Here is a 72,089-nt window from a genome sequence, read left to right on the forward strand (position 1 = left end):
CGCTTGCCTGAGAAGAAAGAATAATACGTAAATAATTTTAACTGTATGAGACATTTAAGAGCAGTATCTAATTCATATGCCCCTCAGAAGTGAGTTCCAGGGACAGGCAAATGACCAATGGTATTTATCCCCATCAGTGCTCATCTGTCTCAGTGGCCTGTGCAGGAAAACATAAACATGAGCCATATGTCCATCTTCTGAGTTGGTGGAAAGCCTCTGAATACCACCTAATCCAGAAAATGACAGATTGAGAAATCTAAAGAGATCTATTGGGGAGAGTAAGGGAGAAAATGCCTCATCTGCTTCCAGTTATAGCAAAGAGCCAGAGCATCAGTTCCTTGGGACAGAAGGAGCCTCCACCCATCAACACAAGCACAACAGAAAGCACCGCCAAACAGCCTCACGCACCAGCCTTCACCCCCTCTCTCAAGGGAGTCTTCCATGTAGCAATACTGAAAGAACCTTAACTCACTGGCATGAAAACCAGAAGTGAAAATCAAAGGGAAAATTTGTTAAAGATTAAAACTAGTAGGACTGAAGTTTTGCAGCCACCAAACGGGCCAAGGAGGCTGGAGGAACATCAGTCCTGCTGAGATGGTCAAAGTAATGGCCTGCATGGCCAAGGCTGCCTTCAAGCACATGTCACTGAGGACCCAAAGCTTGGGAGAAGTGGTAGTAGGAACTAAGCACAGACAGTCTAACTCCAATAAGGGACGATACATGACCAGAATAGTCATCCAGCCAGTTTGGAGAGGTAGTAATTTTCAGGAAATAGTGTTTTTGAGAGGTTCAGTGATCTTTAAAGGACTTACAGTATTTTTGGTTGCTGCTTGGCTAAATCTATTTTATTTTCATTTTTATTTTATTCGAGACAGAGTCTCGCTCTGTCACCCCAGCTGGAGTGCAGTGGTGCCATCTTGGTTCACTGAAACCTCTGCCTCCCAGGTTCAAGTGATTCTCCCGCCTCAGCCTCCTGAGTAGCTGGGATTATAGGCACATGCCACCACGCCTGGCTAATTTTTGTATTTTTAGTACAGATGGGGTTTCACCATGTCGGCCAGGCTGATCTCAAACTCCTGACCTCACGTGATCTGCCCACCTCGGCCTCCCAAAGTGCCAGGATTACAGGCGGGAGCCACCATGCCTGGCCTAAAACTGTTTTAAAGCATTATGTTTGGAAAAAATAATTCCCAATCTGTTGTTTCAAATGTTCTAGCTTGAATAAGATTGGTGCATTATAAACTTAATCTGTAGTTAAAATCAGATAGTTACATATTTTTGAGTGAAAGGAGCAAGTTATAAAATAATCCAATATAATCCCCACTTTTGGCAAAAAAATTTACATACATGCAATGAAAATGTCCGGAAAGTCCTACACCAAGGTTTATGAACTGAGGCACTATGGCATTTTGGGCTGGATAACTCTTAGTTATGGTAGGATGTTTAGCAGTATTTATTCCTGGCCTTGCCCCACTACATGCCAGCAGCACCCTCCTCCTGAGTGGTGACGATCAAAAATTTTCTACACATTGCCACATATCCCCTGGGGGACAAAAATTCTCCCAGTTGAGAATCCTTTCTCTATTCAAATATGTTTACGGTGGTTAAATCTGGGTGACAGTATTACAGGTAATTTTTCTTTCTTCCCCTATTTATTTCTAGTTACTCTACAATGAATATGTGTACATATATCTCAATATATGTCTTCTATAATAAAAATAAAAGCTATTATTAAAATACCCATAACCATAGCACTATTTATTTTAAAAATTATAGGTACATGCTTTTGAGCAAAATCTTTGAAAAATATCTGTAGATAGGTTTATGGAAGATATAATGTGGGGAATTAAAAAGGAAAAGTTCTTCTAAGATAATTTAGCAAAAATTAATCTGCAAGGTGTGGGGGTGGTAATGTGTGGGCCAGAAATAACTTGATTAATGACCCAGGGGTACTCATCCATGACAACCAATCCTCTGTTTAATGTTCTCATTAGATTTACCAAGCTGGCGGTCTTGTGCTCTGGGCTGTACAAATAGTTTTTCTCTGCACTGATTTCCTTCCAGTTGGGCTCAGCATGGGCGGGCACCAGATCTTTCCCATGTTATGGGCTCCAGTGACAGTTCACTTCTCTCACTTCCTTCTTGAGAGGAAGACGTGGCACTACGTTTCATTCACTTTGTAGCGGTGGTATTTTCGTTCACCAGTTGTTTAGGATTTATGGGGTGTGGAAATGGAGCTGCTAATAGATGTTTTTTATTTCTATTAGATAAGGAAAACTTAACTAATGTTCAAGTGGTATATAAAATCCTGGGAATGACCGGGGATAAGATGGACAGTATAGTTGTCCCTTGGTATTCATTGGGGATTGGTTCTGGGACCCCTGAGGATACCAAAATCCATGGATGCTCAAGTCCATGGCATAAAATGGTGTAGATTTATTCTCCCGTGTACTTTCCATCATCTCTAGATTGCTTGTAATGCCCAATAGGCCTAGACATCACTTCATGTAAGTGCATTCAGTGTAGTACTCAGTGTGATGCAAATTCAAGTTTCACTTTTTGGAACTTTGTGGATTTTTAAAAAAATGAATGTTTGATTTGCTATTGGTTGAGTCCATGGATGCTGAACCCACAGATACAGAGGGCCAACTTGACTTGTCAGACTCTGAAACTTCAACTTCTCAGCTCCACTTGAACCTCAGGCATAGAGATGGAATCTGAAGTGGACCAGAGGGTGGCTTCTTGGAGATGGTGAGGCGTGGCCACAGGAGGTACAGGATGCATGACAGCTGCCTCCCACACAGATATACCACATCTAAGAAGATGTCACCACCCCCATGAGAAATAGCTACTGTATGCTCATGTTTGAATGTGTGTGTATACATATACAGATTCAATATATACATACGTTGCAAAGAACTGAAACAGCAAAATTAGAGAATGCTCAATATTTCTGACATGCTTGGAATAACAAGAGATGTAAAAGCAACTCAGAATTAGATTCCCCTTTTACGAAGCCAGATAATGTGGCTGAACCACTGAAGGATTTCAATCTGAGGGCACAAAGTAGGAAGCAAATTACTATTTACTCTCTGGTAAGAAAAACAGAGTTAGACAAGGTATGCCTTTGAATCACTATAGTTGTATGTCTAAATGGCGTTTCTTTCTGGCAGTTAGTAATGGGACCTGGCAGTTAATGATGATGATGACAAACAGGGAGCACTCACTATGTGCCCAGCACAGGTCTAAGTACCTTCTATAGTCCAACTCTTTCAATTCTCAAAACAGCCCTAAGGCAGCTCTTATTTCTATTGCACAGATGAGGACACTGAAAGACATATTAGATGCTTAGAGAATATTTTGTGAATGGAATTAATAAGCAAAACTATCATCGATCACTTTATTTTTCTTTTGCTCTTAATAACAATTCATTCTTTCTCACTCTTGAACTACTTTTACAGTTAGCATAATACATCTGTCTTCAAAACCAGCAGAATCGTTTCTATAAAGATTGAGAATAACAGAACACCCTGATTAATATAATTACTCTCTAAATTAAACCATTAGATCTGAAACTGTTTGCATTTGTGGACAATCACGAAAGGTCATGACCCCAGAATCCATCTCTCCTAGCAGGGTTGTCCGCCTGTACCAAAAATGTCAATAAGGAAATATGGGTGATATCTGTTCTCATGAAAGAGCATCAATGGATTATGAGTTCATGATTAAAACAAATATATATTAAGGCAAACCATATGAAGTTACTGCTTGTCAGATTAAAAACAGCCAAATATCAACAATTATATATGGTTCAACTTCATAGATTGTGTCCCATTTCAAAGCAGCGTGACTGAAAAATTTAATTTTCTTAGCAAGTGGTAAAGGAGATGGGAACAGTTACTGGAATTGAACTAGAAAGCTATTGTTTTATGGCATAGTTTAGTTCCTACAGTAAATTTTGTCAAATTTTAATAAACTCTCCCTTACATAGTCATTTAACTTATTTCTCTTGTATGTCCTATATTTACTTATGGGTTTTAATATTATAAGAATAGAGGATATTCATTCATAGATATTCCAAAGAGTCTTTGAACCATAGCCTATTCTAATGTTTAATATTATAATAGTAACACAGTAACCTAGTGCTTTACTGAACACTTTCTAGTTTACAGACTATGTAAATATCTTTTTGAAAACACATTTCCAGAAATAAATGTAATATTCTGTTATAAAATGTGTCATTTTCTTTTAGGTTGGTTGTGAGAGACAATAAGCCCCTACTAAATTATTGAGAGGACACTTTTCTGACTACAAAAGAATGCTAATTTATGTTTACACTCCAGAACTACTCATAAAGTATTAAAGATGGCCTCTTAAAGTAGCCAAGAGTGTGTGACATCATGAAGGTCTGTGCCTGATGTATTCACTCAAAATATGAATCATGATGATTAAATAGTTGAGGTTTTCACATGTGACCAACTTCCCACCAACCTGGTATGTGTGCATGTTTTAAGTATCTCCTCCTGCTCGCAATAAACCCAGTTCTGAAAAAGTGGTATTCATAAAATGAATGATCTTTGGGAAATATTTTTTACAGTGCTATGTGCACATGGGAAGTACCCAGAAAATAACTGTACAAGTGTGCTTGTTCGAAAATAATGAACCAAGAGGCCAGAGTACACCCACCTGAATGAATTCTGCACCCAGTCTGGCAAACATTTATTGACTGCTTTCTCTGCATAGAACAACCGGCCAGCCCCTGGACTCCAGGCGCCCACCACCGTCGTTAAGAGACCTACGTGCATGAACCAATCACACACATGCTATGAGAATAGAGAAAAGAAATAAGTAATTCTCACAGACACTGACAAACTGGAAAAAACTTCTTTCATCCCAGGTACTTTATGGCTGGGATCAAAGGGGTGACTCACTTGTTTGCACAGGAAACAAAAGGCAAAAGAAGTGTTGGCATCAGTTTTCCATTTGCACATATAACCCCCATTCCTCCATGAATTGCATGAGATAGGTTTCATTTTCTCCTGGTGGCCTGTCTGGAGCCGGCTCTTCATAGAGTCTAGATAGAAGACCCTCCTCCCCGAGCCCAACCCCCTCAGAAGGCTCGCAGTCCTCTGAGTCGTGGTTGAAGCTGGACAGTGAAGGAATACACAGCCTGCCAGTATGGGGGTCCCAGTCGACCAGGGTCGTCGATGGCTCTTCCTCTGGCCCCTCCTCCGAGTCTGTGTGCTCCCCCGCCAGGGGGTGTAAGTCTTGGAGCTGAGGGGTGTATGAGTACTGTAATGTTTGCGGGCCCAAGATTGCCAACGCTGCCTGCGACTCCAATAATGTTCCTTGCGTGGACACCTCCTCCTGCAAACTGAGCTCCGGCTCTTCAGGCCCCGCACAAATGTCAGTGGTTCTGACATCATATTCATATTCAATGACTGTTTTATCCGGGGGTATTGTTCTGCTGAGGGACTCTTGCTGGGTGAGGGAAGTACCTTCCGTGTTTTCTTCAGAGTCGCAAAAAATTTCCATCAAATGCGAAGCATACCCTAAATGTTTCACCTCCTCTTCCTCCTGAGGGGGCCTCAGGTTCCCGCTGGGCTGAGGACCATTAAGGCTGGATACATCACTGCTTTTTCCCAGTAAACTCATATCCTCATGAGAAATTTTAGAATCATCCGAGATATTGAGGGTGATAAAGTTAATCACGATTTTTTCAGCAGGCACAAAGAATCTTTTGTCAAATTCATTTCCATAAATCAAAATCTATAAAGAGAAAAGAGAATGGTTTTCACCTTTTCACTTTAGAGAGACATTAAAAACAGCTGTTAGGTAGAATATCTTGTCACCAGATAGTTTTAAAGACCTACTCTTACCAACTCATGTAAATGAAAGTTATGCTTGCAATATACAGAAAACCTCACTCACTGGGAGGCAAGAGACCCAAGACACACAAAAGATAGTTGGAAGCGAGAAGTGGTTCGCTGGGTGGGTATTTCTCCAGTCCAGGGCTGTTAGACTTGAATCTAACACTCTCGCCTGTTAGACTTGAATATTCTCTCCCCTGGACAAAGCTACAGTTTCCTAGGTGCTTTTCTTGTTTCTAGTCTTACTCCACTCCAAGTTGTCCTGGAACTAATATCTGGTTGGATCTAAACCTTGATACTGACTATGATGCTCCTAACCTGAAACCCTATGGAGATTTCTCTTTGCCAGTAGAATGAGGCCGAGCTCCTTAGAACAGCACCCCAGCTCTCCCCTTACTTGGACCCACCGCCCACTCTCCAGTCTCATCTTCTTCTCTAGCTCCTCATCTGGAGCCTCCTGGTTTAGGGATGTCATGCAGTTTCCACACATCCACCTTGCTGTTTCTTCTGTCTGCACTACGGATGCTAACTCCTACTCACCTCTCATAGCCAAGCCCTGGCATGAGAGCTGAGCCCCTGTATAGGGTTTTGGGGCCCTCCTTGTACCCCCAGAGTTCCCAGTGCCTGCTCTCATCTTAGCCTTCACGTATTATTTTGAAATTCTAGTCCCCAACTAGGCTTGAACTTCTAGAAGGGCAGGGCAGGGATCATGACTGAACTTATCTGTGGGACCTTGTATAATCTGGTCATTAAATAGAACATCTTTTCAAAGCTAAGGAAAAAGGTTCTGTTAGTGAGCTAATCCAGAAAGCATTTTTTTGTTTGTTTGTTTGTTTGTTTTTTTTGAGACAGAGTCTTACTCTGTCACCCAGGCTGGAGTGCAGTGGTGCAGTGTCGGCTTGCCGCAATCTTGGCCTCCTGGGTTCAAGTGACTCTCCTGTCTCAGCCTCCCGAGTAGCTGGGATTATAGGCGTGCATCACCATACCCAGCTAATTTTTGCATTTTTAGTAGAGATGGGGTTTCACACTGTTGGCCAGGCTGGTCTTGAACTCCTGACCTCAAGTGATCCAACTGCCTCGGCCTCCCAAAGTGCTGGGATTACAGGCGTGAGCCACCATGCCCAGCCCGGAAAGTGTTTTTTAATTCACCAGCTATTTAACTTTAAATTCACTCTGCCCTTAAAGGGAACTGAATCTGTTCTAGAACCTCCTCTTCTGTCCTCCTGGAGGTGTACTATTATAATAAAGACCCCTGCCACACCAAGTACTCACCAAATTTTCTGGGTGTTTCTCTTTGCCAACGTGGATATATCGGTAGATGGAATAGCCCATCACAGAAAAAAGAAACACGGTAACAGATATGGGCAAAACATACCAGAAGATGATTTTAGCCTTGAACTCTGATGATTGATCTGTTAAAAAAAAAAAAAAAAAAAGGTAGGAAGTCGGGGGAAGGGATTAGATAGTTGTGATTTGATGTGATGGGAAAAAAACTGGTATCGTTAAGCTGCTTCTGGGAAGATCACTTACATTTGGGAACTCAGTTTTCTCACCTCTACATTGAGAAGCTTAAGCTAAATTTTATAAGCGGTCTCAGAATTCTTACTCTCCCTGACAAGAGACGGTCTGAAGGAATCATCTGAATGTACCTCAAATGTTTACACTAAGAATACATCAGTCATCCAAGTCAGCACATTCCGCCGTCGTATGTCTGGCTATGAGATTCATGCAGGTTCCTATATTTGAAAGTAAGTGTATTTGATATTCAAGTAAGTCACAGAATTTCAAACAACAAAATCCTCCAGTGAATATCCCATTGAATTGCTCCACTTTTCCACGCCACCTGTTTGACTCAATCTTTCTGCATGTTCACTGAAGGACATGAATGCATGACGCCACTTTTATGTGAGTAGTAGAACCGTTCTTGCACTGTTTGGCTGGACTTTCTGGGTAGGGCTGGAGCCTGGGGATGTGTATAGGGAGGTGGCTGGACAGTGTACAGTGTGAATGGCAGTTAACTCCCTTCCCGGGCCCGCTGTGCTGTAGGCTCATGATGAGTAAAAGTCCGCAGAGGAATGAAAAGACCTGGGAAATCGTTTTAATAAAAGCAGCCCTGGCCCACACCATAGATCAGGCCATATAGCTGATGACTAGAGCTCATTGTGACTAGCTTATACTTGTTAAGCCACTGTGGTATACTTGGAAGTTGTGATGGTACATTTTACACGTCCAGTTGGCTAGGCCACAGTATGCAGATATTTGGCTAAACATTATTATAGAGCTTTCTGTGAAGGTTTTTTTTTGTTGTTTTGTTTTTTTTAATGGGAGTCTAACACTTCGATCAGTAGGTTTTTGAGTAAAGCAGATTACTATCTATAATGTGGGTGAGTCTCATCCAATCAATTGAAGACTTTCATAAAAAATGTCTTGATGACCCTAAGGAACAGGGAATTCTGCCAGCAGACTACCTTTGGGTGCGAACTGCAAACAATAACTCTTCCGTGGGTCTCCAGCCTGCCTATCCTACAAATTCAGACTTGCCAGCCTCTACAATCCTGTGAGCCAACGCCTTAAAATAAGTCAATATTTCTAAACAAATAAATATATTGATATGTGCATCTATATGTATTCTATTGGTCCTGTTTCTCTGGAGAATCCTGACTGATACAGCTGTAGGAAAAAGAGCAGCTTCAGCATAAATGACAAAAGTCCGAGTGTGCTCCTTACACACTAACAAAACCAGCAGGAGTGTGACCGGAGCATTCTAATCCAGAAGAATGTTGGATGCTCTTGATGCTTGGGCCCAAGAGAAAGCAGCAAAGTCACTATCTGGTTAACTATCCAGTTGAAAGCCTGGAAACAGATGTGTCATGGCTGATGAGGGTTGTCAACAAGAGCCGGTGGGAAAAGTTCCACATGCGGGCCAGTTACCCTGCACAATTCCCAAGGAGCACATTCATCACCAGGTTCCACACAGAGACGTGCCAATGCTGCAATGCGGATGCTGCGGGTGTCAGAACACCACCTGCCCTGCTTGTAGCCTATAACTCAGTCCAACCCTCTTAATACAATCCCTGGGCCCTGGATTGAGCCTGTCCTAATTGAAAAAAGTCATAACAATGACTGATAGCATTTAGTATACACTAGCCCATATTTACTACAACAAACCTAATAAACTGTAATTGTATTTTAGGGATGGGGGCCTAGAGAGCAGAAATATGTTTTAAAGAATAGTTCCAATAGAGGTAATACTGATTATTCAGAAAGCAGGTCCTCACACCAGTGTGTTGGAAAGATATCTTTGGTGATCTAACAGCTGGGATAGCAGGGGTATAGAACGAGAAATAGAGCCTTGTTATTCCGTTAATTTTTCTTTTTTTTTTTTTTTTTTTGAGACAGGGTTTCACTCTGCTGCCCAGGCTGGAGTGCAGTGGCACAGTCACGGCTCACTGTAGCCTTGACTTCCCCAGGCTCAGGTGATCCTCCCATCTCAGCTTCACAGGTAGCTTGGACTAAAGGTGTGTGCCACCATGCCTGGCTAATTTTTGTATTTTTAGTAGAGATGGGGTTTCACCATGTTGCCCGGGCTGGTCTTGAACTCCTGGGCTCAAGTGATCCTCCTGCCTCGGCCTCCCAAAGTGCTGTTATTATAGGCATGATCCACTGCACTTGGCCACTTTTTTCATATTAGTGAGAAAGTGGGCTTCATCTGCTTACTGAGAAGTTTTGAATTTAATCTGCTTTTGCTCCAATTGCGTTAATGATTTTCCACTGGAAATTCATTCCCACCAGCTGGCACTGATCAAGGTGTTAGTAAAGACAGCACTTCTCCCAAATACAAATACGATTTCTTCAATATGCTTTGTTTTGCTTGGCATTTTAGTTTCATTTGATATATGGTAGAGACTCCTTCATCATAAAAGAAAAGCTATGATAAAGACAGAGAGTCCAAAGCAAAGCCTTGCGCTTTTCATATGTACTCACAAAGTTCCCTTGACTTTGGGACCATTTCATCTTGAAAGGTGGGAGGGGTGAGGGAGGAGGAAAGCAGGGGTTATGGATTCCTATCCATGGCTGGTGATAGAGCCAAGGCATGGGGTGGAGGTCGTGGGCCTCTGTCTCTAGACCAGCTGTTTGGAAAAGAAGCGGAGGAATAATGGATGAAGAGCCCTTTGATGCAGGCAAACTTTAGGATTTATTTTTTTTCAATTTGCAAGTTTTGAGTTGAAGCTCCTCTCACTGTGAAGGCAGAAAAATTAAACAAATGCCAAGCTCACAACTCTATGTCTTCTGATAGGAATGGGTATTTCCAATCACGGTTCCTTGGCAGCCCAGTGTAGGAAATGTGAGAAGGAGATAAATAAAAGGAAACAGAGAGAACCAACTGTAAGGATAAGGAAGTGATCACTGATTTGTGGATCCCAGACCCTCATGCAGCCAATTAGTGGCACTTGAACACAACTGGAAGCACCTATAATTAGTATTCCCCAGGGAAAGTAAAAAATGAATTCTGCTTTAGAATAACGCTTTGTTTCTAGCAATAAAGTTGTCTGATGTTCTTGAAGATCACAGAATTTCTATTGATCAGAGTGGTTATGATTTTATTTTTTATTTTTTGAGACAAGGTCTCACTCTGTTGCCTAAGCTGGAGTGCAGTGGTGCACCTATGGCTCACTGCAGCCTCTCCTGGGCTCAGGTGATCCTCCCACCTCAGCCTCCCAAGTAGCTAGGACTACAGGCATGCACTACCAAGCCTGGTTGATTTTACTTTTTGTAGAGATGAGGTCTCACTATGTTGCCCAGGCTGGTCTTAAACTCCTGGGCTCAAGCCATCCTCCCTCCTTGGCCGCCCAAAGTGCTGAGATTTCAGGTGTGGGCCACCATGCCCAGCCTGATTATGATTTTAAAGAAGAAAAAATGCATGTGTAAAATTCATCATTGTTAATTCACAAGGCAGGTGGCCGAAGGACCATGGAAAGCAGCTGGTAGTGGACACGGGACCTGTATGAATTCTCCGAGGGTGTGAGAACACTTTCGAACGTCGGCCAAGCTCAATGGCAGAGTCCCGGGTTGCTCCACGCATTGCTGGTGGTAGTTGTTTCTGCCTTTGCCTCAACCTGTTTCTGTTAGACACGGATTTGTCAAAACCTTGTCTAAACCGTCATACTGACTTCTAGTTTTAGCAGATCTCCTTCCTAGACCAGCAAAGATTTTTTAAAGCTTACCTTTCAAAGTCCTGGCACACTGCTTCTCAGAAGGCTGAGCACGGCGAGGGGGCCCTGGGACGAAGGACTCCACGTGGACGCAGTAAAGAGTGTTCGGCTCTAGCCAGGTGAGCACCAGTGTGTGGTTGGTCACACACTGGGACCACTAGGATAGGGAATTGCAAACACTGGTTAGAGCCAGACATTTCTGGGACCACCCCAGACAAATAACTGTAGAAGGAAATAAAAGACCAAGGCACCATTTAATTCTTTACTATCAGTATAAGCTTTTTTTTTTTCAGCAACAGTTTCAATATACTCTTTTCCTTTAGCTTAGCAGAGCATGGTCAGGAACTGGACCAATGCTGAGAACAATTCTAAACAACACATGGATAGAGTTTTTATTCATTGTCCTGGGTCCTTGCTCACATTTTTTTTTTCTTCTCAGAGAAAGACTGTGCAAGTGAAAGCTCTCCATCAAAGTGAAGTGTACAATCTCTCTACACTCCAATAACACCATATCCTGTCAACAGAGTTTCTGTAAAGAAGATCTGAAGTTAGTTCTGTAAAATTTCTGTATATAGAATTGTATTTTGTGTGGCATATCTTTTGAATATCATGACTTCCCAGATTCATGTGCAGAGAATCAATGCATCAGGGTTGTTTGTTCCCACATTAGCTACAGAGTGGTACAGGAATGTATGCCCCATTCCATTTCAGGCTTACCGTTCTATTTGATTTAGTATTCAACACAGACACATTATACTTCAGATTGGAGTATATTTGTTGCATGGAAACAGGAAGGTCTTCTGGATTTCTCTTCCACTTCTCTGGAGCTGTCAGGACAACAGAAATGGACTTCTCATCTGTAGTCAGTGCCACCTCTGGTGGGCCAATTTGTGCTTAAACGGGGAGAAAGAGGGTATTATCATGTTCAGATGAAAAATTACCTTAGATAAAGCTACCATATAATCCTACTTGGATCAAGGCCCTAAAAGACATTCTTTTTTTTTTTTTTGAGATGGAGTCTTGCCCTGTCGCCTAGGCTGGAGTGCAATGGCGCAATCTTGGCTCACTGCAACCTCCGCCTCCTGGGTTCAAGCAATTCTCCTGCCTCAGCCTCCCAAGTAGCTGGGATTACAGGTGCCCGCCAACACACCCAGCTAATTTTTGTGTTTTTAGTAGAGGCGAGGTTTCATCTTGTTGGCCAGGCTGGTCTCAAACTCCTGATCTTGTGATCCGTCCACCTCGGCCTCCCAAAGTTTTGGGATTACAGGTGTGAGCCACTGCGCCTGGCCTTAAAAGACACCTTCTTACAGGAGATGCCTCAAAATGTACTAAGGTGGGCCTGAGTTATGCCAAATCTTGAAACCATTTCACACAGCCTGATTCAATGTTAGAACAGCAAATTCAAGTGTTCTGTTTCCTTAGTCACATGCATAAACAGTAGATGGTTAATACAATCAAAACTGTTTGTAACATTTCTGTGAATTGAAAAGTTGGTGATAAATGACAACAACATGATTTGGTAAGTGGAAAGTCAGAGATGTGATGAGAATGATCTAGAACAGAGACCAGGCGACTTTTATCCTAAAGGTCTGGACAGTAAATATTTCAGGCATCGCAGGCCATATGATCTCTGTTGCACTACTCCACTCTTGTATTGCAAAAGCAATCTAAGGTAACTATATAAACAAATGAGTGTGGCTTGTGTCCCAATAAAACTTTATTTATGAATAGACATCAATATTCCAATTTCCTTTACTTTTCTAATGCCATAAAATATTCCTTGGATTTTTAGAAACTAAAAATATAAATACATTCTTAACTCTTGGCTTGTAGAAAAACAGAAAGGGGGTTGTTGGATTTGTCCCAAGGGTAGTTTTCTGACCTCTGATCCAGAAGGGCTCTCGGACTTATGGAGCACTTGCAGAGCTCATTATGGCAGCCCTGAGTGGGTCCTTCATGACTGAGTCAGCCATAGCTCAGGGGATGGCAACATTATAAAAGTAAATACCAGGAAGAAGTTGCCTTAATTCTGAGTTACACTTGGAAATTACATCATCACACTACCAAGTTCATACAAGAAGCAGCATAGTTGGATAATCAGGACAATCTTTAATCAATCTTGTGGAGACATTAATAGTCCATAAACCCACATTAAATAAAGTCATTTTGTTCCTCAAATTACGTAGCTTCCACTAAGTAGTAAGACAAAGTCAAAATTTGATATCATTGTCATCTAGTATCAATTTTGGATCTGGGAGAGGTCTTAGAGATCACTTGGCTAAACCTTTCACACTCTAAAGATGAGACTCAGGCTGGGTGCGGTGGCTCATGCCTGTAACTCTAACACTTTGAGAAGCTGAGGTGGGAAGATAGCATGAGCCCAGGAGTTTGAGACCAGCCTGGCAACATAATGAGGCCCTGTCTCTACAGTCAATCAGTCAATCAGTCAATCAAGGTGAGACTCAGAGCCAGCAAGGTTAAGGACTTTGTCCTGCTCACTCAACCCACTGGTCCAGAATAGAGCCAAGCCTCTGGGCAAGGCCGTCTATGAGGCTGAGACTGTTAAACCTGATATTAATACATGTTTAACTGACCATTGCAATAATGGCATTACTTACTTTCTAAAAAAGGATAGAACCGTCCACTTTCAGCCCATTTGGAACACTTGGTTCCCCAAATGGCCTTAACTTTGGCATAATACTGGTGTTCGTAGTCAGAAGTTTCAGCAGAAAGATCACAGTAGGTTCTATTGATATTTCTGCATTCTGATTTATTCAGCCATTTCTTTTGCCCATATCTGCTAAGAAAGAAGTTGAATTAATAATGAGGTGCCCTCTATACTTTACAATAAAAAAACTCAGTCGTTTTATAAAATGGAATGGAACTGATGACCTTCTCTTCAGAAAAACAAAAGTGCCTGTCATTGAGATAAAAAAGAATCCACTTTTGCTGCGGGCAATTTTTTTCATTAGCTGTCAGGAACATGAGTCAGAGTTTCTGTAATCACCTTTCTTTCTGTGAATTATAATATGGATAGTATATTTTGAAAGCATATATTTGATTGTTATTCTTTGGCTACAGTGAAATTTTTACATATTGTCTGATCAATTCTTCTAGTAATTATCTATGTAGGTTTTCAGTCTATTATGTACACAAGGTCAGTTTGATGGATTGTTTGAAGAGCAGTTTGTCATTTTTTTACTTGGAAGAAAAACTACTTTGATGTTCTCATAGCATATAAAACTCTAAGCATCAATGATTCTAGGGAAAATACACGAGGCTGGAGTGCATACAGAAATCTGCATTTTTGATAATTATAGTGATCATGATAATATTGACTAGGTTGGTCATATTGATTTTCGTTTTCTGTATTAAAAACACAACTCACATAGCAAATAGGGAGGTGGCAATATTTTTAGCCCTTTTCAGGTGGGAAAGACTGAAGTGTCGAGTTCAGGTAACATGTGATAAACCAGTGAAAGGGACAGGGGAGGCAGCATGGGAAAGGTGATGAGTTACAAGCGGCAGCCTAGGGAGCAGCTGAGAGGACACTACAGTGGTCCAGGGGAAGATGTAGGTCGCTTGGACAAGGACGGGGGCAGTAGGATAAATAAGGACAGGACAAAAGCAAGAAATATTAGGAGATAGGACTTGGTGATAGAAAACATGTAACAGATTAGGGAAACGAAGGTGTTAAGGATGCTGTCTCTTTCTGTCTGGGGCAGATGGGTGGAATGGTGGTGATATTTACTACGATAAAGAGCACTGAGACAGAACAGATTTGGGAAATGGATGGGGAGGCAGGGTAGGAGGGGAAGATAAGATGTTCACTTTTGATGCCTTGAGCCTGAGTATGTGCATGGGAGGTAGAGATTTTGGAGTCAATGTCATCAAACTGCTCATTGATGGCACAAGCATGAATGAATGATCCATGGAGACAAAACAAAGTCTAGGATAAAATTTCAGGAGTGTCAAGATTTAAAGGTTGGATAGAAAGAAGATCTGGAAATAGCAACTAAAGAGGGATGAGAAAAAAATATCATAAACGTCAAGGGAAGAGTGCGTCTTGAGAAAGAGGGTATGTCCATGTATTGCCAAAGCTTAAGGATATTTTCTCTTTTCAGAATATGGCAACAGATTTCTGAAAGTAAATGTTTCCCATTTCCTAAGTACCATACCTACCAAAAGACATCTGAAATATAGTCAGGTCTTACTGATCAACTTCTCCATCCAAGTGATCACTGTTACTTAGGGGCTTTCAATTTTTTTTTGACCATGATCCACAGGGAAAAAAAAATACATTTTACATTGTGATTCAGCTCACAAAATATAAAACTATCTAACATATTAAAACAAAAATTGTACAAGAAAATATTTAAATTTACCACATGCCTTGCATTCAGTTATTTTTCATTCCACTCCATTCCACACCATTCCATTCCTTTCCATTAAAAATAATGTCTCTCAACATTCATTTCATGAGTCATCAAAGAGTCCTGAGTCGTGGCTTGAAGACTATTGCCATTGCCTATGTGACCCCTCCCTCCTCAAACTTCCTCACTCTGCCAAAGGCAAGGCAGCTTCCCATGACAGATGCTGATGCAGGAGAAAAGGCTCTTTACAAGATTTTCAACAAAATAAATGAATGATGACCAGAATCACTCAGCAAATATTCCAGTAATGATGCTCACGCATGGCAAACAGCCATATGGGGCCCTCAGTGGTCTGATTTACAAGGTTTGTCTCATCTAATTATCATAACAACCCTAGGGGGTAGGTGCTCTTATTTTCATCCCATTTTACAGATGAGACAGCTGAGGCTCAGGGAGATTAAGGGATCCACTCAAATTCACATGACTAGTAAACGGCATTCCTGGGATTTGAACCACTCTTCCCTGATGCCAAAACTTCTGTTTTTAGTGCTACATTCTATTTTTTTGCATTAATTGTTTTGGTGGATAGAATTTAAACTTTTGGTAAATTTTCATCTTGGAAACAAACTTCACTCAAAAGTATAAAAGTATAATCTGTAACCTTCCCAGCTAGGTTCATAGCCTGGCTATGAACTGGGGACTATCTGACTCCAGAGCTGAGCTTGGAGCCCTCTGGCAGTGAAATACGTTGCCCTATATTCCTGTCCCTCTTTCACATGCACAGGCATGTAAGAACCCCAACATGGCAAGCTTCTTTTTAAACACATATTTTTAAAAGTTGCACCATCTGAGTGATCTGCTCACACAGAGCAGTGATGACTCTGTCTATTTTTTTAAAATCCCTTTCTGAATCACATAAAACATAAAGGACAGAGCAAGCTCTTTGCTCCACCTAATGGATAAGGAGGCAAGGACATGCTCACGAGCCTTTTCTCTTTGCAAAGTGATTTCTTTCCTCTAACACTGGCTCCTGAGAAACTCCTTGGAAATGAGAACGAGGTTCTGGATAAATGAGGTCACTGTGAGTCACTGTTAAGTCTTTCACTGGTTTTAGTGATCTGAATTTTTTTTTCAAAGACAAAACTGACTTTATTCTTTTTTGAAAATATGGTAAATGTTTTTTAATTCAAACAAACAATTCAGAAAGTATAATCAAAAGAGAAACAAATCATCCTAAAACCCATTACCCTGGAACATTTGGTGTGTGTGATTCTGGATATCTCATTGTGCTTCTGTGTAAACAGAAGGACGATATGATAGCAAAATAGATGGACAAAAATTAGATTATACCATACATATGGTTTTAATAAAAGTAGTCAATTCAGTGTGCCTTGAACTTTGATAGAAAAAAGAAATTGAAGTGAGATTAAAGGAACTACAGAAGTGCAAATGTTTGTCATCACAAGAGATATTTGTTCCTAAAAGAGCTTTTAAATTAAGAAAATGGTTTGTGAAAAATATTGAGAGGTTAATTATTAAAATAATAAAATATTGTCATTTTAGATGACATTTAATGGCTTCTGGCTATGAAAATCAGTGCACTTATAGTTTCCCCCCCTTTTCCACCTTATATTATTGTTTAAATTCAAATTATTTCTAAGAAACTTCTATAATTACATTTCCATCACTATTTAGTCTTAGTTCTACATTTAGATGAATTCCATGCATGCTACCCGTCTTTTTGTCATCACTAAGTTCTTCTTTTGGGTTTGTCTTTATCTCTCTGTTAGCTGGAGGTCATCTTTAGTTAGTGCTCCACCTCATCCTCCAGGAAGGTCTCAGAAAAGTGATCTCCTGAGTTCCCACCTGCTTCCAAACACCAGTCTACTGAACTTAGTAAGAGTCTTAGGTTACGCTTGTCTTTTCCTCACAAGATATATTCTATTGAGTGTTGCCAGAGTGAAATTCTCCCTTTCTCCCAACTTGAGTTCTGCTTTTGCTAAAATGGCCATGAGTCATTTAAATATCTTAAAGTCCAATAACTTCACCAGGATATGTCTTGCTATTGTTTTTACCAAATTTTTCTAGACATACCACACATTTATGATACACAGTTCCAAACAGTCTTTATTACCTGTTCAACCATTACTATCCCTTAGCTCTAACAGGTTTTTCACCTTGATACAGTATTTTTATATGCCAGCATTTTCCTAAGCTCTGCACACTTCCTTAAAAAAAAGCATGTTCTCCCTGTTGTCTTAGAATCTCTTCTTTCACTGTTTTCTCTTCTTTGAGTTTTACCTTTACAGATCCTGTTGTTTATGCACTCTAACAAAATTATGGACTGTTATTTATTTTAATTCTTCCTTACTTCCATAGCAAAGCTTTCTGGAAACTTGCATTCTTTTTTCCTCTTTCCCTATTCCAGTAATTATGAATAGGCGCTATGCTAGTTCCCTTGGGACTATTACTCTTTGAGTGGGGCCAGCTGTTTGTTGAACAGGCAAATGGATATAAGAATAGGACTCAGATAATGAGCTTTTGCTCTCCATAATTTTTGTATTTTTTGTAGAGATAGGGTTTTGTCATGTTGCCCAGGTTGGTTTCGAACTTGTGAGCTCATGCAATCCAGAAGTCTCGGCCTCCTAAAGTGCTGAGATACAGGTGAGAGCCACTGTGTCGGGCCAATGCTCTCCATAATTTTAAACTTCTGTTTCCATCAAATACCCTCTCACCAAATCTATTATTCCCTTTGCTCCCTGGGAAGCCTGTCTGCCCTCAGGTTTTGGGCTGCAGGAGGCTGATGTTGTAACCTTCCTAGGCTGTCTCCCAGCCAGTGCCACCTCCCTTTCCTCCTGACCCCGGCTCATTCCCAGCTTCTCCCTGGGCTGTGACAGGGCCTCCACAATGGACATGTCCTGTGTGCCTGATTTCTATTTCAGTTCCTCCGTCTCTGACATTCTGTGGCACCAAACTGGGGGTCCGTGGGGACATTTCCTTAATTTCTGGTGGTGGCAATCCTTAGATTTCCATGCTCTCAGATTGTTAGGTGGGCCTCTTCATACTGTGACACTTATTTTGTGAAATCATTTCCTGTGGTTGGAGCTGGGAAGGTATAGGTTTGCTTTCAGTTTCTGCAGCTGTTTTTCTTCAGATTCCACAGGATTTGGCTCGGATGGTTCCTAGTTTGTGGTCAGGGTTGTGACCATTTCCTTTGTTTCTCTGAAGATGGACACTGACTATCTGTTTTGCATTCTTTCCTGCTTGCAATGAGTTTTGAGGGCCAGATGAAATGTCTATTCACTGCTATCTTTAAGTGCAACAGCTGATCACACAAAATGTGCACGCGGTTTCAAGGAGTCTAAGGATGCCTATAATTCCAAACAGCTTAGAAATTTCAGAGATGATGGATTGCCTTGTTTGCTCAGCCACCTAATAATGTTTTATTCTTTTCTCTGTCTAAATAACCTCACCTTGCCTGAGCCCCCCAATGCCTCTGTCTCCATGAAGAAACTGTTTTCTAATTTAATCTTACAAAACATCAAGAAAACTTAACCTGAAATATTTAAAACTTTTCTCTCTTTCAAACACATTTAATACCACAGAGAGTTTATCTCTGCACAATTCACAGGAGTCTGAGTCTTGTGTTTGTAAGCTAGCCAAAAGGAAAAGAAGAAACTTACATGAAATACTGCACAGTGTAAGTAACTTTAACTCCTTGAAGACCCTCTGGTGGAGTCCATTGTAGGACATTCTTCATGTTGATGGATAAGAAGGTGATGTTTGCAGGTTTAGGCAAACCACCAGAGACACAGGAAACTGAAAAAGGAGCAGAAAGGAATTGAGGTCTTAGTGGTAGAAAAGGAAAACATGATTCCTGTAGCAGCGAGACTCCAGAGATGGCCCCCAATATGACCTTCCAGTATGCATGCCCTGTGTAACATCTCTGAAATGAAAAAGAGAATGTGGCAGAGGTGGCTCCGGGACTAAGCCAGGACTTTTGCTTTTCAAACAAAATTCCCGAGTTGCTATGTAAAATAACAGCTAACTTGCTGGAGAGACCATGCTGAGAGATTGCATGAAGAGAGGCTCAGTTGTCCTGGTGTCCCAGCTGAGCCCAGCCTTCTAATTAAGGGGCCACAATGAAGTCACTGTGGCCATTCTAGCCCCTTCTGTCACAGACTGAAGCTGCATGAGAGACCTCGTGTGAGACCAGCAGAAGAATCATCTGGCAGAGCCCCAGTTAATCTCCAGAAGTTTAAGAAATAATAAAATGATTGTTTTAAACCACTAAGTTTTGGGGGTAGTTTGTTATGCACAGCAGAGAACTAAAACAATCTCTTTATTAGATAGAAAAATAAAATTTAGAGTAGGTGGCCCCGAGAGGCCAGAGTTTCAAAGGTTAGAATTGGGACTGCCTTTACTAAAGAATATAGTAAAGCAATAATTAGAAAAGGAACCAATGAAATAAGATGATTTATTGAAATAAACACTGGTATGTTCACATAGGGGCACTCTAAGAAAAACTGTATCCTAGAGGATTAATTTATAGAAATCCTTGTGGAGAAATGGTAAAGAATTGAGAAACTACTAAAAACTTGGAAAAGGAAAGGAGAGGCTACTTTCTTATAAAATAAAGCAAAGATAAGCCTTGAATTAAAGTAAATGAAAAAATTCAGTGGTAATATGTAGGAATCAAAATATTAATTTAAAATATTGGGAAGATCACAAAGCACAGAGTGATAACCAATCAGGTTTTATGAAGAACTTATCCTGTCACAAATATGCACATTCTAGTCAATCAATGAACTTGAAAAATACAAAATATTAATACTGCAAATCAAACTTAGGAAATAAAATTTAGTTCAGTCACCGATGGCAGGTCCAATCTTGGCTAAGTATCATAATTCTTGAGTAAAGTAGCTGGGACTAATATCAGAGAAAGGAATTATGTGTGAGGTAATCTTTGGTTAAGATTAGTTCTATACAATGTATTGTTATTTTGCAAGCCAAGTGAAAAGAAAAATTATTTACTTTAGAATTAAACTTTGTAATATCACCCTGATTCTATGCAAAATTAGCTCTTTAGTGTAAAGATGGCTGAGTGTAGGTATGCTTGTGCTATAATTGTAATGACTCCTACTTTTAACCTTGCTCATTTAAAAAAATTTTAGTTTTATTTTTTAAAAAAATATTACTCACAGAGAGGCACAATCAATTGACCACTGCCGTGTGCGTGCATGCGTGTGTGTGTGTGTGTGTGTGTGTGTGTGTGTGTGTTAGGGGTAGGGAATCTCAAAAGGACATAGCCTGCCCAACATCAGTCTTTGATTTCTTCTTGTAATTCTTTGGAACCATTGGGTAGCAAGTGATGTTGGTATTTTCTGGAGATTACATACAGTGAATATTTATCAACGATTTAATACTGCTTTGTGGTACTACTAGGTTCTCAATTTTAATCAGATTTTTGGAGACAAAACAGAACATGGGGAGGCAGCACATTGAGTATAACACTTCTCAGCTCTTCAGAAATGCGGAACCCATTTAACATAAAAATTTCCAAGGATCTTTCCAGATCTAAAATGCTGTGGCCTACATTTTTAGATGGCCCTAATGTATGAAGAGTGGTTAGCATCTTATACAAAATAAAATAGACTGTGTATTATAATATCACTGGTGGAAGACATTGTCAAAACACGGCTTTATAGAACTGAAAAGGAAATTGAACATTTTGGTTTGTGGCAACATGAGTTTGGAGATAGAAAACAGAAGTTATTTTAGATAGTATAGTCCAGGCATATCGTCTCAAGGTTCAATCTGTACAAATCTTTATCTTCTACAACACTGTATTCTATTTGTCTTCTTTTTTTTTTTTCTGAGACAGAGTCTCACTCTGTCGCCCATGCTGGAGTGCAGTGGCATGACCTCAGCTCACTGCAACCTCCACTTCCCAGGTTCAAATGATTCTCCTGCCTCAGCCTCCCAAGTAGTTGGGATTACAGGCACTCACCACCATGCCTGGCTAATTTTTTTGTATTTATAGTAGAGATGGGGTTTTGCCATGTTGGCCAGGCTGGTCTCCAACTCCTGACCTCAGGTGATCCTGCCATCTTGGCCTCCCAAAGTGCTGGGATTATAGGTATGAGCCACCACGCCCAGCCCTATTTGTTTTTTTAATGTGAGTAAACAAATGACAGAACTCTCAAGATGCCTAAAACATACCCAAAAAAGTTTTGAGAAACAACTTGGAGTAAAAGAAATAGATAGGCAATTTTATTTTAATTTAGTTTTTTTGGTTGCTGTCATAAGGAAATAAAGCATTTTTTCTCTTCTGAAATAAACTATACTCTGGAATGTGCTGTCAATAATTAATGTTCATTGATTCAGAAGACATTTTGATTAATGCTTTGTAATTGTCTAAATGGTCCTTCACAAATGCTATGCCATTTGTTGAAATGTTAGCAAACTCTGGTAATGATATTAAACCAACAGAATGAATAATGTGACAATAATAACATTAAAAAATAATGTTCTTATGCCATTCTATTCTTTGAGAAGAGAATATATTTCATTATAAATGCTGTGAACTATGTATGCCTCCCCTGCACGTCTATATTATGGGTAAATGTTATCTATCACCATGACTGTGGTAGCTGGCCTCCAATAATCCCTTCCTCTTGGCATTCACAGGTTGTATCGTTCTCTCCCACATTGTGCCTGGGTTGGTCTACATGTCCAATAAAATATGACAAAAGCCATGACAAAAGACACTTCTGAGATTAGGTGATAAAAGGCACTGTGGCTTCTATCTTGTTTTCTTTGTCTTGGATCATTTGCATGGGCAACACCAGTTGCTTTGTTGTGAGTGGCCCTGTGGATGCCCATGTGGCAAAGTAACTGAGGCTTCCCAAAGCTGCTGAAGAACTGAGTGAAGCCTCCTGCCAAGAGGAACGTTAGTGATCTCAGAAGTGGATCCTCCGACCCCAGTCCAGCCTTTGGATGACTGCAGCCCCAGCTTGCCTCTTGACTACACTCTTGCGAAAGACCTTCAGCCAAAACCACTTGGCTAAGCCCTTACTGGAATCCTGACCCTCAAAAAACATGTGAGATAATATTTGTTGTTTAAAGCTATTAAGTGTAAGGTAATTTGTTACTTAATATTAGAGAATGAATACAACAATGATTCTAAAACTGAAAGCATCTAAGACAGACCAATCACTAAAAAAAAAATCCTCCATTCCCAATAATTTAATAAATGGCACTTACCTTAACAATTTTGAGAAATGTTCTTTCTAATAGTTTGATTTTATGTTTATGAAGAAAATTAAAAACTACCAAGGAGAAGACCAGAAACTTACTATCTTTTTAATAGCAAGTGAAGATCACAGTAAAAACTTTTTGAATTTTTTTTTAAAAAACAAATGCTTAGTTAAGCTCATCGCAAATACACTGACAAGGTTTCAGAGTAATAAACATCTTTAACAGAAATCCACTTAAAAATGAATGTTATATTTTGTACACTGTATCTGGGGAAAAAATACTACAGCTTTTAGACCTGCAGGTTCTTCCTTTGGATTGACATTATCTTTCTGATGGCAGAGGCAGAAAATGTTTCAGTTTTGGATCATCCTGTTGTCAATAAATCAAACTATTATTCAGGGGCAGACCTGTTATGAGAAAAGTAGGTCACGTCTTGATATCAGCCCATCTCTAAATCTCTCCAGGACACAAAATATTCCTGTTATAACATGGTCTGCTGGTTTTGAAACCTTTTTTTTTTTCTTAAGTCAGAACAAATTAAGCCATGTTAGTCATCTTTCCTTAGATTAGGCAAAGCACATCTTGTCTCTCTGCTTGCCGACATTTTATTTTCAGAAATAGATGTTTATAAATTGCTGTGGATTAGTAGTATTTTGTTAATTATGGACTTTTAATAATGTGTCTTTGATCAATGGAAATAGATGGTTCTTACTACAGAGAGGTTTGACTTTTCTGCAAAGAGGAGTTAATTCTCTTACATGGACTGCTTGTTCCTTTGGATTAGTTCTGGTTTCACTTGGAAATGGTATCATACGTTTGGGTATGATTAAAAATAATGTTGTGGCCAGGCGTGGTATCTCACACCTGTAACCCCAGCACTTTGGGAGGCCAAGGCAGGTAGATCACTTGAGGTCAGGAGTTCGAGACCAGCCTGGGCAACATGGTGAAACCCTGTTTCTAGCAAAAAAAACACAAGAAACAAAAATTAGCTGGCATGGTGGTGGGCACCTGTAGTCCCAGCTACTTGGGAGGTTGGGGCAGGAAAATCACTTGAACCAGGATGGCAGAGGTTGCACAGAGCCACTGCACTCCAGCCTGGGCAACAGAGCGAGATTCTGTCTCAAAAAATAAAATGTTGAAAGTGGGATCCACTTATGACAGGCTAAGAGGCCCTGTTTTAATAAAAATAATAAATATTGTGAAAGCCTTTATATGTTAAAATGTATTCAGTCGATACGAGCAAGTTGGTTGGCATATAATAAAAATAGTTGCTAACACTAAATCCTTACCACACAGCCAGCATGGTCTATGTGCTTTACACAAACCAACTCATTCAGTTTCCATCACAGCCCTATGGTAGGTACTATTGTTATCATCTCTGTTATACAGATGAGGAAACTAAGGCACAGAGGAGTTTAGTAAGTTGCCACAAATTCACACAGCTAGTAAGTGGAGGAGCTGAGTTCAGAACCCACACTCTTAACCTCCTCACTCACATGCCAGCGTTGTAAACCAAGTAGAATTTAAACAGAATTTAAAGATAAGAAAAGGCTCACGAGAAAACATGTATTAATCTATGATATTAATACATCAAATAATTTGGGAATTTAAAAATGTTAGATACTAATCTATTCAGTAAATTTTTTGGGATCCCACCACATTTTGTCACAGGAGGTCCGTTCCTTTTCCTGCTAGAATATGTCCTCCCTTATCTGGTCCTAGGGAATGCAAGCGGAAACTCCTCCTCTTTTGACACATTCTCCAGATGATATGGTGACCACAAAGGTAGGGATTCCTAGAAGACTGTGTTGGACTCTACGCTGGTTTATGTTTAGTTGCTGAGAACAGGATTTCTATTAATTTGAAACCACAGTTAAATTTATAGATATGGATACACATATTTCACCTTGGCCTTGGACTTTAGCTCTTTGTCTCCCATATAAATCATACTATAGTCAATCCTATCTGTATTGATGAGAAACATCAGTTCGACACTCATCTTATTCAGTCATTCAACTCATATTTATTGGGTACGCTTATGGGTATCTCTTGCAAAAACAAATAAATAAAAATAAAATATATATTAAAGTCCTAACCTCTGAGTACTTCAGAATGTGACCGATTTGGAAATGGAGTTGTTGCAGATACCGTTAACATGAGATCATACTGAAGTCAGGTGGGCTCCTGATTCAGTATAACAGATATCCTTATAAGAAGACAGCCATGGGAAGACACAGAGACACAAGGAGAATGCCATGTGAAGACGAAGGACTGGAGTGATGCACCTACAAGCCAAAAATGCCTGGGACCACCAGGAGTTGGAAGAGGCAAGGAAGCAGGCTCCTCTAGTCTTCAGAAGGAGTGTGGTGCTGCCAACCCTTGATTTTGATTTCTAGCTTCCAAAACTGTGAGAGAATAAATTGTGTTGTTTTAAGCAACCCAGTGGTACTTTGCTATGGCAGCCCTTGAGTACTAACACAGTGCCTACCATGTGGATACCTTATGGTGAATAGACAGGTAAGTTCCTGCCCTTGCAGAGCTTCTAGGGAAGTAGGAAGAGAGACATCATTAAAAAGTAAAAAACAAAAACAAATGTATACATAAAAATTTGGTGATCAGACTAAGCAAGGGAGTAAGGCTGGAGTGGTGGGTCACAGAACCTGTAAATACACAGGGCCTTAGGAGAGGGCAGTGTTCTAGGCAGAGACTCCCGAGATGGGAAAGGGCCTATCCAAAAAGACAGTGTCTTTGGAACTGTCAAAAGATCAGTTTGGAAAGCTGACAAAGAGGACAGTGGCCGAGATGAAATCTAAGGAGTACAAAGGAGCTAGATTCCCCCATCTCTCTAAACTCTGGGAAAAAGTCTGGTTTATATTTGAAATTCATGAGAAAGTATTGAATCCTTTGCTGCAGGGGAAAATGTGAACCTATTTATATTTCAAATGGATCACTTCACTGCTGAAGGGAGAAAAGACTGGATAGACCAAGAGGAGAAGGGAGAAGCCAGTGAGACCATAACTGCAGTAGCCCCATTGTGCACCAAGATGCAGGCTGTGGAGGGGGAGTTGCGTGGGAAGCTTGGAGCTCAAGTTTCAAACTAGAAGTGGGACCTGCCGATGAAGCAGAACTGCACAGGTCCCATCAGGAAGAGAGTGGCTGTGCTGTGCAAGTAAAATTAACAGTTGAAGATCTAGCAAGGAATACTCATGCTTTTATCTATTTTGATGATGCAAAGAAGTGATTAAAAAATAGAATTAGGCCGGGTGTGTGGGCTCACACCTGTAATCCCAGCGCTTAGGAAAGCCAAGGCAGGCGGATCACTTGAGGTCAGGAGTTTGAGACCAGCCTGGCCAACATGGTGGAACACTGTCTCTACTAAAAATACAAAAATTAGCCAGATACAGAGGCAGGCACCTGTAATCCCAGCTACTTGGGAGGCTGAGGCAGGAGAATTGCTTGAACGCAGGAGGTGGGGGTTGCAGTGAGCCAAGATCGCACCACTGCATTCCAGGCTGGGTGGCAGAGTGAGACTCTACCAAAAAACGAAAACACAACAAGAGTTAGCGCTTTTAAAGGAAAAGAAATAGTACATTTAAAAAAGAAATACGATTTGATAACTAGTATTCTCTTTTGTTTAAAAAAATTTGCAAAGTTTTCAGGCACTGTGTTTGTTTCATGTTTGAAAAGCACGATGAAAGACATTCCGGAATAAACGTTTCAGTGGAGAGAAATCAATTTTCTAACCTGCTAGTACTGATAAGGTCATTGAATCAACACCAAAGTGAAAACATGTCACACCCACGTTGCTATCAGGAAATGTGTGCCAATTTATGGGTAACAAATGCATTTTAACAAATAGATTTATGGTCTGGAAGCACGGCTCTGATTCTCTGAGATATCTGAGATTTCACATCTCAAATTAAAAAGCCATTGGATTGGTGCACATAGTTTTATGTTTGGGGAGTGCCAGAACATCATGACTTTGGTTTGGTACACAAATTCTTCAGATGGGCAGGTCCAACGTCTCCTTTTGCAATTCTGCCAAATGCACCGTGTTCACCAGACACACCAAAATACCTTCAATACCTGAACCTACCCTGTTTTTTCACACCTTTGCAGTTTAGGTCCCTTCCGCCTCCAGTATTCTTTTGGAACTAAGAGACCCCTTGGTCTTCCATGTGTGCATCATTGAATAAATATTGGCTTGTGCTATTTCAATGACATGACTGTGCTGTGATGTGTAGGGTATGTGTGGTCTCCACTAAAGTGAGCAATCCTGACCACAGACATCTGGTCAGGAGACTGATCTTTCCAGAGGAGGCAGAACTCAGAAGACTGAGGGAAGGAGCATCAACTCTGGACTCCCTTTGAGCTTTGAACGATGGAAGGATATGTGAGGATGCCCCTTTGAGTTGTGGGTTAAAGATGGCCTCTGCCTTCACAAAGCTGTGAGGAGTTGGCAAGGAACTATCCATTTAATGAACTTCGAGGTAATGATTGATTTCCTGTAGCTTGTAAGCAACATCAAGATTTGTGTCCCCTCTCAGTGTTTATTTCCCTTTCATTATATTATACCTTGGCACCATAAATGGAATGTGTTTTCCTTCTCCCCACCAAAAAATTCACAGGTTAAATCCTAACACCCAATATATGGTGTTTGGAGGTGGGGCCTTTGGGGGGTAATTAGGTCATAAGGGCAGAGCCCTCATGAGTGGGATTAGTGCCCTTATAAAAGAGGCCCCAGAGAGGTCCCTCACCCCTCCCAACATGTGAGGACATAGTGAGAAGATGACCATCTATGAACCAGGAAGTGGGCCCTCCCATCCACCAAATCTGCCTTAATCTTGGACTTCCCAGCCTTAGAAGTGTGAGAAATAAACTACTGTTGTTTATAATTCATTCAATCTATCACATTCTGTTCTAGCAGCTGGAATGAACTAACGCATTTGGCCTTTGGGAAATTCTTCTAGCCCAGCTTCATTTACGCTCTAGCTCCAAAGGAAAAAGTCCTCTGTTTGCTCTTAGGTCCTTCCAGTAGGAAGATAATGGATTAAGAGGACAGATCTAAATGGGTAAATTTATCATTAGTGGAGTTTTATAAAATGCGGCTGCTACATTGGTTCTAAGAGTTACCTTGAATACAGGTCTGTAAGTATAGCAAAATGGTTTATGACCTTTTCCTAATGGCTTCAAAGTGAATACTAGGGTTGTCCTCTAAGTATGTTACAGTTTTAATTATATGTCTGACAGTAAAAGTTATTTCTTTTTTGTTGTACTCAAGGAAAAGCCTATACATACGTGACTGACTGATGAACACCAGTTAAAAGGCTAAGGTTCTCAGGGTGAACTCATAAACAGCCAGGGTAATCAGCCTTTGTGGTTAACCCAACCTCTCTTTTGTGGCTGAGGCATTTAGACTTCCCTATGGCCAGCACATTCATTAACCAGTACAGAAAGCAAACAAATCGCAAGAGACTGGAGAGCCAAATGTGATCACTTCTGGAGACTCCCCTTTGGGACCATTCAAGTTTCTGAAGCTTATGACCAACTGGTGCAGCCTTAGCATTTCAGAAGCCCTGCTCCACCTTGCTCAGAAAAGGTCCCCAGATGTCCTACCCCCTTTACCCTTCTAAAGCTGAAGCTGTGAAGGAATCAGAGGCTCTGATCTGTTGGACACCAGGTCTTATAAGGTCTTTGTATTCTCAGTGTCTGGCAAATAAATGCTTTGGAAATGAACTGACCAGGAACTCTTGGGGCTGACATAAATCATGGCAGATCCTAGATTCACATGAGCATTGAGTTGAAGCGGAACAGCTTGAACTACCAAATCTGCGTAGCTTGAAATCACCTTGGTAAGCTTACATTACACACAGGATCTGCACAGTCAGAAGATACTCAACAGCTGCGTTTTAATGAAGGCACAGTAACCCATGGCATGGCAAGTGGTTGCTACATATTTTATGTGTATTTTTAAATAGGAAAATACCTTCATAGGCTTGTAGGGAAAGAAAATTTCCATCCCAGGTGAATTTTCTACTGTGGGAACAAGGTTAAAAGGCAGTACAAAAACACCAGGGGATGATTGACTAATTTCAGGAAGCAGATGGTGTAAACAATGACATTCTAACCGCCAAAGAGCAAAACAGGTATGACTGCCTTCACATAGATTATCTTCAGCATTGTTTTAATTTCATCATGCTGAAAGGAACGGCATGTTTTCTTCTGTCCCAAGTTACAAACCCTTTCTCTTGAAAAATATTAATTGATCTCCCTTCTTCTTCCTAATTATATATCAAGCTCCCACAAAAAGTAAGTCTTCTTCTTCTTTTTTTTTTGAGATGGAGTGTCACTCTTGTTGCCCAGGCTGGAGTGCAGTGGCGTGATTTTGGCTCACTGCAACCTCCGCCTCCCAGGTTCAAGCGATTCTCTTGCCTCAGCCTCCTGAGTAGCTGGGTTTGCATGCGTCTGCCACCATGCCCAGCTAATTTTTGTATTTTTAGTAGAGATGGGGTTTCACCATGTTGGCCAGGCTGGCCTCAAACTCCTGATCTCAGGTGGTCCACCCGCCTTGGCCTCCCAAAGTGCTGGGATTACAGGCATGAGCCATCACGCCTGGCTGAAAAGTATGTCTTCTAAATAGCACTTACAATATGATTCAGTGAGGACCTACCTGAAAGAAAAGCTGCACAACTGTCTTCTATAAAGGACAGAGCACGATTTGGTGCTAGCATTAGTTCCTTTGCACTTGATTGTCTTCCCCTAACCACCACCTCACTATTATTGCTCTGACTAATTGCTGGACCGGTGCGCTCTTACAATGTACTGCCAACTGCCCTAACCCAGTGGTTTCTAGTAATTGTTTATGTGAGTAGTTCAGGGAGAGATTCCAGAACAAAAGTTCTAGAGTCACACTGGAGCCTACTCCATGCTCTACATCTTACCAGCTATGCGCCCTCAAGCCAGTTACTTAACCTCTGTGCCTCAATTTCCCCATTTGGAAAATGGAACAGTACTATCTACCTCTTAGGCTTGTTGCAATGATTAAGATTCTTCACACAGAGCTCCTGGAACAGTGCCCGGCACAAAGAGCTCAGTAATTATTTGCTCAGTATTGTCCTCCAAAGTTACTATCCTCATTTTACAGCTTAGTGGATAGAGGCCCAGGGAGCTTGAATGACTTGCCCATGGTTTTTCAGCCATTTGGTGGATGCTCAGGCCCAAGGGTGTTGGCCAAGACGGGGCTCTCACCTGGGATACTTACATTTAGGTGAGTGGGAAATGCTCCCAAGTACAGTGTTGTGGGAAGAAAAGATTATATGACCAAGATCAATTTTGCATATTAAAGATTGTAGCTTCTAAGGAAAGATATAAGAAAGTCAATGAGGTAAACTCAAGTATTATTCTTTTAAACTTTTCCTGGCGGAACTGTTCATAGTTATATTCGTGTGACAAATAGTTACTGGCACCTACTATGGGCTAGAAGTAGAATATATGATAGGCACGGGGGTACAGTTGAGGACAGAAATAGACAGAAGGGCTGGGCGCAGTGGCTCACGCCTATAATCCCAGCACTCTGGGAGGCCGAGGTGGTTGGATCACCTGAGGTCAGGAGTTCAAGACCAGTCTGGCCAACATGGTGAAACCCTGTCTCTATTAAAATTACAAAAATTAGCTGGGCATGGTGGCGTGCCCCTGTAGTCCCAGCTACTTGGGAGGCTGAGGCAGGAGAATCGCTTGAACCCGGGAGACAGGTTGCAGTGAGCTGAGATTGCGTCACTGCACTCCAGCCTGGGTGACAGAGTGAGACTCCATCTAAAAAAAAAAAAAAAAAGAAATTGACAGAAGGCCCTGCTCTCATGGAGGAGATATTTTCTGAGTCTGGGGCACAACCCATCAATATATACTTTCTCTGCCAGGTACCTGCACATTTATATGGATGAGCAATACATAAGTCATACAGAAAAATTGGTGTTATTTCTTTATGGCCACACCTCAGTAAGTAAATCTACGCGCTTAAACATGTTTTTTTTAGTATTTTGCTGTTGATGCTTCATAGCAAGTAAGACTTTAACATAGAGACTATTTAAAATAAAATAAATCTATTGAATTTTACCCACTAAAAAGAGTGTGTATCTTCAAAGTCGTTTACTTGGGAGGGTTTATGATTATTCTCATGATACTTCTTAGCTCATGGCATTTGAGGGATGCTTCCTTTCAGCTACAATTATCTTCAAAGGTAGCTTAGAAACATGCAAAAAAATTCAATCTCATTTTTTAAATAGTTACATCTTGTTTTTGCTCAATATAACATTTTCCAGCTTGATCACCCAAACTTGTGGAAAGTGGCTTTGAATGCTTTCAACAATAAAATTCATTCCCCCAAGTTGAAAGTTTGCCACTCAGTGGGATATTCTGAGCAGTGTGTGCCAAGATGTACCTGCAACTGAGAAAAGGGAGCTTATGAAATTCATTGTTGTGAGATTTTTGTGTGTAGCCTCCCATAAGACTATTATTAATTTGTATAAGCCAGCCCCATTGTTAGAAAACCAGTCCCACTACTTTATGTCATCTCTTAGATTATATAAAGCTCTTCCCTTACCTTTTAGAAAATAAACTTTTTGGGCCAGGTACGGTGGCTTACACCTGTAATCCCAGCGCTTTCGGAGGCCAAGGTGCGCAGATCACCTGAGTTCGAGATCAGCCTAACCAATATGGTGAAACTCCATCTCTATTAATAATACAAAATTAGCCAGGCATGGCGGTGTGTGACTCTAGTCTCAGCTACTCAAGAGGCTGAGACAGAAGAATTGCCTGAACCTGGGAGGCAGAGGTTGTAGAGAGCTGAGATCGCTCCATTGCACTCCTGCCTGGGCAACAGAGTGAGACTGCATCTCAAAATAAAATAAAATAAACTTTTTGAGAGTGACTACCTAATGTTCTTCACATGTTATAATCTCCAGTGTCTCAATTGGTAGTAATGATCATCATAGTAACTGGAAAAGTAGATTTGAATGTGGGTTGAAATCTTTACTACTTGATAATATGCCTCAGAAGGGAAAATATAAAAGAAAGAAAAAGGTCAAAGACAAACTGTTTGGGACCACTAAAGTACTGAAAAGAAGAGCTGTTGGAAATTCCAAGTTCAGTCAGTAACTATTTCTTAAATATCGACACTTTATTCCTCAAATCATTTTCAACACTAGTACTTCTTTTTATTCTCCTAGAGGCAATGCAATTCTTCCATTAATATCTTCATGACTTGAAATTTTCAGAAGGAAAGTCAACAAGATAAAAGTGCAAGAAACAAATAACAGAAAAAGTAAAAAAATGAGGCAGAAACGATTAAATGGTAAATGATGGACAAAAGAGCATTAGAGAAAGGGAGGAAAATAGAGATTCTTTCATTTTCATTAAAGAATTATGGTGGAAAATGTCAGCAGTTTGTGATTTTTTTTTTTTTTTTTTTTTTGAGACAGAGTCTGACTCTATCACCCAGGCTGGAGTGCAGTGGCATGATCATAGCTCACTGCAGCCTCAAAATCCTGGGCTCGAGTGATCCTCCCTCCTCAGTCTCCTGAGTAGCTGGGACTACAGATGCATGCCACCATGCCTGGCTAAGTTTTAAAACATTGTTTTGTAGAGACGGGGTCTCACTAATGTTGCCCAAGCTGGTCTCAAACTTTTGGGCTCAAGCGATCCTCCTACCTCAGCCACCCAAACTGTTGGGATGACAGGCGTGAGCCACCATGCTCGGCCACCAGTTTTCAATGCATATATCAGTAAGTACTTCAGTAAGCTGAAAAGCAACAGCAAGGCTATGTGGCAAATAATAAATAAAATTAATGGGATGAAAAACAGTGTAACTCTTTTCCCTCATGACACACACTTCTGGGTGCCTCCTTTACTCATAAAGACCATATGTCCCCATCATCAGCTATCCCAAAGTTTTATATTTATGTATTTAATTTACACTTTTACATGTGACATTGTCCTTAGGAGGGATAGAAAGAGTAAAGAAAAAGGAACAGTGGGACAAGGCAATAACTAACATTATTTTTGTTGCCTTTCTCCAATGATTTAATCTTAACCAATCATTTGAGAAAGGCAGTGAAAATAATGTTAGTTTATTGATTAACCCCACGAGTTTGTTCTTTTTCTTTTTGAAAGGGAAAAAATGAAAAAAAAATGTTTCCTGATATTCAGATGTAGTAACTTTTCAATTTGCCCAGTGGATCAGTACAGGGATGATTCAAACACTCCTTGGACATCTCTGGAGTATGCTTTCAGCATCACCTCCCCTTCACCTCCTCCACTATTATGTACCCATTCTCACCTTTTATACTTATTTCCTCCCAGCCACCCATCTCAACAGTTACTATTCATTGTAAATATTTACTGTTCCTTACCATTAACAGTAACTATTGTTATTATATGAATCACTGCCATTATTATCAGTAATACACATTGCCACAAATTACTTATCTGTGGGAAGCAGGCAAATGGCAGGCCAATGGCAGTGGACATCAAAAGACTTAAAACAGCCCATTTCCTCCAAGCACATCCAATTCACTCACCTATGCTGGATACCCTTCCTGCACAAGTTACCTTTCAGCCCATAACGGCCACAATAAATTAACAAACAGTGCTGTTGCTGGGGCCCTGGATGATACAATGTACAGCTGGGTGTAGCTGGGTAACTGCACTGCTAGCTCAAAGATCAACTTAAACCACTGCACACTTCAGAAATAACGTCATGCGCTGCATAACGACGTTCAGTCAATGATGCTGGTCCCATAAGATGATGTATATATAAGATGTGTATCTATTTTTAGATACACAAATACCATTGTGTTACAAATGCCTACAGTATTCAGTACAGTAGCATGCAGTACAGGTTGGTAACCTAGGAGCAACTGGCTATGCCATATATCCTAGGTGTGTGGTGGTAGGCTATTTCATTTAGGTTTGGGCAAGTACATTCTATGATGTTTGCACAAGGATGAAATTGCCTAAGGACACACTTCTGAGAAGGTATCCCCATCATCAAGTGATGCTTCACTGTACAGAACTATGTCCTTCGTATAATCCTGTATCAGGTTGTGATCAAGAAAATGAAAAAGGATGGTTATCCAGTATGAGGCTGGGTGTGTTGGCTCATGCCTGTAGTTACAGCATTTTGGGAGGCTGAGGTGGGCAGATCACTTAGGGCCGGGAGTTCTAGACCAGCCTGGCCAACATGGCGAAACCCCATCTCTACTAAAAATACAAAAATTAGCCAGGCATGGCAGAGCATGTGCCTGTAATCCTAGCTACTTGGGAGGCTGAGTCATGAGAATCACTTGAACCTGGGAGGCAGAGGTTGTAGTGAGCCAAGATTGTGCCACTGCACTGCAGCCTGGGCGACAGAGCAAGATTCTGTTTCAAAAAAGAAAAAAAAAAGAAAAGAAAAAAAAAGAAAATAAATCCAGTATGGTATCCACTTGGTATGAATTAGAATAAGCTCTGTGGAGAGGAAAAAGATTGTTGTGTTGTTGCATAGGTGGTAATGTGGGGAGTCTCCTGGGGGAAATGTAAGAAATGTGTTAGGCAGGGGCTAGTCTCAGTGGCAGGAGACAGCTGGTGGGAACCAGGGTACAGAGGCCAGCCCCAAGGACAGAGTGACAGGGAAGGTTCCCTCAGGCAGGTGGAGGGCACAAGGCAGGTGAAGTGATGGCCTGGTACTGCCCAGGCAGTGGTCATCTCTGGGCCTCAGAAATCATAGAACCCTACTCCTTCATAGATGAGAAAACCAAAGCCCATTCAAGGTAAGTGACTTGCCCACAGGGGGCAGCGGATGAGGAGGGGCTGAACTTCCATCCTCTGATTTCCCTATTGCTATTCTTTCCACGTGGCCCTGAGATCCTGGCTCCAAGTTCTCACTTTCTGTTTCGGTGGAAGCATTTGTGTACAGTAATTTCAATGTTGCATTTCTTTTAACTTTCAAGAAAATAATGAATAGTATTTACTTCTGCTGATTGTTGCTCCGAATTTGGAGGCAAATGAGATTGACGGCATGATCTCAACTGGAATCTCAGACTTTCCAATCACACACCAGGAAGATGGAAGTGTTCAGTAGTCATCAAGAACACTATCAGAATGGCGAATTGTTTTGAGGGTGACCAGGACTAGGATCAGACCTCTTCAAGGCTGAATTATGCCTTGATAAAGTTGTGTAACTAAATGCAGTAAAATGAACAGAGATTCCACATGCTGAACAGGCCTTGCAGAAGACTGGCTCTTTGAGGTACTTACATTATTTTGCCACAAGATATAAAACAAGAGTAGTCAGGATAAAAGCAGGGCAATAATGAAGAGATGCCCACAAAGAAGAGTTCAAGTCCCTTGCATTAGTTTCCTAAGGCTGCCAAAACAAAGTACCACAAAGTAGGTGGCTTAAAACAATGGAGATTCATTATCTCACAGCTCTAGAGGCTGGATGTCTGATATCAAGGAGTCAGCAGGGCCACACTCCCTCAGATGGTTCTAGAAAACAATCTTTCCTTGCCTCTTTCAGCTCCTGGTGGCCCCAGGTGTTCCTTGGCTCATGGCAACATCACTCCAGTCTCTGCCCACCTTGGCCTTCATGTGGCTTTTCTGAGTCCCATCCTCTTCTTACAAGGACACCAGTCCACCCTGATTCTGGGATAATTTCATCATGAAATCTAATATAGTTTGGATATGCGTCCTTGCCCAAATCTCATGTTGAAGTACTAAAAATTCCCAGTGTAAGAGGTAGGGCCTGGTGGGAGGTGATTGGACCATGGGGGTGGATTTCTCATGAATGGAAAGCCCACAAAGTGGGCATTAGTGGTTTAGCACCACCCCCTTGGTGCTGTTCTCCTGATAGTGAGTTCTCACAAGATCTGGTTGTTTAAAGTGTGTGGCACCTCCCCACCATCACTCTCTCTAGTTTCTGCTCAGGCCATGTGACATGCTTGCTCCCCTTCCGCCTTCTGCCATGATTGTAAGTTTCCTGAGGCCTCCCCAAAAGCCAAGCAGATGCCAGCACCATGCTTCCAGTGTAGCCTGTAGAACCAGGTGCCAATTAAACTTCTTTTCTTTATAAATTTCCCAGTCACAGGTATTTCTTTGTAGCAAGGCGAGAATGCACCAATACAAAATTCTGAACTAATTACATCTGCAAAAACTCTACTTCCAAATCAGGTCATATTCTGAGGTTGTAGGTGGAAATTACTTTTGAGAGGACACTATTCAATTCACTGTTTCATTGGAACACCTCCAGAAACAACTGGGATACTGGAACAGGCAAGACAGTCCCTTTGATCTTGTTCATGAAAGTTAACAGAGTTGGACTGGGTTGACTCAGGAAGTGGTAAATAGTACTTATGTCAGAAGCCACAGCATAATGTGTGCCTTTTGATTACTGTGGTTTGAGTGAGTATTGCAAAGAGCCGCAGACCACAGTGGCTTGTTGAGGCTGCCAATGATCTTGAGGTCAGTGTCCTACAGTCACAAAGCTCCTGACTCCTACCCACTATATGACTACCACTCAGAAAAATCATCCTTTCTATGGGATTTTGCTATTATTGGATTTTTGTTTGTTTGTTCATTTTTAGTGTTATGAGAAAGAAATGTATGTGAAAAGGAATATTAACTACTTGGTAATTTATATACGGAATATGCTGATAGCAAGACTTAGCTTTATTTGTTTGCTAATATTTAAATTTAAAAGACCTGAATTTATTTTATTTTTCATATTTAATTTTATTTTATTTTAAATTTCAGGATTCACGTGCAGAATGTGTAGGTTTGTTACATAGGTAAACATGTGCCATGATGGTTTGCTGCACCTATCAACCCATCACCTAGGTAATAAGTCCTGCATGCATTACCTATTTATCCTGATGCTCTCCCTCCCCCAGCACCCCTCACGGGCCCCGGTGTGTGTTGTTCCCCTCCCTGTGTCCATATGTTCTCATTGTTCAGCTCCCACTTAAGAGTGAGAACATGTGGGCCAGGTGTGGTGGCTCACGCCTGTAATCCCAGCACTTTGGGAGGCCAAGGTGGGCGGATCACAAGGTCAGGAGATCGAGACCATCCTGGCTAACATGGTGAAACCCTGTCTCTACTAAAAATATTAAAAAAAAATTAGCCGGGCGTGGTGGCAGGCGCCTGTAGTTCTAGCTACTTGGGAGGCTGAGGCAGGAGAATGGTGAGAACCTGGAAGGCGGAGGTTGCAGTGAGCCGAGATCGCGCCACTGCACTCCAGCCTGGGCAAAAGAGCGAGACTCCTTCTCAGAAAAAAAAAAAAAAAAAAAAAGAGTGGGAACATGTGGTGTTTGGTTTTCTGTTCCTGTGTTAGTTTGCTGAGGATAATGGCCTCCAGCTCCATCCATGTCCCTGCAAAAGGACATGATCCCATTCCTTTTTATGGATGCATAGTATTCCATGGTGTATATTACCACATTTTTAAAAAGATCTAAATTTATATTGAATTATAAATATTTTATATAATATAGATGGCAACCTACTTATGACTACTGATTGAATTAATATGGTTTTTCCTAAAAGTATTTAAGGTATTTATTCATAGAAAGGTATTTACTTGGATATCAAATTTCTTTTCTGATTCACCTTTTATCCTTGAGTAAGGAGAATGTGATGTGATATATAAAAATGCATACATGTATATTAATTAACGAACAACTCTTATAAGTCTCAGTTTAAAGGACCTTCCTATAGGAAGCCCTGCCTGACACCATTATTAGATCAGTTGTGTTATCCTATGCTTCTAAAGAAACTGTTTTCCTCAATTCTGGCACTTACATTTTAATGCAATCACTTACTTGTCTATATTTCTCTGAAGACTAAATGAAGAAAGGCACCTTGTTTTCTTGTTCACCCTGAAGCCTAGAATAGCTCCTCATGTGTATAAAAGGATGACACTGAATGAATGAGTGAGCAAAAAGCACTCGAAGGATTATTTAGAAATTACACTGAGTCGGGATATAGTTAAACGTTTTGAAAACTCAAAATGGATGCATGGGGTATTAAGGTAATCCTATTTTGTTAAATCTGATCACTTCAAATACCTCATTCCCTGAATTACAGGCTGCATATGATATTCTACTTTGCACTGAAAATTGATAAGCTAATTTTTAAAATAATAAGTTGAGCATTTAGTAGATAATTTATAGACATTCTGCAACATAGAAATGGAGAGGGATGCTGGGCTGGAAGACTATGGGTAGTTATGCCTTACATATGAAAATGGCCTTTGTTGGAACAAGGGAGAGGATTTCTCAGGGCAAGTGCTCCCTAGAGCAGCCAAGATGGGAGGCAGAGGTCTCAGAAGAGTGAGCTCCTCTGCTGGATAAATTTAAATGTCTTTAGTCTTTATTAAGTACCCATAGACAGCTCTGCCTTATGGTCAAGTTATGGAAAGCACAAGAGAAGACCTCGTCCCGGCCCTCAACATTCTCAGTAGAGGCTTTCAGCTCTTACCCTCCTTCAAAAGTTTTCCTTCATTGGACACAGCCTCCTAAACATGTTGGAGAGGAGGAACCACTGCATGTGGCTGAGAAAACAGATTCTTTTCCACCATAGATGCCAAGCCCATGGATCCTGCTTGCTACTCTATAAGTCTTTGAGGGTACGGTAGATGTGATGAGTTGAATTGTGTTGCCCAAAAGAAATATGTTGACATCCTAACTTCTAGTACCTCAGAATGGGATCTCATTCAGAAATAAGGTCTTTAAAGAGATGAGCAAGTTACAATGAGGTCAGTAGGGTGGGCCGAAATGTAGTATGACTGGTGTCCTCATAAAAAGGGAACTCTAAACACAGACAGACATGCAGAGTCTTCTGGAAGACTATGTGAAGGCAAACAGGAAGAATGCCATGTGAAGATCAGGGAGAGATCAGAGGGTGTTGTGTCTACAAGCCAAGGGGTGCCTAAGATTGCCAGCACCACTAGAAGCACGAAGAGGCACAGAATGGATTCTCCCTCACAGCCTTCAGAAAGAATCCACCCTGCTGACACCTTGATTTCAGACTTCCAGGCTCCAGGACTGTGAGGCAATAAAGTTGCCTTATTTTAAGCCCCCCAGTTTGTGGCACTTTGCCATGGCAGCCTTGAGAAGCTAACAGAGTAGGTGTCTGTTGCTTGCTTGTATCTTTCCTCAACAATGAGCACAATGTTTATTGAAAAGAAAAATGAATGCTCTAAGAGCTGCTGGAGTCTCCTGAAAGTGAAGATGAGGGAACTGATGTTGAGCAAAAAATACAAAAGAAAACCCTGGAAAGTTGGTAAAGAGGAAATTTAAATAGGGTTGACAATGTAAACAAATGCTTTAACTAGGAGCACATAGCTGCCAAAATATCCCACGTCATCAAAATGCAAATGTAGCTGTATGGAATGGAACTTTGGATTATCCAGCCGAGAGGAAGCTGGGTGAAAAGTATACATGGTATACATGTTGAAATCAAGAAGTATAAACAAAGCTTCCCCACAAGTCTGTACAGGACTAAGTATGCCTTTTCTCTGTGTTGTGGGTAGAGTTGGCATTTGCTTGAACAGTGAGTGGATAGTGACTGAAGTATCCATTTTGGTGGTGCAAAGTGTAATGCAGGGATTGCTACCCTCAAAAAACAGACCCAATTTCGTATAGATAATATTTATAGTCAATAAAAATGGTCCTTTCAGAAAAGAGTAGCCTTAGGTGCATTTAAGACCATCATCACAAGTTCTAGATAAAACACTATGCCATACTTTCATTCTCTATACTGTAAGAAGCAAACAGAAACAAATCACCTCTAGAGCAAAATGAAATTGTACTAATATGAAATTCTGAGTTTGAATGAGGGTCTGTGTCTCATAGATGACAACAAAGATAAGAAAGGAGGGCACCGTTTAGACATCAGAGGCTGCGTTCATCAAGAACCTGATGTGAATCATTGGAGGCTAAATGAACCTTCCAAGGTTCAGCGTTTAGAATGTTGTAGACCAGCAGTCTCATCATGATCTATAGGAAGTCAGCCCGAGAGGTTGCAAACAAACTGGAACATATACTGGAAATACTGGGAGAAAGAAGGCACCTGGCAGTTTTCTGGGGAGGTGGTTTTCTGGAGAGGAAAGAAGACACAGAGGAAATGTGATGGTTGAATTCAGTGATCTGAACAGCTTGCCCAGTATGACTTCATTGGCTTAGAATGAGGACTAAAAGTGAGTAAAAATTGAAGGATCAAGGCTCAGCTCATTTTATGAAAGAACTTTTTCATAGTTGAAATCTGCAGTGACGGGATATCCTGCCTGCCTGGGTGCAGGGTAGTGAGTATCCTGTGATGAGAGGTGCTCACACAGCAGACAGGTCATTACTTGGAAGTGATGCTGCAGAGGACAATCAAGAGAGTGGCAGCTGGGTGGGGTGACCTTTAAGGTCCTGTCAACTCTGGGTTTCTACATCAAAAGGAATTCTGAAAGATAAAGCAGAAGCAGTGTTTAATTTTAATGTCTCTGACTAGCATATTTTCTTTCTATAGTTCTTCTGTTCTCCTTTTTTTTTTAGACAGAGTCTTGCTGTGTTGCCCAGGCTGGAGTTGCAGTGGTGCGGTCATAGCTCACTGCAGCCTCAAACTCATAGGCTCAAGTGATCCTCCTCCCTCAGCTTCCCAAGCAGCTAGGCATTACCAAGCCTGGCTATTTCAAAAAAATTTTTTTTGTGCAGATGGGGTCTCTCCTGGCTGCTCTCAAATTCCTGGCCTCAAGTGACCCTCCTGCCTCAACCTCCCAAAGCTCTGGGATTACATGCATGAGCCATTGCCCTCGGCCGTGTTCTCCAATTTCATATGTAATTGATAGACCTTGGAATTGATTAAAGTGATTTAATTCATGTTTCTGGTAGCTAATTTTGTGTCATGTAGTCATAAACTGTAGAATAAGAAAATGTAAAAATGCTGTCAGAACATCACGATGATAGCAAAAGTACAATGTTATAATTAAGGTGGATAACGTGATTTTACTCCATAAAATATATGCTGCCTTAAGCCTCAGATGATCATTTTTTTAAATCAATATGGAAGTCAACATGTCAATGACACCTGGTAAAATTGTACTTTGAAGAAAACGGTGCAAATAGAAAGTCATTTTTAAAATGTAATGCATATAATGAAAGTTGCTTTTAAGAAAACCATACAACTTTACAGAACAACCATTTTGTGAAAAATACTATGCCAAGCACTAAAAAAGGCAACATAGAGATATGCAGTTTTATTAAAAAATTATAAAAACAGCAAATGTTTTATGTTGAAATATTTATACTAAAATCTTAACTTTAAAGCAATAATCCCACTTCCCTATTATCTTTACCCACAGTTTATGAGTAAATGAAACATATATGTCCTACCTTATGGTTCTAAGAGTCAGAGCTAAACGAAAAGGTATAATCAGGGAAGCAGTGCTTCCTCCTCAGCCCTACTACCTCGTTCCTATTCCACGCTGCTTCCCATGGGTAACCAATCTCCTTGGCTGCTCTCCAGGTCGCGAATACTGCCTTCCCTGAATTCATTCTATAGGAAGCTGAGTAGTTCCAGGCAGGAGGAGTGCACATTGTGAGGAGTGAGGCTGGAGATACCTATAGCCATACGTTTGGATGTTGGGTACATGATACTGTCTGGGGAGGCTGGGGCTGGGCCTCAAGCTGATAGATTGGGAGGCCTGCAAATCTATAGATAAGAAATCACCCCAAGTCTGCTTGAAAGGCAATAGGAGAGAGGCTGGAAAAGAAGACATGCTTTTTTGATAAAAAGAACATTTGAGCGAGCAAATCCTCCATTAGCTGCAGTACAGAAATCAGATTTAGACCTGGATCTTAAAACATACACATATTTGCTCATCGGTGCAAAAGAAATTCAGGAAAAATAAACAAGAAACGAAGGAGATGGCATGGAATGTGGACCAAGAACAAAGCAGAAATGATGTCAGAATATCACAATGACAACGTAAGCACAACATCGTAATTACATTTATAGTGTAATGGGAAAGAGGTGGTGGTATGGTGAGGAATAGAAAGGAGGTAGTAGGGCTCAGAAGGGAGCCACACTTCTCTGAGAAACCCGTTTTGTATAGCTCTGACTTTTATAAGCATAGTAATATTTCACCTAGCTGCCAAATGCCCCAAATGACACAAACAAAACAACTAGCATGGGGGGGAACCCAAATTGTAATACAAGCAGTTTAACAAATGAACTGAACTTACCCCAAATGGATAGAATAACCACACCAAAAGGAGTAAAGAAAAAAAAGGACTAAGCCAGGTAACTTTGGTCAATAGTATCTTCATGGGATATTATAAAGCTTAAGACCAGAAAACTGTACATAAAGGCTATAATTTAGTAAGTACATGTTTTTCTCATAGGAGCATGAGTTAGCAATCCTGAAACTATTTATATTAGAATCAGGCAAATAAGTCTATTGTAGATAATGACATCTAGGTTTCTCACTCTTAGACAAAGAAGCTGTAAATGAAAGAGGAAGGCTAGAATGAACCTTGACTGTTAACTAGGTTAGTTTACACACACGTATTTCCCAGCTCTGTCCACCGAGAGTACCTAGAAACAACATTCCAGTGGCAATAAGCATGTCTCACACGCAGATCTTGGTTTCTACACACCTTTCTCCAATAGAAGGAACCAGAGCTTCCTGAGGAAGTCATTAATTCCAGGCCTGGGGCAGGGAAGACACTAGATGAGTCTGGAATGTTGCTGGTGCTAGAAAGTTAATGAAGTGCTCAAAAAAGATGGGGTTCCTTAGAGGGACACAGGAGCCAAACTGAAGGAACTCTTAGTGGCCAAAGCTGGAACAGCATGAGCAATAAAACTGATAATGATAGTATTGGATTATAAATGAAAGAATAAGACACATCCATGAGTCCATACTGATATACTTAACCAATTGAATAAATACCTAAAAAGGCAAAAAAGGTGACCCTTCCTTGTAATAGAATTCCAATAAATAAATGTGGAAGAAAAGAGTGAAATAAAAAACCACTACTAGGTATAGTAGCTTTTGCAGTCAAAATCCACTGATGGATACTAAAAATAGTTGGGTGTGAGTTTGGGGATAAGCAGGATTTTTGCATAATCTCAAAGTATCTCTCTGCAAAGTATTTATTAGTCACAAAGTGAAAAATCATAACTTTATAGTAAGAAACTCTGAAGAGACCACCTTAACCAAGCGATCAAGGTTAACATCACCAATAAGAAGACATGTTGATATTACAAATCCTTTGAAGTAACAATTTTATGTGGTATTTCTGCCAAAATTGAATAACCTCATTCTAAGCTTGAGGAAACTTTACCTGAACCCAAACTGAGCAATATTCTAAGGAAGAGGTAACTGGGACTCTTCAAAAGTATCAAGGTCATGAAAGCAAAGAAAGGCTGAGGAACTGTCACCAGTTGGAGGAGACTAAGGGGACATGACCACTATATGTAATGGGAGATCCTGGACTGGATCCCGAAACAGAAGAAGGGCATTATTGGAAAAATGGGTGATACTCCAGCAAGGTCTATAGTTTAGTGAGTAGTGTTATACCAGTGTTAATTTCTTGGTCTGAACATTGTACAATGGTTACATAAGATGTTCTAATTGGGAGAAACTAGGTGAGGGGGATATGGGAATTCTTTGTGCTATTTCTGAAACTTTTCTGCAAGTCCCAAATTAGTTCAAAATTAAAAGTTAATAAAAGAAAATAATTCTGCAAGTTTAATTAGTTCACTAGAATCATTTATGTGTCTGTGTATGTGTGTGTGAGTGAAGTATGTCCTGGAATAACTTCTCAGTGAAATAAAACACTGAATGCTGCCATGTTTGTATCAAAGAAGAGACATTTTGACAAATACTCTCACTCCATTAATTCACTCTAATAAGCATAGTCGTTGTTTTGATATTTAGATGGCAATCTAAAGCTCTAAAACTCAAGTTAAGTTTATTTGTTAATAGACATCATAAGCTGTACTTTTTTCCTCTTTGGGGATTTAGGGAAGACCCTGTTTTATATATATATACTTTAAGTTCTGGAATACATGTGCAGAACATGCAGGTTTCTTACATAGGTATACATGTGCCATGGTGGTTTGTTGCACTCATCAATCTGTCATCTACATTAGGTATTTCTCCTAACGCTATCCCTCCCCTAGCCCCCACGGCCCGACAGGCCCTGGTGTGTGATGTTCCCCTCCTTGTGTCCATGTGTTTTCATTGTTGAACTCCCTAGGGAAGACCTTCTTGAGGGAAGCACATTGGCAGTGAGAGGCCAAAGTCTGAGCAGGAGTTAGCTGGGAATAGAGTGGGACAGCAGCATTCTAGCAGAGGGGCTGCCAGTACGAATCTCCAGTGGGAACTTCCAGAGGAACTGCCAGTATGAGTGAGATGGGAAACACTTTGGCTTGCTCTGGGAAGTAGAAAAAAGCCAGGATAGCAGGAATTAGGTGGTGTGAGATAAGGCTGGAGAGACAGGCAGGAGTTGGCCACACAGGATCTTGTAGAACTGAGAATGATTCCAGGAACAGTAGAAGCCTCTGAAGGGCTTTGAGCAGAGGAGACAGATGACCTGAGAAGTCACCGTCTCCCACTCCATCTTAGTGAGTTTAAATGCCTGTTTATATTATGCTAATCATGGTTCTTTATCTTTCCTGAGGACAGGATATGAGAATGGCCAACAGGGCAGAGTTTGATAAGCCATAAGGATAAACGTCCCTGTGAAATTCTGTCCCTGGAGGGGTCCAAGAGTGAATGACAGTGCGTTGCAACTGCCTTGAGACAGCTGCATAGACATTTTGAATTCCATTACAACTTTATCTGAAATGAAATACCAAGATTTCCCTACAAGGTTCATGACATGCTGAGTTTTTTTTTTTCCTCTTTGGATGTTTTGGTATTTTACAGCCTGATCTGGCACTGAGCTGCGAGACGAAATTTTTCAAAAGTTCAAAAAATGAGAGCATTAAAGCATTAATCTACCTGAGAGTGGCAGAGTCATAGAACCTTAGTAAGCCCATGTACAGAAGACATTGTAGATAATCCTTCAATTAAGAGCAGGTAGTATCCAGGTAACTACATACATCTTTTAAGGTGGTCTTCCCAGCAGTCCTTAGACCTTAACCCAAAGACCCAGGAGAGGACAGGAATACCCTAAGAAGAGCTAAGAAAGTAGTATCAAGATCTCTTGGGTCAGAAAAGAGTTCTTACTGTTTGTTTTGCAAATTTTATTTTGAAGTCAAGAATATTACCTCCTGGTAATGTCAGCACCCAACAATTTTATCTCTCTCTTTCTTTGTTTTTGTTTTTTTCCCCAAAGACAGGGTCTCACCCTTGCCCAGACTAGAGTGCAGTGGTGTGATCATAACTCACTGCAGTCTGGAACTCCTGGGTACAAGGAGTAGCTAGGACTACAGGTGTTTGCCACCACATCTGGCTAGTTTTTTATTTTTAATTTTTAATTTTTGGTATAGACAGGCTCCCTATGTTGCCCAGGCTGGTCTGAAACTCCTGGCCTCAAGCAATTCTCCCGCCTGTGCCTCTGTCTCTCAAAGTGTTAGGATTACATGTGTGAGCCACAGCGCCCAGCCTTCTCTCTTCGATTAAAAATAAAAACAAATTTCTGTCTGTTAGTTGAAGGCTCAATATTTGCACGTCAGTCGTTTCTTCCCATTCAGCTTACCCGCGAATATTAAAAGGCAAAATAACTATAATTTCTGATAAATTTAGAAGATAAAATACTTTATGTATAATAGCTATCATCCAAAATCTCTCCAAGATCTGTGTGCATACTTTTCTTACCATTGTAACTATGCTGAACTTAACTTTTTCTTTAACTACCAAGGACTCCAGATTCACCGTCAACTTTCTTCCTGCATTCATTCTTACTGTTCAGTTCTGGGTTAAAAGTCAGCGGGGACTGAACCAAGTGTACAAAGCACAGTATTTGGAGAAGCTTTGTTGTTGTTTTTTAAAATAATTTTTTAAAAAAGGGATCCCGGATATCTTGGTTTTTGTTTTTTTAAAAAATCTTTTTCTTATATACGAGAAATACAGGAAAAAAAAGCAATCAGGTTAATGAATCATTCTGGTTTACTGGATTCCAATTGGTAGAGAATTTAAACTTAAAAACCAAACAAAACGAAAGAGCTCTTCAGTTACCTTATGTCGTAAACGAGTTAAAAGTTTTGTTATTTCTGAAAAATCAAAGAGCACTATCTGTACATGGTCATAACTGCAAAGGAAACAACGGCGTACCCAGGGCAGGGGGAGCTTACTTTAAGAAGCTGCGTCTTTCTGGATCCTATTCCTTCGGGGCTGACCCTTTCGGGGAGTTTGGCTTTTAAAGCGCGGATCTCGCGACGCGCGGCTTGCAGGACTGTGGGGCCCAGCGGCCGAGACGCGGAATCCACAGGGGCCCCTCGGCGTGGCCGCGGCGGTGGTGGCGGGAGCCTGGGACTGGCCGGCGAGGGGCCCCGCATGGTTACCGTCCCCGACCGCAAGTCATAGGCTGTGGGCACCGCGCAGAGCGCCCCCCACCGAACTCCCCCCACCCCACCTCAATCCTCGAGACCGAAAGTGCGGAGCGCGGAGTCCTGCAAACTTGACCACGAGCCAGGGTGCGCGAGGCGGCAGCAAGTGTCCCTCGGGCTCCCTGCAGCCCCTGGGCTGGAGCGCCGGCCTCCGCGCACCAAGTCCTCTGCCCGCCCGAAAGCGAAACCCGGCCAGCGGGCGGGAGGGGAGAGCTCGGCCGCGTGCTCTGCCCGGCGGGGCCCCGGCCCGGAGACATCCCCGACCCGCACCTGGCGGCGCGACCCACCTACCTGCCCGTTCCCAAGGCGCCGCCAGGAGCAGCAGCAGCAGCGGCGGCAGCAGCAGCGGCCGCAGGGCCGGGCGGCCGGGAGCCCGCATGGGCGGCGGGGCTGGGTCACATGTCGGGGGGCAGCAGACTGCTCAGTCCCACGCCCGCTGGGGCCAAGCGCGGCGGCGCGGCGCCCCCCTCCGCGCCCGCGGCTCTGCGCGCGACGCTCCGGGTGCCTCCGCCGCAGCCGCGTCCCCCGGGCTTCCCCAGAAACCAAAGGCGAGCGACTCGCAGAGCCCCCACGCGCGCTGTCCCGGCTACCCAGCTGGATGGCAGCGCGATGGCAGTTCTCGCGGATTTATAGTCCCCAGCCACTTGGCTGTCAGTCCTGAGAGTCTGAGAGTTTCCACCTCTCGGGGTTCATGCCCAGACCAACCGGGTCACTAGGCAGGTAAAACCTCCTTCTGGTAATGAGCGAGGCGAGTGCGTTGCAAAGAGATTCTGGTATTCAGGCCGGTCTGATGGTCACTTAAAGTTCAATATCGGAAGACGGATGAAATAGAGAGTTATTTCTCAATATACAGTTAGGCACTCAGCCGTAGATCTTACAGTCATGCATCATTTAAGATGACAGGATTACCTCCTGAGAAATGTCTTAGGCGAGTTTCTTGTGTGAACATCTTAGAGTGTACTTACACACGCCTATATGGTATAGCCTCTTACACGCCTCGGCTGTATGGTACAGGCTGTTGCTTGCTCCTAGACTACAAACCTGTGCAGCAAGTGACCATACTGAATACTGCAAGCAATTGTAACACAGTGGTAAATATCTGTGTATCTAAACATGTCTGAACGTAGAAAAGGTACAGCAAAAGTACAGTATGAAAGATTTTAAAAATGGTACACCTGTACAGGGCACTTTCCATGAATGGAGCTTGCAGGACTGAAAGTGGCTCTGGCTGAGTCGGTGAGTGGTGAGTGAATGTGAAGGCGTAGGACATCACTGTGTACTACTATAGGCTGTATCAACACTGTATTACACTTAGGCTGTGCTAAATTTATTAAAAAATTATTTCTTCAATAATAATAAATTAACCTTAGCTTACTATGATTTTTTACTTTCTACTTTTAAATCTTTTAAACTTTATTATTTATTTATTTATGTATTTATTTATTTATTTATTTATTTATTTTTGAGTTGGAGCCTTGCTCTGTAGCCCAGGCTGGCGTGCAATGGTGCGATCTTGGCTCACTGCAACCTCTGCCTTCCAGTTCTGATGATTCTCCTGCCTTAGCCTCCAGAGTAGCTGGGATTACATGTGTGTGCCCCCACGCCCGGCTAATTTTTTTGTATTTTTAGTAGAGACTGGGTTTCACCGTGTTGGCCAGGCTGGTCTGGAGCTCCTGACCTCAAGTGATCTACCTTCCTTGGCCTCCCAAAGTGCTGGGATTATAGGCGTGAACCACCACACCTGACCTAAACTTTTTGACTTGTAATAACGTTTAACTTAAAACATAAACACATTGTGCAGCAGTATGAAAATATTTTTTCTTTGTATTCTTTCTATAAGTTTTTTCTATTTTTAAATTTTTCTTTTTTTTTTTTACTTTTTAAACTTTTTTGTTATAAACTAAGGCACAACCACACACATTAGCCTAGGCCTGCACAGGGTCAGGATTGTCAGTGCCACTAATGCCACCTCCACATCCTGGCCTCCTGGAAGGTCTTTAGAGACAATAGGAATTTTTCAGCTCCACTATAACCGTATGGGACCTTTGTATATGCAGTCTGTCATTGATTGAAAAGTTGTTATTTGATTTCATTCAACTCTCATAACCTGCAATTAGGTCCTGGCCCTTTTTCAGATGAGGCAAGAGAAACTCAGAAAGTCTAGGAATGAGCGTGAAGTCCCCCAAACTTGTGAGTGGCCTGTGACCAGTGGTGTGTGAACTTCCACACAAGGCGGTGGGTTCTAGGTTCCATGCTCTTTATAATGGGAGGGGGAAAGGGTGCAATTAAGAGGTAAGTCTTGAAAAACTATATGAAAAATCTGAGAGAGGCTCTCAGCTTTGTACCTTTCGAGGTGGTTCTAAAGGTTGGGCACAGCCTGAAGATAGAGAGATACACGATTTACCTCAGATGTGTTCCATCTCTTTTGCCCTTAAATGCCTGTTTTCAAATGCTCCAGTAAAGGGAAACGATACTCAAATTAGAGCAACTATTGTTTTCTTTTCTTTTCTTTCTTTTTTTTTTTAAGGAGGTCTTCAGTATTAAAAAAAGATCTTTTTTCGGTGAGGAGGGAGTAAGGAGATAGAGGATGGGGCAGGATTTTCTGAGTCGCCTAAATATGCTACTTTCTCCTCCCTGAAAGACTTAGAAACAGAGGAGGATTCTGGGTCAGAGGGCCCCTTAGGCTGGGATGTTAGCTTGGTGGTGCTGACGTGAGGCCTCTTCAAACCATTTTTCTTGTTTGTTAGCTGGTTCTTTTCCTTTCCACCAAAAGGGGCCCTGAAGGAATCCTGAAAGCTGGACAAGGAAAGAAGGGACTTGCTTCCTATTTATTTGCTGTTCTTGTCACTGAGGCCCCACAGTGCCTCTTTACCCTGGAAGGGACAGCTAGTTCCAGGAGCAATTATTTCTAGTTCCCAGCTTCTTCCTGTACTCCCAGAATCAGCTTCACTGCATCTCCTGAGAAATACCGACACTGAGTAGGCTATGTCCCATTCTCAAAGGTCTGAGTCCCAGTTTCATGGAGGCTTCACTTCTAGGATCTAAACCCCACATCTGCCCTGTGTTCCTTTAACCGGTGGTAGTTGCTTCCAGTAGTCACTCTGTCTCTTTCAATCTCATTATCCCCGTTTTACTTTTTTAGTACTCCAACATCTGTTTAACAATTCCTTACAGCAAATTCTTTCTGTTGAAATAACTAGTGTGGTTTCTGTTTTCCCAGCTGGACTCTTATTGATTCCACTGTAATCCCAGAACATTTTAGGAAGGACTCTGTGTGATCAGTACATTATCAATATTATCTTGAGTTGCTGTTGTTCTTACTTTTTAATTATAAATTGTATTAGTTTAATTTCATCATTATCATCTTAAGTCTTGTGGGTTAAATAGGGTAAATATTTGCTACAGAAGTGTTTGGGGCCAATCATTTTTGGATATCTAAACTTTTGTATGCATTTCTGTTCAAATATGAATCGTTCAGTTCCTTTAAGAGGCTAAAGCAGACCTATACAAAGCCTTCCCTTATCTCTTAAGCCTTCTGAGCTTGAACAGTGACATTTCATTATTTCACCAAGTTTTTCCTCCAGCTGGGAAGTGGGAACGGGGTAGGGGATGGGGTAACTGTGACTTAGAGTTTCTTCCCCCATGAGTGGGCTGTCACTTGCCTGAGAACCAACAGTTTTCTGCATGCCTCTCGACCCCTCTCTGCTTTCCTCTTCAAGTTCCCCTTGGCACTTGTCAGAAGGCAGTCAAAATTTTACCTCTAAGGCTTCTCTTTTACATGTTCACAAACTCACCACTCTGTCCTCAGAATGCCTAGGGTTCTACAGGATGAGTGTGACCTGAGAACTCGCCATGTATTCGGTTGATGTTTCCCATGCATTGAAATAAAGAGTGGAGTCAGTTTTTCTTTTGTTTGCATCTGTGACCCAGAACTCACCTTAATGAGCTTCCTTAGTACCTTTAAATCTAACCTCTTACCCACCTCTGTTAACTTTGGGAAGCAGCAGTCCTGGTTCCTCCCCATCTAAGCCTTCCCAGGCAATATAATCTTTGGTGTGTTCTTCAGACTTTTGAAATGATGTTTTTGAATTGAGGTTTTCTTCTACTTCTTAACTTTACAACTCCTCTTGCCATGATTTACCCCATTGAGAGCTTAATTTTGTGGATCCTGATGTATAGGACTTCCAGGCTTCATGATGAAGTAGGCCATAAACCACTACTCCTTACCTCCCACCCCAAACACTAATACCACAGACAAAAAAATAATTTCTTTCTATCCTAGTTTAATTCCTAAATGGTTTCCAAGGATAATACATACCAATAATACGAAGTTACTGAATTCTTTCTTTGAGTCAGATCCTACCTAAGAAATTTAAATTTCCTAACTACCTCCTTCAATCCTTACAACAATTCTGAGAGTTAGTCATATTACCCCAAGTTTCAAAACAAGGAGACAGACTTGGACAGGTCATTCCTTTAATAAGCAACAGAAGCTGGAAACTGAATGCTCGTTCATCTATTTTCAAAGTTTGTGCTTTTAATAATTTCCTTATATGCCTCTTACACTTTAGAAAATGTTATGATTTAGCTTTTATAATTAGGTCTACAATACATTGAGCTAATTTTTGTATATGAGGAAAGAGTAAAGATTAATTTTTTTATATAGATATCTTACTGGTTTTTGAGGTTTGAACTGTAAAACAGTGTGAATTGCCAAAGGCCTAATATTCAGCATATGTAATGAATTACTTCAAACAAATTAAAAGCAAAACAAAAAGAGAATCTAATATTGATTTTATATAGGTTACACACCACTTAGTTGCCACTGTCTTCTTCTGAGAGAGGAAGAAAAACCCTAGCTCCCTAATGTCAACACATTTCTTGGAAAGTAAATTAATTCTCTCAGGAAGGCAAAGGGGAAAGTACCTACCCTGGAATATAAACATCCGGCTATGGTGGGGAGATAAATTTTATTACTCTCTGAATGAGACCGGATGGCTCCAGGTCTAACACCCTTGCAATGTGAGGAGGAAATGATTCTGTGGAAGAGGAGACAGTCTATGGTATGCCAATTTCCTTTGCTCAGAAAGACAAACCATCCAGAAACGTGAAAATATTCATGTTTCCCTGACGTCTCATTATTTGAATGTACTCCATTTGATTGCCCATTCTCCAGTTGATAGATATTTGGGTTGTTTCATCATTGAGTTGTAGGTGTCCTTTATGTATTCTGGGTACAAGTTCTTTGTCAGATATGTGTGTTGCGAATATTTTTGCCCACTTCATCGCTTGCCTTTTCATTTTTACAATGATGTCTGCAAGAGCAAAAGTTTTTAATATTGATACAGTCAAGTTTTTCATTTTTTTCTTTATGATTGTGGTGTCTCGTCTAAGAAGTCTTTGTGTATCCCAAGGTTGACAGATGGTTTTTCCTAGAAATGTTGTAGTTTTAGCTTTTATAATTAGGTCTACAATACATTGAGCTAATTTTTGTATATGGTATGAGAAAAGAATAGAGATTTTTTTTCCAAATAGATGTCTTACTGTTTTTGTACTATTTGTTAAAAAGACTTTCGTTCCACATTAAATTGCTTTAGCCATTATTATTGAAAATCTATTGAAGATATATGTATTGGGTCATTTTTAGATGTCTACTCTTTGGTCTATTTGTCCATTTTGCACCAATACCATGTTTTAACAAAAGCAGCTTTTTAGTTTTTAGTTTTTTACTTGTATACTGAAAAGTTTCAAAGGCAGTAGCACAGAGTTTCTGTACACTCCTCACACAGTTGCATCACCATGGTAAATTTTTAAAACTAAGAAACTTCCATTTCCGTTGGCACATTACTGTTAAGCAAACTTTAGATTTTGTTTGGATTTCTCTAGTTTTTCTTTTTTCTTTTTTTTTTGTTTTGAGATGGCGTCTCACTCACTCTGTCGCCCAGGCTGGAGTGCAGTGGCATCATCTCTTGCTCACTGCAACCTCTGTCTCCAGGGTTCATGTGATTCTCCTGCCTCAGCCTTCCAAGTAACTGGGATTGCAGGCACCCACCACCACGCTCAGCTAATTTTTGTATTTTAGTAGAGATGGGGGGTTTCACCATGTTGGCTAGGCTGGTCTTGAACTCTTGACCTCAAGTGATCCACTTGCCACGGCCACCCCAGGTGAACCACCACACCTGGCCTGGATTTCTCTAGTTTTTCTATTTCCGTTCCAGGATCCAATCCAGAGTACCGTGCTACATTTAGTCGGCATGTCTTCTCAGTCTTTGCTCTGATAGTTTCTCAGGTTTTCCTTTTTTTTTTTAATGACCTTGATGGTCTTGAGGAGTATTGGCCAGATATCCTATAGAATGTGCCCCAGTCTGGGTTTGTTTGATGTTTTTTGTCATGATTAGACTGAAGTTAATGGTTTCTTAAAAAAGTATCACAGAAGTGAAGTGCTTTTTTTATTATATCATATCAAGAGTATATGACATCACATGACATTGATAATGATGTTAACCTTCATCACTTGCTTAAGGAAGTGTTTGCCAGGTTTCTCTACTGTAAAGGTATTGTTTTACGTTTTCCTACTCTGTATTTTAGAAGACAATCATTAAGTCTAACCTACCCTTGGGGAGGGACAGTGGTGGTGGCCAAAATTAAGCTCCCCCTCCTGAAGGGAGGAAGTGTCTTTGTATGTTATTTGGAAATCTTCTGCAAGGAAGATCTGTCCCTTCTCTTCTCCCTATTTACTTATTGATTTATTTAAATCATATATTTAAATTAATATGGACTCAAATGTATTTATTTTATACTTTGGGTTATAGTCCAATGCTACATTCTTTATTTTCTTGCTCAAATTGTTCCAGCTTTTGCCATTGTGAGCTCCTTCAGGTTGACTCCTGTATTGCCTTGATACACCCCCATCCTGTTTTGATTTGTCCTGAGCTCTTCCTTACTTTCTGGTAATGTAAGAGACTCCAGCCTCGTCTTGGATTTATCTCTGCTAGCCTTAAGACCAGCTATTTTTCCATGGAACCCTGGTTTATTTTATTGGAGAATGGTATTCCATTGTTTGGAAACTGCAGAATATAAAGGTACTCTGTGTGTGTATGTGTGTGTGTGTGCGTGTGTTTGTGTGTGTGTGTGTGTGTGTGACAGAGACACAGAGAGAGAAAGAGAAAGTTTCTGTGTGCTTTAATCTGGAGGAAACCAAGGAGAAACAATTTCTTAAAAGATAGGTCATTTTTATATAGACAGGTATATATATATATATGGCTGAAAGCAAAGAAACTTACTCTTTTCTTGATGCCTAAAGAATAGAGGAAGAGTCAAATAACTACAGAAATGGCCCCTTCAGTTTATCCAAATTCCAAATAAGCATTTTTCTGGCCCCCAAGTGAGAGTTCAAAGAGTGACATAACTCTTCATCTCTCCATCCTTTAATGAACAAGTGGTGGATGGGTTATGGGCCAACTGATGGCCTAATGTTGAGGAAACTGCACGGCTCTGTTGTCATATATGGATTAATTCTCAGTTCCACTCTATCCAAACAGTGTGGCCTTGGTATCTGTGTTAGACACTATGATGCACCACCCAGACTCCACTTCAAAGAAGGATTTTTTGTCCAAGCTCCTGGGAGTGCTAATATTAGAAGCCTCCAGCTGTTAGCCTTTTCAAGGACTCTCTCAGTGGCTGAGAACTGATTCACCCAAGGTCAGGTCCCTTTCCAAGGCTCAGTTCCAATGACTAATCAGATGTGGGACAATGAAGACCTAGTCATCTTGGTCCAACTTGGGGCAATTCTGTCCATTCTAAGTCCAGAGCTCCTTTAGCCAAGGCTGTTGCTGAACCTTCCTCACAGCTCACCTGTGTCCATTCTTGCTTCCTTTTCCTCCCTCCAACAGGTGTTTATCACAAGAGCCCTCCCCAGTAACACCGTACATACTAAAGTCTACCTTGGAGTCTGCTTCCTGGGGAATACACCTGTGATGGACTCTGTGAATTTCATTGACATCCACCCCCACCCCCAGCCCTGTCCCCAGGCAACCACAGACTACCTTTATAATATACAATCAGTGGCATCTGGATTTTCTCCCTAGGTTCCTCTTTCTCTAACAATCCCCTACACACTAGAGTTCTTTAGTTTTGTTTTTTTATTCACTTTTTTTCTCACTCTACAATATTTCCATAGGTGATTTCAATTTTTTTTTTGGTGTCGGGGGGACGATGTCTGTGGCACAGGCTGGAGTGCAGTGGCACAATCATACCTCACGGCAGCGTCGAACTCCTGGGTTCATGCAGTCCTCCTACCTCAACCTCCGGAGTAGCCAGGACTACAGTTTGTGCCACCATGCCTGGCTAACTTTTATATTTTATTTTTATGTTTGTAGAGACGAGTCTTGCTATGTTGCCCAGGCTGGTCTTGAACTCCTGGCCTCAAGTGGTCCTCCTGCCTTGGCTCCCAAGGTGTTGGGATTACAGGTGTGAGGCACTGCACCAGGCCAATTTCAGTTTTCAATCTCCAATCTAGGCCTCTTTGCTGAGCTCCAGAAATCCGTCTCTTAATTCCCTAGCTCTACTTGTAAGTCCTATGTACCTAAATTTCAACTTGTCCCAAGCTGAACTCATCTGTACAGGGTCTATATTTTCTGTTACCCAAGTGAAAAGTCTGGGAGTTCTGCTAGACCTCTGTGGCTCTACTCAATCATCATATCCTTCCATCTTCATCTTCAGTATATTTCTTGCATTATTTCCAGTGTTTCTTATGGCTCCTTTGTGCCACTGTTATATGTATTTTGTATATATCACACAGTTCTGATAATGTCAAAAATATGTATCAGTTATATATGTATTTATAACACTACATTGAAGCAGTTACATATATGGCTATTAGACTGTGAACTTCTTGAGGGCAAGAACTGTACCTTGTTCTCTCTCTCTCTCTTTTTTTTTTTTTTTTTTGAGATGGAGTCTTGCTGTTGTTGCCCAGGCTGGAGTGCAATGGTGTGATCTTGGCTCACTGCAACCTTCGCCTCCTAGGTTCAAGTGATTCTCCTGACTCAGCCTCCAGAGTAGCTGGGATTTGCCTACACCTGGCTAATTTTTTTGTATTTTTAGTAGAAACAGGGTTTCACCATGTTGGCCAGGCTGGTCTTGAACTCCTGATCTTAGGTGATCTGCCCTCCTCAGCCTCGCTAAATGCTGGGATTACAGGCGTGAGCCATGGTGCCTGGCCTTGTTCTCTTCTATATCTCCAGTGTCTAGTGTAATGCTGGGAATGTAGTACATTCCTAATGAATTTTGTTAAAACTAAAACTTCTCTGAAGTTTTTTTCTATATATTTTAAGCTGCAAATCCAAAGGGTCTGTTTCTTAACTAGCATGTATATGCACCCACACAGAAAATATACACACATCTATGTGCAGACACACTCCCTTTCTGAAATCCTCACATCTCCATTTCAGTGTTCAACTATCCTGTACAGGATATGAAGTAACTTGGAAAGGGACAAATTAGCTATTATCTGAAAGTCAGAATCATATCTTGTTTATCATCCATACATCCTGACTTTTCTTCTTCTTTCATCAGCTGTTTTCTTATTCTGTGTATTGAATTAACATGAGCTAAACCTCACAGAGATTTGCATAAAAAGGATTTATACATTTAAAGTGAAATGTAAAGTTTTGGTGTTAGTTTTGATAATTCAGTTAAGTACTTCTTTATTTACTTAGTATACGAAGGCGTGGTTATTCAAATATTCAAATATATCAATCATGTATAACTATACCACTGCACAGTAATGTAAGTATTCAATGAATTAATACATTTAAAAGTCAAGGTTGTAAAGTCTTTGTTTTCTTTTTAATTTTTTAAAAAGGTTTTGTAAGGCTGTCAATTCTTTCCAAAGAAAGAATAGGTTAATTCCATTCCTATCAAAATCCTAGCAAGATTATCTTTTAGATGTAGATGAACTTATTCATAAAATGTACGTGGAAAGGCATCTTAAAAATGTCTTGGGCCCAGATGGCTTCACTGGTGAATTCTACCAAACATTTAAAGAGGAATGACTATCGATCTCTCATAGACACTTCCAAAAATGAAGAGAACACTTCTTAACTCATTCTAAGTGGCCAGTGTTACTCTAATACCAAAACCAGACACAGATATAATAATAAAATGAAACTACACATCAATATTCCTTATGAATATAGACACAAAAATTCTCAACAAAATACTAGCAAACTGAATCCACCAACATATAGAAAAGATTATATATTATGACTAAATGGGATTTAGCTGAGCAACGCAAAGTTAGTTTAATATCCAAAAATCAATTAATGTAATATACCATATCAACAGACCAAAGGACAAAAACCACTGACATGATTGTCTCCATAGATTCAGAAAAAGCATTTGAAAAAGTCTAGCACCCCTTCATAATACTCAAGAAACTAAAAATAAAATGGATTCTTCAACCTGATAAATGGCATGTGTGAAGAAACAGCTAAGATCACAATTAATAGTGAAAGACTGAATGCTTTCCCTATAAAATGAAGATCAAGATGAGATGTCCACACTCACCCCTTCTGTTTAGTATTGTACTGGAGGTTTCAGACAGGGCAATTCAGCAGGAAAAATAAATAAAAGACATGAAAAGGAAGAAGTAAAACTATCTCTATTCACAGATGACATACTCTTAGATGTAGATCATGTCTATGGAAAATCTGGAGGGACCCATTAAAAAACTATTAGAGCTAACGAATGAGTTCAGCAAAGTTGAAAGATACAAGATCAGTATACAAAAATCAATTGTTCTTTTACATGGTTGCAACAAACAATCAGAAAAACGAATGCAATTCCACTTAAAATATAGTATCAAAAACTATAAAATGCTGAGGAATAAATTCAGTAAAAGAAGTACAAACTTATACTACAAAAACTAAAAAACATTGCTGAAGGAAATTAAAGAAGATCTAAATAAATGGAAAGAATTCAATGCTTATAATTGGAAGATTTAATATTGATAATATGGTAATATTCCCCAAATTGATCTACAGATTCAATGCAATCATTAACAAAATACCAGCCAGTTTCTCTGCAGATATTGACAAGTTAATCTCAAAGTTCATATCGAAATTTAAGGGAGCCAGAATAGTCAAAATAATCTTAAAGAGCAAAGTTGGAGGACTCAAATTTCCTGATTAAAAACTTACTATCAAGCTAATGTTGCAGTGACATAAGGACAGACATATACATCAATGACATATAATGAGAGTTTCAAAGTAATAATAATTTATGGTCAATTGACTTTTGACAAGGGTGCCAACACAATTCAATGGAAAAAGAGTAGTCTTTTCAACAAATGATGCAGAACACTGTATATCCATAGCCAAAGAATAAAATTCTTTGAACTTTGTCTCATACTATATGCAAAAATTAACTCAAAATAGATCAAAGACCTAGTGTAAGAGCTGAAGTTATAAAACCCCTAGAAGAAAATATAAGATAAACTTCATGACCTTGAGTGGGAAAAAGGTTTCTTAAATATGACAGAAAAAACACAAGCAACAAAAGAAAACATAGGTAAATTGTACTTATCAAAATTTAAAATATAGGTAAATTGTACTTATAAAAATTAAAAATTATTGCACTTCAAAGAACACCACCAAAACAGTGAAAAGACCCCAAATGAAGGACAGAAAATATTTGGAAATCGTATGTCTAATGAGACTTGATTCTAAAATATATAAATAACTCTTACAGCTTGATAATGAAAAGACAAATAACTCAAGTAAAAATGGGCACAGGGCTTGACAAGACATTTCTCCAAAGAAGATCTACAAATGGCTAATAAGCACAGGAGAAGAAGCTTGACATCATTACTCATCAGGAAAATGAAGTTTAAAACCACAGTGAAACCCACACTTCATACCCACGGGGGTAAAAGTGCCATATTATAATAACAAAGACAACAATATTGTCAAGGATGTAGAGAAATCAAAGCCTTCATACACTGCTGGTGAGCCTATAAAATGAGTCAGCCACTTTGGAAAACAGTGTGTCTGTTACTAAAATGGTTAAACAAAGAGCGATGATATGACCCAGCACTTCTAGGTATCTAACAAAGAGAAATGAAAATATATGTCCACACAAACACTTGTACACTAATATTCATAGCAACATTATTTATAATAGCCCCAAATTGGAAACAACCCAAATGTCCATCAACTGATGAATGGATAAATAAAATGAGGCGTATCCATGCAATAAAACATTATTTGTCAAAAAGAATGGAGTATGGATACATGGATGGATTAGCCTTGAAAACATATGCTAAGTGAAAGAGGCCAGTCACAAAAGGCCACACATTCTGTTTATATGGAATAAATTCTATTTATATGGAATGTCCATAATAGGCAAATTTATAGAGACAGACAATAGATTAGTTGTTTTCAGGCACTGGAGCAGGTGGTGGTTGAGAGTGGTTTGGGGGTGATGGCTAAACAGTACAGAGTTTTTTTCTGGGGTAATGAAAATATTTCCAAATTGATTGTGATGATGGCAGCTCAATATTGCAAACATGCTAAAAACCACTGAATTACACACTTCACATGAATACATTGCATGGTATGTGAATTACAGCTCCATAAAGCTATTGCCAAAAAATTACACTGAGAAAATGGATGCGAATCCATCATAACAAAGCAGCGTTTATTCAAAAAATGTAAAGTTGTTTTAACATTAGAAAAATCAGTAGTTGTAATTCACTACAAATACAAATAAAGGAGAAAAATCAGATATCTATTTAAATAGGACAAAACAAAAAAAAATCTGGCAACTTCTGAATAGAAGTCAACTTCCTTCATCTAATATTGAAGATCTTAGTGCTTCATGAGCATATACTTAATGATGACATACTGAAAGTATCTCTTTAAGGTCAGGAATAAACCATGTGTGTCTCCTGTCATTCCTTCTGAATTCAATATTATGCTGGATGTCCTAGCCATTATGGCAGGGAAGAAAAAGAAAGAAAGTTACAAGAATTACAAATGATGATAAAATTTTTATCTTTCATAGATAATATGATTATATGCACAGACAGTGGAAAAGTATCTCTGGATAATTTACAAATATGAATGTGAGAGTTTATAGGATTCTATTCATGCATTCAATATCCTCAAAGCAATTGCACATCAATAATACATAGTTAAAATGAAGTAAAAGTACCATTTTGTAATAACATGAAAAATATCTAAGACACACAAGATCTGTATAGGAAAATGTATGAACTTTCATTGAGTGACTTTGAAGAAGACCTTTTTAAATGGAGGGATATGGATTGTGGTTATGGACTGAGGACTCAATATCTCTCAAATTAGGTTACAGATGTAATACAATTCCAACAACATTGTAACAGATTTTTATGAAACTTGACAAAGTGATTATTAAATTTGAGTGGAATTGCAAAGGTATAAAAATAATCAAGACATTTTTGAAAAAGTTTAGAGAGGGAGACTTTCCCTTATACATAACAAGACTTATAAAATTACCTTCAGACATTGTGGTAGGCAAAAAGATCTATGAAACAGTAAATAGAGTCCCAAATTTAGGGACATTTGATAAGTGAAAGGGACATTTCAGATTAGTGGGGAAAGGATGGGATTTTCAGTGAGTGATTCTGGGAAAACTGAGTATGTACTTTATTTTACATCACCTACAAAAATAATCTAGGTAAATTAAAGAGCTGTTAGGGGTTGAATGATGTCCCCCCAAATTCAAATGTTGAAGTCCTAACTCCCAGTACCTCAGAATATGACCTTATTCAGAAATAAGGTTATTGCAGATGTAATCAGTGAAGTTAAGATGGGGTCATACTGGAGTAGGGTGGGCCCTTCATCTAAATGACTGTGTCCTTATAATCAGGGGAAATTTGGACACAAACACATGCACAGGGACAATGTCACATGGACATAAAAGCAGAGATGGGGTGATGTGTCTGTAAGCTAAGGAACACCAGAGACTCCTTGTAAACCACCAGGAGCCAGGAGAGAGAGAGAGAGACATGGAACAGATTTTTCCTCATAGGCCTCAGAAGGAACAAATCCTGCCAACACCTTGATTTCAGACTTCTAGCCCCTCAAAACGTCAGACACTTTCTGTTATTTAAGCCACTCAGTTTGTGGTACTTTGTTATTGCGGGTCCTAACAAGCCAATATAAGAGCTAAATGCGAAGGAAGATTTTCGAAGACCAGATAGTAGAACATCTATATGACCCTCGGGTCAGAGATCGTTTCTTAGACATAAAAAGACTAGTCATAAATCAGAAGATTGACGGTCTAACTACATTAACATAAAGAATTTCTGCCATGAAAAGACACTAAAAGAGAGTTAAGAGACAAACTGCAAACTGGAAGAATATATATGCATCATATATAACATATATTATGCAGAACACTATGTTTTATATATACATATATTCTGGATATTAGGTAATTTTCACTTAATTTCAAAGAAGTTTTTTTAACTCAAGGATTTGTAATGTTGTTTCGTCATTTCTATTTTCAGGTTGAGAACTACTATGGAAACATTACTGCTGACAACAGAAACAATGGCTTCTAGAAGGTTTTGTAAATAGTTGCAGAAGTTACTTTTGTCAGTACCATAAAAAGTGATGGTCATAAAGAAGATGAAAATCCTTGCAAGTGTTGAATGACCTTGGCATTCATGATCACCGAAAAAATTCTCAATGCAACAACTGTTGATAATAATTCAGCTGGTGGTTGTACCTGCCAGGGATGCTAATTAGCTACAGTATGTGAAAAGAAACTAAAGATTCCTCTTTTGTGGTATGGAAAAACAAAGCACAATATTAACAGTTTGCTTTAACTCAAATTCAGAGGTAGTCTGGTTTCACCTCAGATGTAGCATAGTTCTCTTTTCTGGGTAATTTAAGGAATTAAGATCTGAAGAGTTGAAAATGCTAGGTTAGCACATGGGTTAATTGGGGGCTTTTAATTTTAAAATAGGGCCTAGAAGAACCAAGATAATCTTGAAGAAGAAAAGTAAGTTTGGACCAGCCTGGGCAGCATGGCAAAAACCTGTCTCTAGTAAAAACATAAAAATTACCGGGGCGTGATGGTGTGTGCCTGTAATCTCAGTTACTCAGGAGGCTGAGGTGGGAGAATCACCTGAGCCCGGGGGTCAGAGGTTGCAGTGAGCCAAGGTTGTGCCACTGCACTCCAGCCTGGGTGACAGAGCGAGACCCTGTCTCAAAAAAAAAAAAAAGACAAGAAAAATAAGATTGGGCAACTTACATCAAGATATCAAAATTTACTGTAAAGCTACAGATTAGTAAATTAGATTTCATTAGAATTAACAACTGTTGATTACCAAAAGACACCATTAAGAGAGTGAAAGAGTAGAGGTCAGAAGATACTTGCAATACATATGTATGTCAAAAGAAAGCAGATAATATACCTCTTACAAATCAGCAAGAAAAAGATAGACCAACCCAGTATAAAAACAGGCAAAACTTTGAACAGATACTTTACAAAAGAAGATATCAAAATAGAAAACAGGTCTCTCAACTTCACTGGTCATCAGGGAAATGTAAATTAAAACCACAAGGAGATACTAGTACACTTCCATTTTGATGGTTAAACAATACCAAGTGCTGGTGAGACATTGGAACATCTAGAACATTCTTACACTGCTGGTGTTAAATTGGTTAAACTGGTTAAATCAGAAAACAAATGATTTTCCAGATGGAGCCAGCATCATGGGCAGGCAATCTGTACAGTCGCTCAGGGTCCCAAACTCCGAAGAGCTTTGTGTGTGGTTTAATGCTTACCTATCCATGTCTTGAAACTCTTAATAATTTTATTTTTAAGCTTGTTTTGTTAATATTATGAAAATGTGGAGTTTCACTCGTGTCCATGTGAAGAGACCACCAAACAGGCTTTGTGTGAGCAATAAAGCTTTTAATCACCTGGGTGCAGGCGGGCTGAGTCTGAAAAGAGAGTCAGCAAAGGGAGATAGGGGTGGGGCCGTTTTATAAGATTTGGGTAGGTAAAGGAAAATTATAGTCAAATGGGGGTTGTTCTCTGATGGGCAGGAGCGGGGGTCACAAGGTGCTCAGTAGGGGAACTTTTGAGCTAGGATGAGCCAGGAGAAGGAATTTCACAAGATAATGTCATCAGTTAAGGCAGGAACAGGCCATTTTCATTTCTTTTATGGTGGAATGTCATCAGTTAAGGCAGGAACCGGCCATCTGGATGTGTACGTGCAGGTTACAGGGGATATGATGGCTTAGCTCGGGCTCAGAGGCCTGACATTCCTGTCTTCTTATATTAATAAGAAAAATAAAATGAAATAGTGGTAAAGTGTTCGGACGGCGAAAATTTTGGGGGATGGTATGGAGAGATAATGGGCGATCTTTCTCAGGGCTGCTTCGAGCGGGATTAGGGGTGGTGTGGGAACCTAGAGTGGGAGAGATTAAGCTGAAGGAAGATTTTGTGGTAAGAGGTGATATTGTGGGACTGTTAGAAGAAACATTTGTCATTTAGAATTATTGGTGATGGCCTGGATATGGTTTTGTATGAATTGAAAAACTAAACAGAATAACAGAAGGAGAAAAACAGGTATTAAAGGTCTAAGAATTGGGAGGACCCAGGACATCTAATTAGAGAGTGCTTAAGGAGATTCAGCATAGTCCTGCCAGCAAAGATTATTTATTTACTTCAAGAGTTAAGAGTGGCAGTTTGGGGATAGCACCAGGAGATATCAGCTGTGCTGTCTTGGAGAAACAGTGTAAACCAGCAGTGTAAACAAGAGCAGGGCATGTATGAGTAGTTGAGAACGGTGAATAAGAGGATGACTAGACAGAAGATAGTAGGGATGATAAGTTTTTTGGGGCACAGTCCAAGTTGGTCTGGTGCCTGGAATGAGACTGGGGCTTAATAAAAAGGAGCGTCCATACAGGAGCTCAAATGGGCTGTACCCTGTAGCATTCCGAGGACAGGCCTGAATTCTGAGAAGGGAAAGTGGTAGAAGTATTGTCCAGTCCTTTTAAAGTTGGTGGCTGAGCTTGGTGAGGTGTGTTTTTAAAAGACCGTTAGTCCGTTCTACCTTTCCTGAAGACTGAGGACCATAAGGGATATAAAGGTTTCACTGAACACCAGGAGCCTGAAAAAATGCTTGGCTGATTTGACTAATAAAGGCCAGTCTGCTATTGGACTGTATAGAGGTGGGAAGGCCAAACCGAGGAATTATGTCTGACAGAAGGGAAGAAATGACAGCGGTGGCCTTCTCAGACACTGTAGGAAAGGCCTACCCATCCAGTGAAAGTGTCTACCCAGACTAAGAGGTATTTTAGTTTCCTGACTTGGGGCATGTGAGTAAAGTCAATTTGCCAGTCCCGGGCAGGGGCAAATCCCCGAGCTTGATGTGTAGGAAAGGGAGGAGGCCTGAACAATCCCTGAGGGGTAGTAGAATAGCAGATGGAATACTGAGAAGTGATTTCCTTGAGGATGTATTTCTAGGATGGAAAGGAAATGAGAGGTTCCAAGAGATGGGCTAGTGGCTTGTAACTTACATGGAAGAGGTTATGAAATGACGACAGAATAGAATGGGCCTGTGAGGCTAGAAGGAGATATTTTCCTTGGTCTAAGAACCATTTGCCTTGTGTGGGAAGAGATTGATAGGTGTAAGTTTCAGCGGGGGAGTTGGTGGGAGTGACTGATGTGAAGGAGAAAAACTGAAAGTGAGGGATAGAAGTTGGAATGCTAGCTGCTTTTTTACCTATCTTATCAACATAAGCATTGTCCTGAGTGATGGGATCTGATGCCCTTTGATGGCCGTTGCAGTGAATGACTCTAGCTTCCTTTGTAAGTAAAGCAGCTTTGAGAAGCGTTTTTATTAAAGAGACATTAATGATAGAGGACCCTTGTGTAGTGAGGAAACCTCTTGCATGGTGGTGCAGGATATGGAAGGCATATTTAGAGTCACAATAAATATTGACATTTAGTCCTTTTGCAAGAGTGAGGGCTTGACTTAAGGCAATGAGTTTGGCTTCTGAGAGGTAGTGGAGGGGGGCAGAGCAGTAGCCTCCATGATAGATGTGGAAGATACTATAGCATAGCCTGCCTTTGCTGGTGAGTGGCGATTAGGCCTGGTGGAACTGCCATCAATAAACCAAGTGTGTTCAGGGTGAGGAACATGAAAGAATATGGGGAAATGGAGTGAATGTCAGGTGGATCAGAGAGATACAATCATGGGGATCAGGTGTGGTATCAGGGATAATGTGGGAGGCCAGATTGAAGTCTGGGCCAGGAACAATGGTAACTGTGGGAGACTCAACAAAGAGTGAGTACAGCTGAAGGAGCCTGGGAGCAGAAAGTATATGTGTCAGGTGTGAGGAAGAAAATAGATTTTGGAAGTTATGAGAACTGTAGAGAGTGAGTTGAGCATAGTTTGTGATTTTAAGGGCCTCTAAAAGTATTAGGGCAGTGGCAGCTGCCACATGCAGACTTGAGGGCTAGGCTAAACAGTAAGGTCAAGTTGTTTGGATAAAAAGGCTACAGGGTGCAGTCATGGTCCTTGTGTAAGAATTCCGACTGCACAGCCCTGCACTTCGGCTGTGGGTAATGAAAAGGGTTGGGATGAGTCAGGGAGAGCTAGGGTGGGGGCAGTCTCTAAAGCTGTCTTCAAGGAATGGAAAGAGGAGTGGGGAAAGGATTTAGGATCTATGGGGTCAGCTAGGTTTCCTTTTGCGAGTTTATATAATGATTTTGTTAGGACGGCAAAACCAGGTATCCAAAGTCAAAAGTATCTAACCATGCCTAGGAAGGAAAGGAGTTGTTGTTCTGTAGAAGGGATTGAGGTTTGGGAGATTAGTCGGACACGATCAGCAGGGAGAGCACATGTGTTTTTATGAGAATTATGCCGAGATAGGTAACAGATGAGGATAAAATTTGGGCTTGACTGAAGTAATGGGGGCTATCTGTGAAGCCTTGTGGCAGTACAGCCCAGGTAATTTGCTGAGCCTGATGGGTGTCAGGGTCAGTCTAAGTGAAAGCGAAGAGAGGCTGGGATGAAGGGTGCAAAAGGATAGTAAAGAAAGCATGTTTGAGATCCAGAACAGAATAACGGGTTGTGGAGGGAGGTATTGAAGATAGGAGAGCATATGGGTTTGGCACCACGGGGTGGATAGGCAAAACAATTTGGTTGATAAGGCTCAGATCCTGAACTAACCTGTAAGGCTTGTCTGGTTCTAGGACAGGTAAAATGGGGGAATTGTAAGGAGAGTTTATAGGCTTTAAAAGGCCATGCTGTAGCAGGTGAGTGATAACAGGCTTTAATCTTTTTAAAGTGTGCTGTGGGATGGGATATAGGCATTGAGTGGAGTAAGGGTGATTAGGTTTCAATGAGATGGTAAGGGGTGCATGATCAGTAGCCAAGGAGGCAGTAGAAGTATCCCATAATTGTGGGTTAAGGTGGGGGGATACAAGAGGAGGACGCAAAGGAGTCTTTGGATTGGGAAGAAGGGTGGCAATGAGATGTGGCTGTAGTCCAGGAATAGTCAGGGGAGCAGATAATTTAGTTAAAGTGTCTCAGCCTAATGAGGGAACTGGGCAGGTGGGGATAACTAAAAAGGAGGGCTTAAAAAAGTATTGTCTAAGTTGGTACCAGAGTTGGGGAGTTTTAAGAGGTTTAGAAGCCTGGCCATCAATACATACAACAGTTACGGAGGTAAGGGAAACAGACCCTTGAAAAGAAGGTAATGTGGAGTGGGTAGCCTCCGTATTGATTAAGAAGGGGATGGACTTACCCTCCGCTGTGAGAGTTACTCAGAGCGTCTGTGATGGTCCTGTAGGCTTCCGAGGCGATCAGGCAGTGTCAGTCTTCAGCTGCTAAGCCGAGAAGATCTGGGAAGGAGTCAGTCAGAGAGTCTTGGGCCAGAGTTCCAGGGTCTCTGGGAGTGGCTGCCAGGTGAGTTGAACAGTCTGATTTTCACTGGGGTCCCACACAGATGGGACGCGGCTTAGGAGGAATCCTGGGCTGTGGGCATTCCTTGGCCCAGTGGCCAGATTTCCAGCACTTGTAGCAAGCTCCTGGGGGAGGAGGTTCTGGAGGAAGCCCTGGCAGCTGTGGTTTGGGCGTTTGGAGTTCTTGTGTGCTGGAAATGTGGCTGGGGTTTGTCTCATAGTGGAGGCAAGAAATTGCAACTCAGAAATACATTGCTACTTGGCTGCCTCTACTCTATCATTGTACACCTTGAAGGTGAGATTAATTAAGTCCTGTTGTGGGGTTTGAGGGCCGGAATTTAATTTTTGGAGTTTTATTTAATGTCATGAGTGGATTGGGTAATAAAATGTATATTGAGAATAAGATGGCCTTTTGACATTTTAGGGTCTAGGGCTGTAAAGTGTCTCAGGGTTGCTGCCAAATGAGCCATGAACTGGGCTGGATTTTTCATATTTGATGAAAGAGCCTAAACGCTAACTGATTTGGGAGAGGTCGGATAAAGAAAAAGGAGCATTAACCTTGACTATGCCTTTAGCTTCAGCCACCTTTTTAAAAGGAAATTGCTGGGCAGGTGCGGGAGGGCTAGTCTTGGAACAAAACTGTAAGCCGGACCAGGTGTGAGGAGGGGAGGTGATAAAAGGATTATAGGGATGGGGAGCAGAGGCTGAGGAAGAATTGTGAAGAGCAGCCTAGGGAGGAGGGGAAAGGTCATATGGGTCTGTAGAAAAGGAAGATTAGAAAGACTCAGTGACGCTTGGAGTTGGGACTGAGACAACAAGCAGGAGGGAAAGAGGGAAGATTTGGGATGAGTCGCATTGGGAACAGAGAGTAGGGAGGGAACAATGTGTAAAAGAATGCTTGGACATCAGGCACCTCAGACCGTTTGTGCATTTTACAAGAATTATCTGGATCTTGTAGGATGGAAAAATCGAAAGTGTCATTTTCTGGCTATTTGGAACCACTGTCCAGTTTGTATTGGGGTGAAGTGGCATTGTAGAAGAAAATAAGGCATTTAGGTTTTAGGTCAGGTGTGAGTTGAAGAGGTTTTAAGTTCTTGAGAACACAGGCTAAGGGAGAAATGGGAGGAATGGAGGGTGGAAGGTTGCACATAGTGAAGGAGGCAAGCCCAGAAAAAAGAGTAGAGACATGGACAGAAGGGGTTGGGGGGGTTCTTGCCCTCCAGAAAAGCAGAGAAGGGGTAGAGACACGGAGAGAAGGGGTTGGGGGGTTCTTGCCTTCTAGAAAAGTGGAAAAGGGGTCGGGGTACAGAAATAAGGGGTTGGGCCTCAGAGATAAGAGGCAGAGGTGCAGAAATAAGGGATCGGGGCACAGAGATAAGAGGCCAAGGCATGGAAATAAGGGATTGGGGCACAGAGATAAGAGGTTGGGGCACGGAAATAAGGGATTGGAGTGCAGAGATAAGAGGTCGGGGCATGGAAATAAGGGATCAGGGCACAGAGATAAGAGGTCAGGGCATGGAAATAAGGGATCGGGGTGTTCTTGCCCCCCAGAAAAGCAGAGAAGGGGTAGAGACAGGGAGAGAAGGGGTCAGGTTCTTGCCCCTCCCCCAGAAAAGCGGGACTTGCCGCTAAGGGTGAAGGACCAAGGCAGGTGTCCCTGAGTGGTCAGACACCTCTGAAACGTGGGTGAATAATCAGAGAGGCATCCCTGCAATGATTAAACACCAAGGGAAGACTGCCTTCCCAAGTCTGTGACTGGCGCTGGAGTTTTGGTTCCACGGATTAAAAAGTGTCTCCTTTGTCTCTACCAGAAAATGAAAGGAATTGAAGTTAAGACAAGGGAGAGATTGAAGGGTGGCAACAAGATTGAAAGGAGAAAGTGGTTGAGGGATAGTGAGAGAGGTTGGAGAAGAGATTAAGGAGGCCACTTACCCGATTTAAAATTGGTGAGATGTTCCTTGGGCTGGTGGGTCTGAGGACCCGAGGTCGTAGGTGGATCTTTTTCATGGAGCAAAGAGCAGGAGGACAGGGGATTGATTTTCCAAGGGAGGTCCCCCGATCTGAGTCACGGCACCAAATTTCACTTGCGTCTGTGTGAAGAGACCACCAAACAGGCTTTGTGTGAGCAATAAAGCTTTTAATCACCTGGGTGCAGGAGGGCTGAGTCTGAAAAGAGAGTCAGCGAAGGGAGATAGGGGTGGGGCCGTTTTATAAGATTTGGGTAGGTAAAGGAAAATTACAGTCAAATTGGAGTTTTTCAGTGGCGGGCAGGAGTGGGGGGTCACAAGGTGCTCAGTAGGGGAGCTTTTGAGCCAGGATGAGCCAGGAGAAGGAATTTCACAAGATAATGTCATCAGTTAAGGCAGGAACAGGCCATTTTTGTTTCTTTCATGGTGGAACGTCCTCAGTTAAGGCAGGAACCAGCCATCTGGATGTGTACGTGCAGGTCACAGGGGATATTGTGTCCGGAATTGGTGGGTTCTTGGTCTCACTGACTTCAAGAATGAAGCCGCGGACCCTCGCGGTGAGTGTTAGAGTTCTAAAGGCGGCGTGTCCGGAGTTTGTTCCTTCTGATGTTCAGATGTGTTCGGAGTTTCTTCCGTCTGGTGGGTTCGTGGTCTCGCTGGCTCAGGAGTGAAGCTGCAGACCTTCACGGTGAGTGTTACAGCTCTTAAGGCGGCGCGTCTGGAGTTGTTCGTTCCTCCCGGTGGGCTCGTGGTCTCGCTGGCTTCAGGAGTGAAGCTGCAGACCTTCGCAGTGAGTGTTACAGATCATAAAAGCAGTGTGGACCCAAAGAGTGAGCAGTAGCAAGATTTATTGCAAAGAGCAAAAGAACAAAGCTTCCACAGTGTGGAAGGGGACCCGAGCAGGTTGCCACTGCTGGCTCGGGCAGCCTGCTTTTGTTCTTTTATCTGGCCCCACCCACGTCCTGCTGATTGGTAGAGCCGAGTGGTCTGTTCTGACAGGGCACTGATTGGTGCGTTTACCATCCCTGAGCTAGACATAAAAGTTCTCCATGTCCCCATCAGATCAGTTAGATACAAAGTACTGACACAAAGGTTCTCCAAGGCCCCACCAGAGCAGCTAGATACAGAGTGTCGATTGGTGCACTCATAAACCCTGAGCTAGACACAGGGTGCTGATTGGTGTGTTTACAAACCTTGAGCTAGATACAGAGTGCCGATTGGTGTATTTACAATCCTTGAGCTAGACATAAAGGTTCTCCAAGGCCCCACCAGAGCGGCTAGATACAGAGTGTCGATTGGTGCACTCACAAACCCTGAGCTAGACACAGGGTGCTGATTGGTGTATTTACAATCCCTGAGCTAGACATAAGGGTTCTCCACATCTCCACCAGACTCAGGAGCCCAGCTGGCTTCACCCAGTGGATCCTGCACCAGGGCTGCAGGTGGAGCTGCCTGCCAGTCCTGCGCTGTGCGCTCGCACTCCTCAGCCTTTGGGTGGTCGATGGGACTGGGCGCTGTAGAGCAGGGGGCGGCGCTCTTTGGGGAGGCTTGGGCTGCACAGGAGCCCGTGGAGGGGGTGGGAGGCTCAGGCATGGCAGGCTGCAGGTCCTGGGCCCTGCCCCGCAGGAAGGCAGCCAAGGTCCGGTGAGAAATCGAGCGCAGTGCCAGTGGGTCGGCGCTGCAGGGGGATCCAGCACACCCTCCGCAGCCGCCAGCCTGGGTGCTAAACCCCTCATTGCCTGGGGCTGGCAGGGCTGGCCGGCTGCTCTGAGTGAGGGGCCCGCCAAGCCCACGTCCACCTGGAACTCCAGCCGGCCCTCAAGCACCGTGCGCAGCCCCGGTTCCTGCTCGTGCCTCTCCCTCCACACTCCCTGCAAGCTGAGGGAGCCGGCTTCTGCCTTGGCCAGCCCAGAAAGGGGCTCCCACAGTGCAGTGGTGGGCTGAAGGGCTCCTCAAGTGCCGCCAAAGTGGGAGCCCAAGCAGAGGAGGCACTGAGAGCAAGCGAGGGCTGTGAGGACTGCCAGCACACTGTCACCTCTCAATATGATGGCTTAGCTTGGGCTCAGAGGCCTGATATGGAGCATGCCCAGAGGAGGTAAGGTCAATTTGCGCGTCTACTGCTGTTCCTTGCTACATTCAGGTCTAGCATTCACGATGCTCCATGAGCCTAGAATTTTAGTTGGAGCCAAATATCTGGGAGTTCAATAAGACTCAAAGGAGTACACGGTAAGTGGGGGACTCTGAAAGCCAGGAGAGGCCTCATTTCCATTTGAACCAGAATTTACTTTGAATGCAGAGAGAAGGCAATGCGATTTTAAACAACACACATGCAAAAAAACCAATAAATCCTATCATAGCCTTTCTTACTCCTGTTACTTTCATGTATTAGCCACATGGCTAGAAATGGCAGTAGAGATGGAAAAGGAAAGATAGGGCAACCTAGAGTTCTTTTTTGTTTTAGTTTTTCTTTTTAACCAATAAACTGAATGTAGAAAGTATTAGCATAATGTGCATGTTTAAAGAAGTGAAAGAAAAATATTTAACTTAGTTGTGTAGCATTTTCAAGAATGAAATGCTGATGCACGTACAAGCTAATGAATACAAATTACGTAATTTAGTGATTCTGCATACAGGTTAAATGCTCTCATATCTGTATTTAAAACTGCCACTGGGTACAATACAAAATGAATGGTAAAATTCAAGCTAATGTGTAAACAGTTTAATTTTTTTCTACTTAGAATAACATTAAATTGCAGATAAGAGAATACTATGACAAGTTGAGAGAGAGAGAGAAAGTGGAAAAAAGGAAAAGCTTTACGTTTTCATACCTTTAATGACACTTTTCCCCCCACTTTTTAAATGACTGACCTTACATTTTCATTTTGCACTGAGCTTTGCAAATTAGATAAATGGCCCAGTTTATGAAAGAGTAATTTTAATCCTAGGTATACACTCAACAAAAATAAATGCTTATTTTCACCAAAAGACATGCACAAAAATGTTAATAACCCCAAGATTGATTCATGATAACCCCAAACAAGAAATAACCCAAAAGTTCATCGAAAGGATAAACTGTAGTATATTCATATAATGGAATACTAAACAGCAATGTGAATAAATGATTACTGCTATATAGAGCAAGATGAATGAATTTCACAGAAAGACTGCTGAGTAAAAGAACTCAGACACAAAAAAGAATATATGCTATTGTGATTTCATTTGTAAGAAGTCCCAAATACAGGCTAAATAAATGTATCCTGATAGAAGTCAGAATAGTGGTTAAATTTAGGTAGATGGGGGAATGAAGAGATTTCTGAGAAGCTGGGGATGGATTTTCTGTGTCTTGATCTGGGTGGTGGTTTAACATATACATGTTAGAAATTAAACAAGCATACTCTTAAGAGATGTGTACATTATTGCACATCAGTTATCATAACCTTGTTAGAAATTAAACAACCATACTCTTAAGAGATGTGTACATTATTGCATATCAGTTATCATAGCCTTTCTTACTCCTGTTTCTTTCCTGTGTTAATCAGCCGCATGTGCTAGAAATGGCAATAGAGATGGAAAAGGAAAGACAGGGCAACCCCAGAGTTCTTTTTTCTTTTAGTTCTTTGGTGCTTCTTGATGAGCAGAAATAAGAATGTAAGCTAGACTTCAATAAGGAGGAAATACAAGGAAAAAAGGCATATCTTTCCCTTTTCTATTATCAAACACCTTAATGAATGTAAAACTTTCTAAGTGTGTGTGTGTGCCTGTGTATGTGTGCGTGTGTGTAAAATGCCCTTACCACCAATGGGATGCTTGCAGTTGCATTGTTCCTGTTGAATGTTCTTAGAGTGGGGCCCTGAGTGGCTA

The 72,089-nt window shown here is 41.2% G+C and overlaps 1 protein-coding gene and 1 long non-coding RNA gene across 6 annotated transcripts; both read right to left on the reverse strand.

Moving 5' to 3' along the window:
• Positions 1-3,386: 3,386 nt before the first annotated feature.
• Positions 3,387-46,887, reverse strand: IL20RA (interleukin 20 receptor subunit alpha). 5 transcript variants are annotated; one of them, XM_063622335.1, is made up of 8 exons: positions 46,579-46,822; positions 19,140-19,275; positions 13,702-13,880; positions 11,801-11,976; positions 11,096-11,240; positions 7,143-7,282; positions 4,932-5,769; positions 3,387-4,823 (listed from the first exon to the last, which is right to left on the reverse strand). In XM_063622335.1, exons 1-7 carry the CDS (start codon positions 46,664-46,666, stop codon positions 4,972-4,974), a joined length of 1,662 nt encoding a protein of 553 aa, XP_063478405.1. In that variant the 5' UTR covers positions 46,667-46,822; the 3' UTR covers positions 3,387-4,823; positions 4,932-4,971. The 5 variants fall into 5 exon arrangements, with proteins under 5 accessions (XP_063478405.1, XP_063478404.1, XP_055121032.2 ...); XM_063622334.1 differs by having other exon boundaries at positions 13,702-13,883; XM_055265057.2 differs by having other exon boundaries at positions 3,387-5,769; positions 46,579-46,887.
• Positions 46,888-58,966: 12,079 nt separating this feature from the next.
• LOC134735873 (uncharacterized) lies at positions 58,967-69,266 on the reverse strand. The gene is made up of 4 exons (XR_010119437.1): positions 68,502-69,266; positions 68,194-68,351; positions 66,105-66,258; positions 58,967-59,274 (listed from the first exon to the last, which is right to left on the reverse strand). It is a non-coding gene; the product is annotated as an uncharacterized lncRNA (long non-coding RNA).
• Positions 69,267-72,089: the final 2,823 nt, after the last annotated feature.

This window comes from Symphalangus syndactylus, chromosome 2 (genome assembly GCF_028878055.3).
Source record: "Symphalangus syndactylus isolate Jambi chromosome 2, NHGRI_mSymSyn1-v2.1_pri, whole genome shotgun sequence".
Taxonomy (NCBI): Eukaryota; Metazoa; Chordata; class Mammalia; order Primates; family Hylobatidae; genus Symphalangus; species Symphalangus syndactylus.

What these genes read in the sequence shown, in the direction of transcription:
- IL20RA (XM_063622334.1), bottom strand. Translation starts at nt 46,666, where the DNA reads ATGCGGGCTCCCGGCCGCCCGGCCCTGCGGCCGCTGCTGCTGCCGCCG. An exon ending in TACACTGTGCAGTATTTCAT is followed by an intron (nt 13,884 to 19,139) that starts GTAAGTTTCTTC and finishes CTTCTTTCTTAG; the next exon opens with CAGATATGGGCAAAAGAAAT. An exon ending in ATACTAAATCAAATAGAACG is followed by an intron (nt 11,241 to 11,800) that starts GTAAGCCTGAAA and finishes TCCCTATCCTAG; the next exon opens with TGGTCCCAGTGTGTGACCAA.